Source organism: Python bivittatus, unplaced genomic scaffold (genome assembly GCF_059951505.1).
Source record: "Python bivittatus isolate LINGU-HERP-01145 unplaced genomic scaffold, Pbiv_v1 ctg000330_np1212, whole genome shotgun sequence".
NCBI classification, from domain to species: Eukaryota; Metazoa; Chordata; class Lepidosauria; order Squamata; family Pythonidae; genus Python; species Python bivittatus.
In genome coordinates this window covers 15,134,073-15,192,396 of record NW_028277058.1, presented here as the reverse complement: position 1 = coordinate 15,192,396, position 58,324 = coordinate 15,134,073, and the positions used below count along the sequence as shown (strand labels likewise).

General features: G+C 35.8%; 1 protein-coding gene across 3 annotated transcripts; it reads left to right on the top strand.

Moving 5' to 3' along the window:
• Window positions 1-2,378: 2,378 nt before the first annotated feature.
• On the top strand, window positions 2,379-34,164 carry GXYLT1 (glucoside xylosyltransferase 1). 3 transcript variants are annotated; one of them, XM_088141737.1, is made up of 8 exons: window positions 2,379-2,818; window positions 12,773-12,865; window positions 17,376-17,550; window positions 20,126-20,251; window positions 23,307-23,450; window positions 28,172-28,295; window positions 29,067-29,239; window positions 30,864-34,164. In XM_088141737.1, the coding sequence occupies exons 1-8, from the start codon at window positions 2,592-2,594 to the stop codon at window positions 31,023-31,025; spliced, it is 1,224 nt and encodes a 407-aa protein (XP_087997863.1). In that variant the 5' UTR covers window positions 2,379-2,591; the 3' UTR covers window positions 31,026-34,164. The 3 variants fall into 3 exon arrangements, with proteins under 3 accessions (XP_087997863.1, XP_087997862.1, XP_087997864.1); XM_088141738.1 differs by having other exon boundaries at window positions 2,385-2,818; window positions 23,199-23,450; window positions 30,864-34,161; XM_088141736.1 differs by lacking the exon at window positions 12,773-12,865 and having other exon boundaries at window positions 2,380-2,818; window positions 23,199-23,450; window positions 30,864-34,159.
• The last annotated feature ends 24,160 nt before the right edge of the window (window positions 34,165-58,324 follow it).

The window sequence follows — 58,324 nt, the reverse complement described above, 5'->3', positions numbered from 1 at the left end:
AGATCTATCAATTAGCACATTACCAGTTATCTGAAGTGGTTATGGTTTGCTAAAGCAAACCATAGTTTTAAAAATCCTGGCTTAGAATTGCATGAATGCAGAAATGACATATACATTCCTTTAAACAAGGAGAGCTTTTTAAAACATTGTAAGCAAGAGTAAGTAAGAAAGAATGTTTATTTCAGGATCTAAGGAATTTTATTATTAGAAACCAGTATATTTTAAATGATTAGTTGATGCAGTAAGTATTGAGAATTCTAAACGGTCACTAATGTCTGAAGCATGCTGCTGTATCAAGAAAAGTTGAATTTAACTGAGTCCATTTAGTGGGAATGTGTTACTTTTTCTTAAGAAACACCATTTCCTTTTAAATAATTGAACATTTCTTCCAAATAGATCAGAGGAAAGGACTTGCTTCATTAAATTGAATTATACACAAGCTACCAGAATAGCAGTTTGTAAGATTTTACAAAAATATTCTTGTGACATTTGTAGCTAACAAGGGAAGGGAGAAGAGGTTTTTTTTCCTCCAGTAGCTCATAAATTTAGTGGTGAATCACTTATTTTTTAAATGATCATAAATGAATGAGGAAACAAAAATATAATGTAAGAAGAAAAAAGAGTATCTTGGTGTAGAAAATACTGTCTTTCAAAACCTCATTCTGATGGTTAACATCAGACCATACTGTTCTTTACCAGTTGTGGAGAATATTGATTTTTATAACTTATATCTGATTTTATTCTAAAATAAACCCACAATGTTCTTATGAAAGTACAGTTATTATAATTCATTAATTAAACAAATAGCAAAAGGTTAAATTCTGTCCTTTGGCATATATTTCACGATGAAGACTTCATGCTATCTTTATACAGGATTCCTTTTTGTTTGCTGAAACTGCCAACCTCAACAGCAATGCTTTTGGCAACTGCCAGTTCACTCACTCCCAAAGCCACTCAGCATATAGTGGAGTTCATCAGAGATATGTACATTTGTGAAGGCTTTTAAAAGAGGACAAAGCTTTCAATGGAATAAAAACATGGGGAAAGCTGTTTTATGATTCTATAATTAGCTCTTTGGCTAATTGCTCAGCGTGCCAGTCATATGAAATGATGCAATTCTGGCTTTACTGGAAATAGGATAATTGGTTTCTTTTTAAAGAGTACACCTTCAGCCAGATTTAAATACGTTTCTGAAACAAAGCTATTTTGTGGCATGTCCCCAGTTATCATTTGATCCTTGTATTCTAACAACACACAGTTTCTCTTTATTAAAGAAACATCCATATTACACATAGATGCTTAACAACTTTGTGCAATAGGGCCAGGATCAACATCTTACAGACAGATGTTGCTTGTAAACAAGTAGTCATCCTCTCCTTTAAAGCTTACTGTAACACAATGCTAAAAAGAGATAGCATCTTTCCACTTGTCAGTTCTTGTAAAGTCAAGGAAGCCAGTTTATGTAGCCACCCCTCCTCCCAATGATTAAAGGTTCTCAAGCAAATTAGTAACTCAGAATAAATAATGCAAGATATGTGGCTTATTGTAGAATACAAAACAGCCATCCAGAGATGTTAGCGGAATGGGCTGAACTGTACTGTATTTTACTGTACTGTATTTTCTAAGTCAACATCATCATAATGGTTAACTGTTAAATTTTTATCTTCCAGGTACTCTTATACGTCGACAGAAGAGCATCTTGATAAAAATAACTTTCTGAGCAGTTCGTATTATACGAGGCACCTGTTCAGAACATAAAAATGCCACATTCTTATGAAAATAGACTATATAGAGGGGAAGCCCTAACTCAAGAATACAGCACGTTTGGTATATATGCAGGCGATCTAAGCTCAATCCTTGCCATCTACCGTGTCAGCTGGGAAGAAAAAATAATCCTCCTGAAAGTCTAGAGCTGCTGCCAATCAGGTTGAGAATACTAGATCAAAACCAACCCACTCTGAACATAGATATGTAGCATCGCAAGTTTTCTCCTAATTTTAATTCAGATCAATCGGCTTCCAAGTAACTGCACGGGGGGCTGACAGCCGAGCTTTCGCTTTATACGGTGTATCTTGCGGATAAAGGCAATCATCGCAGATTGAATAGAACGAGCGCCTCTGCCATTATCGCTTTAAACTTGGCTTCCCTAAGCCCGCATTGAACGCCTCTCACAGGGTACCTTTATCTCTTGCTCAACGCTCCCCGCCGCCGCGACGGGCCCTCGGCCGCCCTCGTGGCTCCACCCAACCCGCCCGCCCGCCAGCCAGCCACAACCCCCGACGATCCCCACCCACCGCCGCTGCCTCCAAACCGCCCCGGGCGCTCGGCTCCTCCTCGCTTAGGCCGAGCCACCGAGCTGGCGCCGCCTTCCTCCTACGCGGAGGGCTCTTCCACTCCACCTCCAACTCCAGCCTCAGGGACCGAAGTGGCGTCGTCGTCGTCCTTGCCGCGTCGGTCGCCTTTCCCGAGGCTCTCAAAGCGGCCGAGGACGCGTCCTCGCGCCCGGGCGGAGCTCCCGCTGCCGGCCGCCGCTAGGGCTGGCGCTCCCCGGCGAGGCCCCGGCTGCAACGGGCGGCCGGGGCCGCGGGAGAATGCGGCGGCTGGCGCGGGTGGCGTTGTTGTGCCTGGGCTGCGGTTTGTGCTCGCTGCTCTACGCGTTCAGCCAACTGGCTCTGTCGCTGGAGCAGGAGGCGCCCCGGCGCCGGGGGGACTCCGCCTTTCCAGTCCGGAGGCAGCTGAGTGGCGGCGACGCGGGCTGGGGAGCCGTGGCGGGAAGCGCAGGCCGCGACGAGCGACAGCGGCGGTCGCAGCCGGAGAGGTATATGGCTCGGCTCTTGTGCTCGTGGAGGGAAGAGAGGGTCTCTTCCCCTAACAGGCCTTTTCCTTCTTCGTAAAAGGGGGGAACGTTTTTCCTCTTTCGTAGGCGGGCGGCTGGATGGGTACGTAAGAAAGGGAGGGGAGCTGACAAGATGGTCCCTGCCTAAGAGGTGCTACTAACAGGTCCTAGGCAGAGAGGTCCTAAGGTGCTCATCGACCCCTTCACGAAGTTTCAGATTGTTCATCGACCCCCAAACGTCTATTATATGAAAATAGTTTAATAAATAGTACTACGAATAGTAATATTAACAATAATATCGAACCCTTGGATTCTCCCATCGACCCTTGGGGTCGATATTGACCACTTTGGGGAACCCTGTCCTAAGGTGAGCATTTGGCAGGGGTCGTGCTTAACTGGGTGGCATCATAACACTCTCACAACCTTTTTTTTTTTTTTTTTTTACCGTTTTTCCTTTCCCCCTTAATATTTCTGTGCTGCCAAACACAATAAAAAGAGGGTTTTTTCTGCATTCTCACTGCCATGAAACACCTTGGGATTCCCCTGAGTGGGGAAATAACAAAGTTCATTGTTCCATTTTGGCTACATCAGGATTTGCATAAGGATCAATGAAAAATTGAGATAGGGTGTAGGTGACAAGCCTTGGACAGCAAGTGTTCTATACATTTCTGTGCATACTTGGCAGATCAGCATGTACAGAACTGTAGCTTTACTCTTGGAAAACCTTCAGACACCTGTTCTTATATTCTCTCCCATATAATGAAATAACAGTTCTTCAGGTGATATTAAATGCCTTAAAACTTAAATATTGTTTTTTTGAAAATTATTTAGGGTGATTTGAAAAGCTAGGTAGGGATCAGATGGATGGGTGACCATCAGGAAATATAAATGGGAAGTTGAAAAAGCATGCTGGAAGAGGGCAATGGCAAATTAGCTTAGAAAACTACTTAGATTTGAAGGAGACTGTATTTTTAATGGGATTTTTTTTAATGCTATGAAATATCTATTTTATTTTGGTTTTGGACAAGCTTCACAAATGATAAGTTGTGAGCTGAGTTTGTGAATTGCAGTTCTTATCTTATTGCAGTATCTTATTGATATTCCATATTTAAAATAAATTTCTTATAATTATAATTTAGGAATTTTTGCAGGAAGGGACTTGGCACCAGTTTCAGTAATTTCCTGAATCCTTTCATTTAAACCAGGGCAGCAGAGTAGGATTGTGCAAATAATTCAACAAGGCCATTTGCTTTGGATCAACTCCTTGAAGTAGCCACAGCCACTTGAACATTTGGTTGGGCTGCTTTGAGGTACCCTCAAGGTCTTCTGGGCATGTGTATGTCGGGATGCACACAGTGATATGGACAGCCCTAATATACATCCTGTGGCCACAAGACCACATGCATACTCTTCCAATTTGCTGTTAAATTGTAGTTTTTAATATGACTGAGAGAACATTATTACAGTGATATAATCATACTCTGTTCAAATAAAATACATGTTACCTCATTCCTCCTTCAGTGTGACTACTGTCACATTATACAGACCACATACAGTCTTGTCTGAAAACAGTTATGCCCCCTGATTTAGTCAGTGAGAAAAACTGCAGCCTTCCAAATTAAAGTCATAATGTAGAGAAAATGGTTTCTTTAACATTACAAATTATCCCACTATCCCTTCTCCTGTGTACCTTTAAAATAATGCAAATATGCTGGTCTGTGACTGAAATAAAGCGTTGTTGTTGTAAAATGCAAAATGACTTTTGTTCATAATGTAAGATGACCAATATGTAACAGTTGGGGTCAGACAATATATTTTCAAATGTGTGCCTCTTTTTCCCCAACACCATCTCTACCTTTCACACATACTGAACAAAAATACAGCCAGGCTATTAATTGTGAATTAATGCTTGTTTTTTTGTTCTGTTAAAGTTACATGGCAGTCTAAGACAAGGTATATTCATAGCCTTTTTTGTATGCTATGACTTTGTCTCTAAAAAATTCCTCCATTAATTTGGTTTCCTGTGCTGAGCAGGTGCTGAATTCAAAGGCCTAAATACCCTTCCTCTTGGCTATAATTCATTATACCTGAATTCACTCACAACTTCTAGGCCCATCTTTTTGTCTGGTTTATTTATTTATAAATATATAGTCAAAGACCAAATTTAACTAGGATATATTTATGACATTCACATGACATAATAACGGTTTATTTAAATTTAACAAATTAGTACCTCTATGATCTAGAAGTATGATTTTAGATGGTACAATGCAAAACTAGAGCCTCCAACTTGTACCTGTGCAACCTGGAGTTCGGAATCATTCAAAACAGTTATAATGATACAATACTGTATTTGTAGCCTGCACCCCCATCACAGATGCCAACTGGAATAATTACTTAACTCCTTGAATTTCAAGAAGTACAAACAAGTTCTCATCACTTAATAGGACAGGGAACAAGCCGAATTGAAGAAACACAGAAAATCAGGTGGACAGAACCTAGCGTAGTGTGTAGGCTATTAAAACATACATGGAATAAAGGACAGCATAATATATGGAAAATAAAATACTGGTTCACATAAATGTAAGTAGAACTGTAATAATTTGGTAAACAAGTGGACATTCTTGGAAGTAATCTTATTCACTTTTATTATTGAATGCATTTAATGCTGCTTTTCAACCACTAACCTTTTTATACAATCAGCAAAGAAAGACAATAAAACTAGGGCTACCAGATCTGGACTGCAAATATCTGGATAACTAGCTAGAGTTAGATTTTTTAAAAATCTTTCTTGCAATTTAATCATGGTCTGAATTCTTACAGTCAAGGTCTGATAGCCCTTAAAAAGACTAGTGATTACCTGACATGAAAGTTAAACATAACCGCCCCCCCCCCCGCCACCAAGCCAGTATAATATATATTTTCCACATTTGGTCCAAATTTAATCTGGCAGTTGTATTTTCAGTTGAATAAAACGGTCCTGTGTAAAAATGGCAGACAGCAGTGGGTGTATTAAAAAAAAAATGTGGCCAGATAATCTCAATCCAAAATATGTATCAGGCACATTAGAGTTTACTTCACAAGTGCCTTATGTCACGGAAGCAAATTAAGCCTCAGCAGGATTTTAGGAATACCTGCAATGAAACAACTTGGCATCTTCATCTGAATGTTTCTGCAAAGGTGGTTTTCTGGTGGATATATATTCCACAGATAATATATGAATCAGGCCTAAACATAAATAAAATAAAAATAAGAGCAGAGAAAATTTCCATAAATGGTTGAGAGGGTGACCTACTGTTTGCTTGTTTCCTTTTTTCACTATTATCACATTTGAATCTAGTATTAAGATTTAGTTTTCCACTAAAAAGGTTGGAGAAATATTATTTTTATTATATTTGTGACATGGTTTTTTGACATCTGTAAAAAAAAACGGTTGCTGATACAAAAATAAAAATAGAGCAGGATTGGCATGAATGACATTTAGTTTAATTGAAAATTTCTGCCTTAATTTGTACATATTGTAATACCTTCCTTTCACATATAGGACTTAATTATGGGAGATAGTGCTACCAGAATGCAGTTGCTACCCTGATTTTTCCACCCTGATTGTGCCAAGACAGAAAAACAAAAATGCATCATTTTACAAAAAAATTGCTAAAGCACAGTAAATAAAGTAGTTCCAGTATACTAAAGGAAAAGAGTCATCCTAATTATGTTAACTAATCAAGACATAATAAATGTCAATTAAACATAGTGAGTCTTAGTTTTTGCTAGCCCCATCTCTAGTATGTTGGAAATGGGAATAGTGAAGATCCAGATACAATAACACATTCAAATACAGTACTCATCTTTCTTTTATTTCTTATTCCTTGCTTACAACATCCCAGGATCCCCAAATTAACAAAACAATTTGTCCTGCCTAGTAATAGAAGTGATTATTGGTATTGTCTGCCATTTAACCACATAATATTTGAAGGAGGATTTGTGTAGCATTTGTCCGGTGCTTCTAGCAGTTAAGAATGCATTGATAATTATAATACCCCTGTAATTCCAGGTGGAGTAGGAGAGAATGAAGGAGAAAGACTTGCTTAAGGCTGTTGCCAGGTTGTTTGAACCAAGAGCTTCCTTAATCACCTCTATTAGCCACTCTGCTACATCAGTATGTTTTTAAGTGTATTTGCCAAAAGTGCTCATAGTATTATGCCCAAGCCAGTTAATTTATGTAATATATTTTATGTATAGGATTGTACTATTAGTATTTACAGTTTTATCTGACATTGTCAATCAGTGCATTGTTAGATCTTCCACAGATTGTATTCTGCAGCATCATTGTCAATGGTAGAACTGAATATAGAAAAATATGATTATGAACTTGTCCTGATTAACAACATGCAGACCTATCAGTATTCATTCTCTCCCTCTCCGTCTCCCTCTCCTCCCTCTCCCTCTTTCTTTTTCTAATGATGAAACTAGTAACTCAGAGGAATTCTCTGAGCCATCCATGGCTATGACAGTCATTAAAAAAAAGCCACTGCAGGCATTCCAGAATCTTTTGAGAGTTTGATTAGTATGCTGCTACAGAAAGCTTTACAAAATATGCATATGTGTATAATTATATGGTATTAGTACAGTAATTTTATGAACTTCATATTAATATTTCCCCAACTAACAATTTTCTTTGTCACTACAAGTTTGTCAGAACAAGTTTTTTTCTTGCTTTTTGCCTGGATAAAAGAATAAAAACTTTGGAATCTTAGTATATATAATGCTATTCTGGTAATATTGTATATAACATACAGTTAATTCAAAAACATTAAATAAATTAGAATATTAATCAAAATTTATTCACTTTCACTTCTGAAGTGGAGAAAATCACCTAGATGCTATTGAAAAATTAATATATCTTGAGTCCCTTGGAGCTGATTAGTTTTCTCTGATGCCTCCCAGATGGATTAGAGTATAAATCCCAGAACATAAATGTCCATGGAGGGAGGGGAATCGGGGGGAATGACAAAAACAATATTGCAATACAAACCCTACCCCTTTTGTACATAGTCATGCTGTCTACAAAAGGGATAGAGCTTACAATGTGATGTAATTTTCATCATTTGGAGAATTTCATGACAGATGTCTTCTGTTAATAATATTAGTACTCTTCTGTTTCCTTTTCCCCACCTCTGTGGCTGAGGGTTATGAAGAGTGTGTGCGTGCTTTTGAGTCAATGTTGACTCCTGGTGACTGCCTGGACTAGTCCCTGCAGGTTTTTTGGCAAGATTTCAGAAGTGGTTTGCCATTGCCTGCTTGCTAGGGCTGAGAGGGTATGACTAGCCCAGGGTCACCCAGCTGGCTCTGTGTCTAAGGCAGGACTGTAAGTCATGGTCTCCCAGTTTCTTGCCCAGTGCCTTAACTAGTATACCAAACTGGCTCTTGTGGCTTATAAAGAGGGCTGGGTAATGACATTTTGCATGAGATTCACTCAGAAAAATAATATAGTACTTTGGTATTGATACTTCTGTTTCCTACTTGCTGCAATGGTACTGAAGGAAAACAGGATAGATTGGTGAACTTTTCCCTAAATAGTTGGAAAGCAGCACAATTTGGGCAAATGGTAAAATTTCTGTAAATGCAAGAGTTTAAACTTGTCCATCAACTACTCTGAATTCAGGATATGGAAGACATGGTTTTTCTAGTTTTTACAGATTAGTTCCATTTAATATTGACAAGGAATTCAGGTGACTAAATGCAGTTTATCAGCTAGTTGACAGACTAGCCCATTGCCTGCTAATGACACTTTGAACAAAATTTCAGTGGCAGACTATTAAACTTCACGGAAGTCTAAAATGTCCAACTAGGATTGAACAGTTTATACCCTGTGTCTGGCTCCTGCAGCATCATATTTGCAGCCCCAGAGAGGAAAGACATACAATTTTGAATCCTTTTTAAAGTTCTGTTTGAGTTAGGGAGGGTTTGAGTGCCCTTGTGGCTACCATAGCATTTTTGTTATGATGTGAACTGCAGGAAAAAAAAAAAAAAAGAACGCTTGTAATACAAATGGGAAATTCTAGATTTGTAAATAAATTTCTCTTTATTTATTTGAAAGGTTATTCACATGTTCAGTCAAACGATTAATTTAGAAGTTCTGTCTCATTTAGTTATAGTTTAGTTTTTGTCCCAACTGGGGTTTACAATAAATATTTCTAAACAGACTTCAAATCTCATACTACAGGTGAACCATTAAATATGTTACTGAGGCTGATGACAGTGAAGCATAACATTATACCGTGATTACAGTTTGTGAAAGAGCAAGAGAGATTTTTGTGGAAGATTTTTCCACAAAATTTTTTTCAGAGGGCTGAAAAAAAGCCCATATCTTGATTACTTGTGTTAAGAAACATACACAATTATTTTTGTACTGGCTGTGGCAGATGTGTAAATGAACTGTGCTGCACTTCGTGATGTTGGATACTTACTGAATATTTGTTATAAAAAGTTCACATTTGAATACTTGTATATGTATACCTATAAAGAATCCATCTGCGGCTTCAGACCTGAAAATATAGAAAGTTAGTAAGGGATTTATTGAATGACATTTTTTTTCCAGCCATTAATTAATTCATACTTTTCCTTCACTGCATTTTGGAAATTAAAATGCCCAGTACTTCAGAGTGACTTTGTATTTTAAGATTGTTGATTGCTTAAATGTAAGATAAGGTTTGATATTGAATTTGTTTACTGAAATATAGTCATGCTCTGCAGATCTCTTTAGCTACTTCTTATTGCTAGATGAAAGCCATGATGCAATGTGATAATTGCTGTTCCAGTTGGTTTAGCAGAAAGGAGTCAATCTGTTACAGGAACATTAACATGAAAGTAGGAAATTTGCCTGAGGTCATTCTGACTCAGCTACTGTACTGCTGTATACAGAACACTGAAAATCCTATTCCTGCCCCAGTACTGCCTTTCCAATTGACTGTTGTAACTCTTATAACTTGTTTGAGCTTTGTAATTAAAATGGGGTGAAATTTTAGTTCTGAATAGTAAAGCTGTCATTTTTAAACTTCATATCTTGATTTTATGAGTTGCTTTATAGATATGATAGCCCATAGATTTGGAAATGACAAAGGGCGGCATGTCTCCAGTTCAAGTGTTGCAGCAGATGCTTTTATTATTAAAGGGAGTATCAGTTTAATATACACTAATTGCTTTATGGCAGACATATCTTTATTTGATTAAAGGGTTGCTTTGGGCAAATGAAGCTTGGTTTCTACATATGAGTATAACTATATAGTGGGAGGAACAAAAACTTCCTTTTAAATTTATCAGCACTATTTCTTGTGGAGTGTGCAATTCTGGCATTAACTATTTAGTGGAAGCACAGCTGTTTTGCATCACAGAAATTGCCATGTAAAATGAACTATATGCAGCTGCTTTCTGCTTACATAGGGATGAATTTTAAAATTCTCCCTGTGAAATACTGTGAGAATTTAAATTATATTTTCAGTGCCTGGGTTCCTACTGCATTTTCTATGAACTGCAGTTTGACACTGTGTCTGGTCTATTGCAACTGCATTTCTAAATATTTAAAGTGCATTTCAGAAGTGAAGATAGTAACCAGCTGTAGAAAGCCTGTATTTCCTGATGGATTACATTAGTAAGGATCAACTTCACTGAGGTTAATGCATATTACCAGTTCCTACTGAACTTTTTTTTATGTCTGCATATTCCATGTGATTCACTGTTAGAATACTTTAAAAATATTTTATTAGTATCATATCATGTATTTTTGTATGAAAAACACTAAAAAATTATGTTGATCCTAAGAAAAATAAAACATACTGAGGCAATACTATTTTGTCATTGTGAATTATCCTATCAAATTTATGTAGCATAATTATCATGCGCCTAATTTGTTAACCAAGAATTTACTACATTTAGTATGGATTATATAAAAATATGGTTGTCCCAAAGTAATATTTCAGTCAATTGTGGATGTTATCCTCTATAATAACAGCCACTTTCCACTTTCTCGTGCATCAGTTTCCTGGTGGTCCTCTCCCTCACCCCTTTCCCATAGTCAGTATTTTAACTCTACTTGAGTATTTTATTTTATATTTTCTGAAATACATATTTGTATTTTTATAAAAACTTGGTGTTTTTACAAAAAAAATTTCCCTAAGTACGCCAGCATTTTATTTGTTCGTATAGCAGTTTGAATTTTGAAGAATTTGGGCTGTTTACAATTATAAAAGTATCAGTATAAGTAAGCAATCTCTCTATAATCCATCCAGTTTCATAAAAATGTAATAAAACTTAATCTATAAAAACTCAAGCTGTGATATATCCCATTGACCATTAATCACCAAATACTTATCGTTCTGCAACATGGGGGAAGATGCCAAAAAGCATAGATTCTGAGACCTATCCACTTGACCCCCCATAGATTGGGGACCCTCAGCATCTCCTCTCAGGAAGAATGCACTAAAGTACCTACTCAGTACTTCCATCTTATGTGTAAAAGTGCTTGTTGTTGTTTAGTCGTTAAGTCGTGTCCGACTCTTCGTGACCCCATGAACCATATTGCGCCAGGCCTTCCTGTGCTTCACTGCCTCCCTGAGTTTGCTCAGTTTCATGCTCATTGCTTCAGTGATGCTATCTAACCATCTCATCCTCTGCCGTCCTCTTCTCCTTTTGCCTTCAATCTTTCCCAGCATCAGGGTCTTCTCCAAAGAGATCTCTCTTCGCATTAGGTGACCAAAGTATCTGAGCTTGAGCTTCATTATCAGTCCTTCCAATGAGCAATCAGGGTTGATTTCCTTTAAGATTGACTGGTTTGACCTCCTAGCAGTCCAGGGGACTCTCAAGAGTCTTCTCCAGCACCACAGTTCAAAGGCATCAATTCTTCGTCGCTCAGCCTTCTTTATGGTCCAGCTCTCACAGCCATACATTACTACTGGAAAAACCATAGCTTTGACTATGCGGATCTTTGTCGGCAAGGTGACGTCTTATTTTTAAAATTGAAACATATATCAATTTAACATAGAGAAATACACCCAAGAAGAAACAGATGCTCTTTAGAAATATGTTTAGCTTTTTGCTTCGCAACTTGCAACTTCGTGTCCCTGTGAAATGCAAAATACAGTAATACATATATCTTAAAATACAAATAGTTCTTCATAGAAAAAGGTAGATGTTAGCAAAAATGACCCTAGCTTTATAGTTGTGCAAATAGAATATTGAAAGGAAGTAAATTATTCATAAGCAATAAATAGAAATGGCTCTAAAAATATGGAGAATGTGATTGAACTAATTGTATTGTAAAACACAGTAACACTAAAACTTAAATCCACATTCATTAGAATCTCCTTTAAAAGTTAAGATTTTTTTCATTCATTCATGTATGTCACTGACATTTTTATTATTAATTTTTAGATAGCATCTGCTCTATGCAAATATTTTTAATATAAAAAACAAGTTTAATAGTAAGAAATGATGAATGTAATTAAACTCATATGTCCAATAGTAATGAATTGTGCATACTTATTTAATAAATACTATTGAATTGAATTCTTATAGGATTTGACATTACATTGACACTAGGCCAGTGTTGTCCAAACTTGGCCACTTTAAGATGAGTGGACTTCAACTCCCAGAATTCCCCAGCCAGCCATGCTGGGAGTTGAAGTCCACTCATCTTAAAGTGGCCAAGTTTGGACAACACTGCCCTAGGCTTTTTGGTTAAACTTTTTACTCCTATTAGATTTGTCTTGATACAGTACAGCGAATGCTATACAGCTCAGGAAGTTCTGTCTTCAAAGAGTGAAGTAGATCATTTAGTAATGAGAGGTTTTTTTTAATGAGCAAGTAAAATATTCCACTGCAGTTTCTAATGATAATACATAATATTCATACAGGATTGTTTCTGTCTTACCCTGTTAGGTGTAAGAATATTTCTGTATCTTACTGGAATTCCTATTGGATGCTGCCCTCTGCTGTTTGTGGAAAGAACTGCTTTTGGGAAGCTGCCCATAGGTAGGCCTTGACAGAGTCTTAATTGCTCAATTAGCTAATTTTAGACATGCTAATAAGTACTTCAGTACTTTGATGTACTGGTAGAAAATGCTGAAGCAATTACCAACTGTTTTGGCTTTTTTTCTATCACATTACACTTGACAGACTTTCAGATTATTTTGATTTAATTTATTTTAAAAAGTTTCCCATTTTTAAATTATGCATTTTTTAAAAATAATATATACTTTAAAATATGGATATTAACTGGTTGTTGTAGCAATTACAACCAAATCAGTCTAGGAGAGTGTCCCAAATTTGTGGGGAAGGGGGTGTTTCTATATATGTACAAATTTACTAAGTAAGATTGTATCATACAGCAATAAAGTCTGCCATATATGTTGTAATTATGTGATTTTCTTTTTTTAATTGAAAATTTGCCACTAATGGCTTTGGTCAACTTTTGAGTTGATAAAATGTGCTTTTGAGGGAAAGATAGAATCCATTGTTTTTCTTCCTATGGTAGAGGTCAACAGAAAGAGGTATAATTGAACAGACAAATATTAGCCATGAAAGAGATGGACAGCCCTTTGCTCTCTTTTACCTATCAGTACTTTACACATGTGTCTAGATTTCTACTCTCTGTTCACCTAGAGCTTCTAGATCTAAATTGAAAAAAACTGTCTTTGCTCTCATTTTGTGGTTATCTGGATTTTTGCAGTCCGGATTTGAGAGTCCTGGATCATTGCATGTTCCTTCTCTGCCTACAGAAAAACTCCCAGCAGCTTAAATAGGCTCTTAATGCATTACAGCTGGGATAAGAAAATAAATAGTAGGGTATTTCTCTGTTTTATCCCCAAGTGAGAGAGGACATTTGTCTGGGCTGGTAATGAGGACAAGTAGAGATTTGGTTAATAAGGTGGTATCTGTGAATTTTCTTCCCTCAATTTTGAAAAAAAGAATTATGCAACATGCCATGTTTGGCTTTGAAGCTGTAATTCTCTACATGCTTACATAGAAACGTTTATTAAAAGAAAGTGAGGTGTGCCTGTAGGTAAGTGTTCAAAGAATGTAGCTGTAAATATCAAGAACTTGTTTGAAGCAAAGTTAATAGACAAAATTCAGAACTGTATTTTTCTACAGGATGTCACTACTTTTGGTTAGTAGAATAATAAATATTCATAATTTTGAGAAATATTATAGTAGTATTACTATGGCTCATTGTGATGTTTCCTTATTTTAGGGATATAATGACTGTTAGTTTCAGCATTTGTATTTACGGCCCACTTTGGACATCATATTGAACTATGATTTAGGACAATACTGTATGACTGCTGGTTAATCATACAACATTGGGTGCTTAGTAGTGGAACAGTGATTAATTATGTTGTACATCTTTTATTCTCTTCCTTGCTCTAGTACAGTCATGAAGAATAGATCCAGGAAGTTAATAATAATTAAAACAGCATTAAAAAAACAGCAAAACAGAGAAACAACAACTCACGTATGATTTACAGTCCGGCTAAAATTGTATTTACCAAGAGCAAATCAACACAACCATTGCACAGGCTCAACTACACCTGCAGATCCCCAGGCCTGGTGACAGAATCATGTATTTAAGGAGTTGCAAAAGGATGACAGGGTCAGGGCCAATCTAATCTCTATGGAAGTGATTTTCCAAAGGGTGGACACCACAACAGAAAAGGCTCTTTTCCTGAGCCCCACCAAATGGCACTCCCTAATAAATCGGACCCAGAGAATCCCTCTTCTGCTGGACCTAGTGGGATGAGACATAACTGAGGAACGGCAGCCCCTCAAAAAAACCTGGCCCTATGTCATGAAGGGCTTTATAAGTTACAACCAGCACTGGAAGCATACTGGTAGCCAGTGCAGTTCACAGAGCAAAGGTGTAATGTACACTGATCGAGGAGTGTACCTAACTGCCTGTGCCACTGCATTATGTACCAGCTATAGCTTCTAGATGCCGTTCGAGGGCAGCCCCATGTAAATTGCATTGCAGTAGTCAGTCTGGGAGGTGACCAAGGCATGAGTGGCCATGAGCAGGGCCCCGCAGTTTAGGAAAGGGCACAAAACAAAATTTAGGAAAATTGGTACAAAATAAAAAATTGTGCAAAGGCCCCCCTCCAACCAGGAGGACCCCCAAATTGCACACTGTTTCTGCTTGGGGTAGTGTGACCCCAACCAGAACTAAAGATGGAAATTCCTTGGGAGGAGATGGCTATAATACTCAAAGCCACTCAGTGTTGCTAGGGTTGATTTGAAGCCTGTTGTTCTTCATCCAAACCCCCAACCTCCATTTACCAAGACAGAATCTCCATGGTATCCCTTGTGTGGCCAGGGGTGGAAATGTAAAGCTGGGTATCATCAGCATACTGATGACACCTCACTCCATTCTGGCAGATGACTTCACCCAACAGCTTTATGTAGATGTTAAACAGGAGTGGAGAGATATTTAATGTATTGTAAGACAACTTATTTAATGGAATATTTAATGGAATGTTTAATGGAATATTTAATGGAATAGAATATTTAATGTATTGTAGAACAGCTTGGGAAAACTGAATTAATGAACCTCTTACAGATATTCATTTATCACTATTTTTTACATACTTGTACTGTATTGTAAGGAACTATTTGAGTTCGTGTGAGAAACGCTTTTTATAGTTGTTGCTATAATATGTATGGCAACCCATTGATAAAATTTCCTTCAAAATACAGGAATATTGAAAGCCTGAAATGTTCCTTTTTTAAAACAGAAGCCTTTGCTGTACTTCAGATGTTCTACCTATTTAAGAGATAAACAAAAACACTCAAATATTAGTTAAAACCATATATATAAGATCTGTTCTTGCTACTAGGATTTCCTGTTTGTCCTATCTGTCTATCCATCCATCTCCACCCATATTATGAACCACATCCCTGGGCAGCTCACAAAACAATAAAAACAGTAAAAAGAAGCAGCATTTTATTTTAGCTTTAAAATCAGATTCTAGTAGAGTTGGGCTAGGAGTAACAGCGAAGACAGAAGCAACATGGGTTACACACCTCTTTTATGAGAGTAAGTTAGATCTGATCCTGTTCTTTACTGCTCTTCTTGCATCCTTTTCCTCTAAGGACCCATAATTAAACTCTATTTAAGATTTATTACTGAAATAAAGGGATTTTATTTATTTATTTATTCATTCACTGATTTATTGTTAGCACTTTGGAGACTGCCTGACTCCTGATGACTTTGGGCATTAGATTTACAATTAAAAAGATGAGAGAGCGAGAAAGAGACAGACAGACAGATAGATAAAAAAAAACATAAACCCCATGAAGATGGGCATATGAACAAAGAACTCATCTAACTGGGGCTGTACCACCAGCCTATCCCAAAGCCAGGGAGAATAGCCAGGTCTTCAATAGCTTCCTTAACATCATCAGCTTGGGAATTATCCAGATAACCCAGGAGTTGAACTAATATTTTACTGTAAGACAGGGTGCATTATGATTGACTTGGATCCATTGCTACTGTAAGGCATTCAGATTTTTAAAAGAAAGTGTTAGAACTAATTTTTCTCCCCGTTCTTATATGGTATAAATAGAAAATGCTAGAAATTGATTCTTAAAATGAAAACATTCTAAATCATAAAATATATGGTAAAATGCTAATTAAAGTTTGAAGAATAAATCTCTAAGTTTAAAAAGAATGTAAAGTATCTGGTACTGAACTTACATGTTAAATCCAGGACTCTTTTGTAGTATTCACATAGTGAAATTCTGATACTGGAATTTGACTACCTTTCAACTGAATGATATATTTCATCTACTTGCTTTAATAACTTCTAATTATATATTTACTATTTACATATTTAGGTTAGCATTTTATTGTATGAAACTTACCATATTTATATTTTCATTGGAATTTATTTTGATATTGCAGAAGTTTCATGTGTTTACAGTGTCTACCTTGACAAATTTCCTCTATCCATTAGTCAGTATTGTAACTGAATTTACTTTTGGTTCCTGGTTTATTTCCCTTACAACAAAGCATTTATTTTAGGAACAAGGAATGAGATTGTTATGTATAGGCTGTAAAGTACATAGTAATAAAAGCTACTGAGGTATAATGTGATAGAGAAAAAAAATTGTTGTAAGATGCAAAGTTAAATGGGCTGCATTCTCAAGCAAATGTGTTTATTAAAAGGGAATGTACAGTACTTGAGAAAAATGAGATGCTTTTTAAAAATAAAAGTTCATGATTAGATAAGTTAGGAAAATATGTTTTTACAGTACATTTAGAATTAAAAGTACAAAAAAGTGGTTTAAAAACTTGGTCTGGTAACAGTTGGGAAATATATCCTTGTCATTCTCTTGGTAGTAGTAACTAGTTTTTCTCAAATTGTAATACAGTTAAGTAACATTAATGACTAACTTGAATAAAGAATCTTTCATTTCAAATGCAATATAGAATGTTTACATTTAGTATTGTCTCCGTGGAAACAATTACTACTTGTGTTTTTTGTATCAGATATGATTTTCCAAAACCTCAGCCTTCTGAGAGGATGCACTTGGGAGTGGTAGCCTGTGGTGAAAGATTGGAGGAAACCATTACTATGTTGAGATCAGCCATTATTTTCAGCATCAAACATCTTCAGTTTCATATTTTTGCTGAGGAATCATTACATAGTGACTTCAGAGAAATAGTAAGTATTCAGAAAAGAATGCATGCTTGGATTAAGGTAACTTTGTCTTTTTCCACTAACCTTAGGGCTGCTTAATTTCAATATGTAAATCTGCCAAGATCTGAATTCAGTGAAGATTTTTTTTTCAACTTTGTAATTGGGAAACAATATGTTTTCATGAGCAAAAAGCATGTAACTTGGGAATACTGGCAAATTATATGCTGTGATCCTCTGGTGGATGTGATGAACCCCTACTGCCTTCTCAGTCGTAAGTGGATCTATACTACAGTGTTCAGCAGTTGCACAGCAATCTCCAGCTCTTTGAACTCTGAAATTGAAAAGAAAATTAGCAATAATTTGTTTATTGAAGAGCTAATTAGATAGCTGTCTGTTCAACTGTTTCCTGACAAAGCATGTCTCCATTTTTTCAATCCATTTCTGAGCTAAAGAAAATTTCTCCGGAGTGTTGTTTGGCTTTGGAGTCAGCCAAAACTAATAGCCATGACCAGGGAAATCGAGGATTCTCTTTCCATTCCAGAACCCTCTAGCAGTCTTTCTCAACTGGGGTTCTGCAAGAGGTTCCGAGCAGTTTCTTGAGAGAGCATGATTGGGGAAAAAATGGTGGTTTGAACTTTGCATGCCATGCAGTGCTAGCACTTGCAGTAGTGGGAATTTTTATGCCCTGCAACTCAGCTATCAGTTTGCTGCTTTGCTGTTGTCGTAAGCATTGTAAAACATAGATTGTGTAGGTTAGAAGTGAAATATATTGTGATTTGAGCTGGGGGGGGGGATTTTTAAGCAGGGGTTTCCTGAGACTTGAAAATTGAAATAATGGTTTTTCCAGAGTAGAAAGATTGAGAAAGACTCCTCTATAGCATCAACCTTAGAGCTAATGAGGGGAGTAGGAATTTCCCACCAAAGCAATTCAGAATGCATGTGCACCTGCACACTTGTTTTTGTTTCTTTTCTTCTAAGTGTTGGACCTGTGCAGATCTCATCAATGCCATGAAGCAGTAGCACCTTCTTTAATACTCTACTGAGGCTGCTTTATAGTCCTGAGAAGTGAAGGATCTAGAAAAGTCTGAATTGATGGAAGAGTTTTCTATGGTCAACCTTTGAGCATAGGTGCCTGCATCTAGAAATTTTTCAGGCTATTCAGTATCTACAAAATGTTCATAGCATATTTTAACACTCATGCTATGATAGAAGTGTAGTCTTATAAGAAGCATGTAACTTCTTAAATTGTCAGTACAATGTTTTTAACTGCGAATACAGGCAATCTTAAGTTATGGTCTTGTCTTGTATAAGGTGTGTATGTAAACCAACTTGGTGCAGTGGTTAAGGTGCTGGCCTAGAAACCAGGAGGCTGTGACTTCTAGGCCTGCCTTAGGTATGAAAGCCAGCTGGGTGACTTTAGGCCAGTCACTCTCAGCCCAATCCATCTCACAGGGTTGTTGTCGTGGGGAAAATAGGAGGTGGGAGTATTAGGTATGTTTGTCACCTTGAGTTATATATGTATTATTATTATTATTATTATTATTATTATTATTATTATTATTATTATTGGCTTATGGTGATTTTGCCAATGCCAATGGTCTTCAAGTGGTACTCTAGATGTTTTGGTGGTGGTGGTATTATTATATTATTATTATTATTATTATTATTATTATTATTATTAATAATAATAATAATAATAATAATAATAATATAATACCACCACCACCAAAACATCTAGAGTACCACTTGAAGACCATTGGCATTGGCAAAATCACCATAAGCCAATTGCAAAAGGCAGCTTTACTTGGAACAGCTTACATCCTGTGACGATACCTTTAACACCATCAAACAACAACATCTGCCTATCCCAGGTCCTCAGGAAGAACTCGATAGGTGGATAAAAATGCCAAATCTAGTCTAAACATCTGGCTGACTGTGTGACCAACAATAATAATAATTTCTTCCTGTTAGGCTGGAAGTGGTTACCACATGAATTGCATTTATCTCAATTCTCTGGTACAGTCTGAATTTGACAACATTAGTATCCTGCTGTACCATAGGATAATGATTTTTTTTTTTTAGCCTTAAATATACACATGTTATCTGTCTTGTGTGAAATTGAAAAACAGGCAAAATCCTTTTCACAGAAAATGTTTTTATGATGAGTTGTGAGTTTGGGTATCTGGTATTCCCAATCATTTTCATAAAGAGGTTTTTTAAACTAACACTCTTTTCCAATACACAAGTTATTTGCATTTTTAAGATACATTTTAGGTTGTCTTGTATTATGTACACTTTGTATCTGTTCTATGTTTTTCATGAATTGCAAGTGATGACTGATCCAAGGTACTGTCATCCTCTTACCAATATATAATGAGTACTATTTGTTTTAGAAAGGTAGCATATCAATCCAGTATAAAATACAGAATAAATTGATAGTATTACCTATTCTTTTTACAAATATTCATTTAATCTTATAGGATTGAAAACATACTTACTGTTTAATAACCAAAATGAGAAGTAGGCTAGTTAGAAATTTGTTCATCTTGCTTTTATACTTTTGATACAAAAATATTAAAATATGTTATTTTTTTTTCAGCTTGATAATTTGGCACATAATGAAAAATTTAATTATACTCTATACCCCATCTCATTTCCAACTGAGAATGCAGCAGAATGGAAGAAACTGTTCAAGCCCTGTGCTTCTCAAAGACTTTTCCTACCAGTAAGTAGAAATGGTAGTTGTTATGCAAAATTAATAATTCTTTTGAAAACCTTACCTAGTCATAAGTAACAAATTAAATGTGACTATTTTATTAAATTTATATATGCTTCTAGAGATGAAAATTTGAGTTCTTTGGTAAGCTGTTGCTGTTTGGCTAAACGTAAAATGTAACCTCTTCAGTTATTCATTTAAGAACATACTATGGCAATGTAATAATGTGCAGGACTAGTTTTGCCCTTTCAAAAGTTAGCAATACTACCAAGTTGAAGCATAATCAGGTTGAATATGAAGAGATGGGTCATTACTTGTAGGTTAAGATCCTTGTTACAGTATTGTTATGTTCCAGCTACTTCAGACTAAAGTTGATTGTGGTTTGGCTTAGAAATATTACTGGAATTCTGATGGGTAGATTTAGCCCTGAACCTCCTTGCAATTTCCTCTCTCATGAATAAACTAATTAAAAAGTTATGGGTTCTAATAAGCCAAGAAGAAACAGCTTCACCCACCAACCCAACAGAAGTTTGAAGGCACATCTATGTATTCAGTACATTTGCCAATGTACAGAATCACCAACACACAGCTTATGTTGAACAGATATAACATCATAGAGTTGGGAAGAGTGATGTAGATTTTGAGTCTGACCCTTTGCCCAATACAGGAATCCAAATTAAAGTATTCCGAACAGATACTTTGCATTCTGTACCTAAACACATCCAATGAAGAGAAAGTTCACCATTTCTCTTGGGAATTAGCTTCACTGTCAGAGCGCTCTTAACATTAGGAAGTGTTTTTCTATCAAGTTGGAACTTGCCTTCCTTTAACTTAAATCTTTCTTTGTTTTTTTCCTGTATCATGCTCTTTCTCTCAAACAATAGTAAACAAGTCTTGCCCATTTTTGAGTGTGACATCCTTTCAAATGTTAGAAGAATGCTATCTAACCTCCAAGTTTTCTCTTTTTGAGGCTAAATATTCTGAGTTTTTTAAATCTTGGACTTTCTAATTGTCATACATCCAGCCCACGCTTAACTAGGTTGCTACTCAGAATACTATGGGATCTCTATCAAATATTTTTCTGATAATAACAGCACTGCCACAATCTACTCAGGAGGTACCAAGTTAAAAAGGGTGGGGGTGGGGGAGAGTCTGGTATGATTTCTTGACAAATCTGTGCTGACTTCTACTAATTACTGCATTGTTTCCAAGGTGCTTACTGATCAGCCTCTTTGCTTTGATAATACCTGGGTGTACTGTATATCTCATCCTTGGGATGTACAGGTGATGCAGTTGAGGTGCTGTTGCAGTGCTTAGAGGCTGTAAGGGCCTGGGTGGGGAAGCATAAACACAGAGTGGTTGTGTGTTTTGAAGTTATCTGACTGCAGGGATATTTCATCTTTGGTTCTGGATGGGGTTGTGATCCCTATACATGTTCAAAATGTGGAGGTCCTCCTGGCTCACAGCTCCTGCTGAAAGAGCAGGTGACAGCTGTGGTCAGGAGGACTTTTGCACAGTTCCATCTGCTGCAGCAATTACCTTTTCTTGAGTGAAAGGTTCTTCTCGTGGGCACTCATGCCTTAATCAGTCCTGTTTGGACTATTACAGTGCACTCTACTTGAAAACAGTAAGCAATCAAAACCTGGTTATTTTATCAAGCCTTGGAGGGGAAGATAAAATGAGAGAGATTCCTCCTCTACAAAAATATAGAATTATTTGGGTTTTTATGGTTTCTTGGCATAGGAATGTTTTAATATGTAAGGTTTATTTGTTTGGTTATTTCTTTGTTGTTTTAATCCTGTTTATTTATGATAGTATAGTAAGCTGCTCAAAATTGGCTATGATTGGAATGGGATTTAAACCCAATAAAATGGATAGATAGATGTATAAATACAGTTTACGAAATATTATAGAATGTTCTCAGATATCACTGTAACACAGAGTTCTATGATTCTTGCATCCTTTTCTTCCTATTTAAAGGTAGGAACAACCTTTGCCCACTGGTACTTCAGCAGTTCTCAGGCTTTCTCAAAAATAATATGTAAAAGTTCAGCTAGACACTTAGCAAGTTCCTTTAGTACCATCTCATAAATTCTTCTGGTCTTAGAAAATTAAGCTCATTTAAAGTAAATATATATTCCCTGATCTATATTTCTGTCAGTCTGCCCTTTCATCCTGCTCTTCACAGTTCATTAATGGAATATATACCCTCTTGGGGAAGACTGAGACAAAATCAAAGCTGAATAGCTTTGCCTGTTCCTTGCTACCAGTTAGTATTTTGCCAACTTCACTTAGCAGCTGATTTGTTTTTTTTTTTCCCTTTTATCTTATCTGAAGAATTTATTGTTCTTCTTCATCAGCTTAATCTGCCTTAGCTCTCCAGGCTCTATATGTATCGTTTTGGGCTTTGACCTGTTTCCCCTCTTCCTTGAAGACATTTCTCTTTTGACATGTCTTATCAACCCAGAATTCATGCCTGGACCTTTAATTTTTATTGCTTTTTTATTGAAACATTCAGGTAGACAAAGTTTAGTTTTTTTCTAGCCTTATGGAAAACAAAGATTAAGTGACTTATTTATAAGTGTGCCCCTTTCTCTTTTTCCAGGAATTCTAATAGCTTTCAGAATTAAAACAGAAAACAGAAAACCAGTAACACTTCAGAAATTAAAAAAAAAAACTAAAATAAAGTCACATCAGAAAATATATGCTAATGTAACAGCGTATTTAAAAAGTCTAAATTTAGCTCATGGGGAATCATCCCGTGGGTTATGTTGTGCTTTTATTCTTGTATGCTTTACAGTCAGTTCATCAAAATAAAAAATAGATAATGTAAAGAATAGATGCTTAAATGGCTAAGTTTGGAGAGCAATAATCATAAATAAATATCTTCACAATAGTACATTGAACAAAATGTCAGAGTTCGATGTTAATTTTGTTTCCAAAACTTTTTTTATAGTTAATCCTCAGTAATGTGGACTCTCTACTGTATGTTGACACAGACATCTTGTTCTTAAGACCTGTTGATGATATCTGGTCTTTCCTGAAAAAATTTAACTCTACTCAGATTGCTGCTATGGCACCAGAACATGAAGAACCTCGTATTGGGTGGTATAATCGCTTTGCTAGGCACCCATATTATGGAAAAACTGGAATAAATTCTGGAGTAATGTTAATGAACATGACCCGCATTAGAAGAAAATATTTTAAGGTGTGTATTTTGGTTCATTTTACATTTTCAGTACTTAATACTGTAAATTGAAATGGTATGTTTTCTAGTATTACCATAGAATGGACCTTCACTAACTTCATATAAGGCCCATATATTGTCTTCTTGTTTTTCAATGAATGCTTTTTTTCAATAAAATACTTTTTGTCATTTATTTTTCATTTTTCTAGTGCTTCTTTCTACAATGTGTATTCATTTCTCACTGTTCTTTTACTATGAAACTTCCTGTTAAATAAACTGGCATAATAGATATTTGTACGATGAGTATGGATGCCTGTTTAACCAGAAGGTGGTGCTATTAGACTGTTGACTTAAAGCTTTTGAATGTCTATAAACACGTTGTATTTGTTAAGAGTGTATGTTTATGTACAATTTTAAGTCATTTGTTTAATTCTCATAATCTGTCCAAAATAATGTCCTCATTAAGAACACTGTTCATAGGTGAGACTCATGAAATGATTCATTCCAAATGTAAAAAACTTAGTTTACCTCTTTAATCTTAATGCAGATTCCAGATCTGGGCGTGGAAATGCAGCCTCTACTACCCTTTCCAATTTTTATTTTTTATTTTAAAATGTTTGCATTGAAACGTATGACTCATAGATGCCTGCAAGCCTTTCCTAACATGCCTTGGGGTTCCATGTGTCACTTGGGCTCTGAGAGGTTTTATTAAAGAAAGGAAAAACAATAGGGAAAAGCCAGGTTTTAACCTTCCAACTGCCCTAGCCAAACTGCAGTAAGAAAATCCCCCCCCCCCCAAAAAAGGGTCATTCCTGTATGGTTGTTAGATTGTTTTGGAGGAAGAAGGCATTTGGAGGGAGGATTCTCAGGTTGTTCTTAGGGAAATATAGATTTATGTGAGGGAACAGAGTCTTTGAATATTTTTGCCTTGTGCTGTTTAGCCTTTAAAGGTCTTAATAGGACAATGAATTGTACCTCAAAATATGTCTGTAACAGGATTGTGCAGTATTTCAGATTCAAAGGCAAAAATATGCTTTGTGGTATGCAGTAGCTGCACAGTCTTGGCAAAAGACATGGGTAATTGGAGTTGTAGACATCCCATATAATCTTTCATTGTCAGATATAAAATTCTGTGCAGCCCTACTTGGCAATCAGTACAGCTGAAATTAGCAAGACCAGCATTGCGTGCTCTGATCTCTTTGTGTATATGTGTGTGATGTGCACACCTTTGAGTCAGTCTTGGACAAGTCTTCCTTAGCAACATTTTTGGAAATAGTCTGCCATTGTCTTCTTTCTACAGCTGAGAGAGTGACTGGCTCAGAGTCATCCAGCTGGCTTCATGGTAGGTTTTGAAAAGTCCTCAGAGGCAGCCCCATTGAGAGTGATTTAGCTGAGTGAGGACAAAGCATGGGTCATCCTGGATAGATTTACATACTGGTGGAGATGCTCCTTTTGTATCTGTAGAACAGAGCAGAATTATACTGCCTGTTTGTTACTGTCTGAGCTCTCTTGAGAACGCTGGAGAAGTTGCAAAACTTCTATTTGTTGCCACTGTACTATACTAGAATCTTTGAACAAGCCTCATCTGTGTTATTCTTTTTTTAATGTAATTTTTATTAAGAATTTTGGTTATAATAGTAAAATATAATAAAAACTAAAAATAGAATCGAAAGGAGTAAAAAGTGCAAAGAAAAAGAGTGAAGAAAGAGAAGAAATATATAAAGAAATATATAAAATTTTTCTTTTGTTCAGAGTTGAAGATAACTCATCTGATGAAAACTTTTCAAATTTGTCATTCCAAAGGTTTCTAATAGCTTTAAGATAGTTAATAGGCAATTTCCGAAAGTGGTTAGAAAGGGAGGTTTGTGAACTTAGTGTCTTTTAAATGGCTTCACCATGGTTGCGAGCAATGTGGCTGATCCTGTCATCTCCCAGCATTCAAACCTGCGGGAAACTGCTGTCTGTGGTCTCCTCGCAAGGAGCAGCCGTCCAGAGCAATGTGGGCAATCTCCCATCCTCTCCTTATCCGGAGAGGTTCCAAGGAAACGGTCTACTCACCTGTTCTTTGGTCTTTGCCACAGTCATCGGCTCCACTTTCACAGAACCATCTTCAGATTTCCATACCTCCTCCAAAGTCTAGTTTGTGTTATTTTTTATCTGTGTATAATGTTATTTTTCTCTTCACATTTATTTAATTATTAAAATTATAATTTTTGTTTTTTAAACTTGATTTTTTTTTCTGTGTATAACCTTTGATTGAAATAAATAAATTGATTGATAGTGCTTAAAGTTTGAGAATAAGCTGCTTGCTAGCATAGCAGATATTTATATATCATAAAGGGTATAATAGTTAAGATGTTGAACTAGGACTGGACCCATATTCAAATCCACCCTCAGTTATGAAAACTTAGTGGGTGACTTAGGGACAGTCAGTCTTTCTCAGTCCAACATACCTATCCTATGTTGAGTAGATAAAACAGAGATCCCAGAGTAAGCTGCCTTTGGATCTTGGAGGAAAGACAGGATGTAAATCATATGAAGATGGAGAGATAATGGTAAAATCAGATGAGGGAACAAGAAGCTGCAAATTGCTTCTTCATAGGGGGCATAACCCCTCTGGAGTCACTTGTATACTCAAATCCAGATCAGTTTATTTCTAAATAGATGGACTTCATCTTGTCTATCTTCATTAGTCCTCATTCAGATTATTATTGCTTCCAAACATATCTCAGAGTGAGATATATAATTGAAGACATCCTACCTCAAACTGTCTAATGACCTTCACATATTATCAAGCATGTAGGATAAAATAGATTCCCAAATATGCTGCATGGTAATTTTGTCAAATTGGTACCTTTCAATAAGAGCTTTTGAGTTCTGTGAGCATGGTCTGAACCCCCTAAAATTATACTTGCCATGCCTTTCGCTTTTGGGGCTCAGGATGCCATGATGATATCGGAAGTTGCTGAGAAATCCAGCAAAACTAGTAGGGATACTCTTCCAATTTATAGTTGCCAGCAGAGATGATTAATCTCACAAACTGTTTCAAAATTGATCATGAACCTGAAACTGATTCATATGGATCCAGATTATCTGTTTCATCCAGTACATAATATTAAAGCTGTGCCAGACATGTTAGGTCTACAAATTATATATTTAATACCTTAGACATAAAATGATGATAATATTCAATTTGTTGGAATCTAAGGATTTCTTAAACAGGGAACAACCTATTGTGGTCTTATATGGAAATAGCCCTCTTGATTAACTAGCTTCCCAAATCAATCTGCTATTCCTGATAAACTGTATTAATTAAAAGGGCAGTACTCCAGTTAAAAGTAGCTACTTCAGACTTTCCAGACATATGTATCCTTTCCCAAAATTCCAAATGATAAGCAAGAAGTGACCATTCTCATTCATTAAATGTATATATATAAAAAATGGAGTCCTAAGTTGGTTAAGATTTTTGCAAAGTTTAGCTGGGCGACCAGCTCTTGGAAGAGCCCTGGTTCTGCCAAACATCTTCCATTTGAGAATTATGGAGGCCACTGTGCTCTTGGGAACCTTCAGTGCAGTAGAAATTTTTTTGTAGCCTTCCCCAGATCTGTGCCTTGCAATAATCCTGTCTCTGAGCTCTGCAGGCAGTTCCTTTCACCTCATGGCTTTTGCTCTGGTACAGTATGCATTGTCAGCTGTGAGGCCTTCTGTAGAGAGGTATGTGCTGTTCCAAATCATGTCCAATCAATTTAATTTACTGCATGTGGACTCCAGTCAAGGGGTAGAAACAGCTCAGCAACGATCAAGAGAAATGGAAGGTATCTGAGCTAAATTCCAAGTGTTGTTGCAAAGAATATGAATACTTATGCCAATGTGATATTTCAGTTTTTCCTTTTTAATAAATTTACAGACATTTCTAAAATTCTGTTTTCACTTTGTCATTATGGGGTACTGAGAGTAGATTAATGAGAAAAAAATGAATTTGAAAAATTGTGGTATCAGGCTGCAACATAAAATTGAAAAAAGTGAAGGGAGTCTGAATACTTTTTGAATGCACTGTACCTAGTTAAAGACCGATAAAAATTGGAAACACCAAGTGGGAACAATGTAGAGTTCATATAAATGGATATGCAAAATTTTCTAAAAGACGTTTCCTCTGCAAGTGGATATTTATTGAATTAAAAAGATTTCTGGTTTAATGCAAAGCTGAATTTATGTTTTAAGAATTATCAAACATCTTTCTGAAAAGCTACCAGGATCATGACATTCTTTTTCTGCATCTTTTTCTAAGGATGGTTTTAGACTTGTGTGTCATTTTTAAGTTCAGATATTTGGAACTAGCTGAACATTACTTCGTTTAGCCTGGAAATATTTCATGCATTGTTAGAGAAGACTGAAATAGCTAAATCTCTGTTTTTGCATATCCTTTCTTACACATTTTTGGAAAGTTACTTTATATTGTTCCTTATGTATGCTCGTCTCAGTCATAAAAGTTTGTTTTTAAATCTGGTGGAATCTAAACTGAACAAAACTAAAACTGTTCTTTTGTTTTTATTTTTTTATTTTAAATATTTGTTGAAAAGAGCATTGCCTATCTGAACCAAAAAGACTTATTACCATGACATAATACTACATAAAAATGAGACATTGTATGATAAAGACTAAAGAAGCATATATTTTATCATAAAAAGTAGGATCTAGATCCTCTTAGTTCTAATTCTGGTATTTTGATTTTGATTTTGAAGAATGATATGACTTCAGTACGATTACGTTGGGAAGAAATTCTCATGCCGCTGCTGAAAAAATACAAGTTGAATATAACATGGGGTGATCAGGATCTTTTGAACATTATGTTTTTTCATAATCCTGGTAAGCTGCTTTAAAAAAATCCAATTTGATTGTGAATCTTAATATGCTACTGCTATTTCTCTTATACAAATGTACTCTGTTTCACAGTGCTCAGGTGCTAATAATATATCAATTTGACTGAACTTCCATATCAGTTGAATTTTGATTGTCCACAAGGCCCATTTGTTAAAGTTTTATAGACCTGTAACAGTGATTGGGTAATTGCATTATTGGGGGTGGGGGGACTACATCAGTAAAAGTATAATTTCCAAATCATTTGGAGTAGTTCTGTTCCACCTCACTTTGATTACTGTGTCTGCTTCAGAAAAACAGAAAAGTAAAAGAAGAGCAACAAGAATGGTCAGGGGATTAGACACTAAATCCTATAAAAAGAAAGAAAGGAAACAGGGTGGTTTTGCTTTGAGAGATGACTGAGACAAGGAAATATAATTCTCTTTAAGTACCACAGAAGAAAGCCATTATGTTTTCTTTAATGTTCTATAGTGCCAGACACAGAATAATGGTATTAAGTTGGAGGAAGACACTTCAGTTGAATGTTAGGAAAAACTTCCTAATGGTAACGGCACTTCAACAATTGAACCAGTTTTCAAATGAGGTTGCAGGTTTCCCTTTGCTGTGTGTATTCAAGCAAAGTCTGGACGGGAATCTGTCAGACATGTTTTAATTTTGATTTCTGCATTGCGTAAGAGGTTCGTCTTGATTGCCTAAATCTTTCTATGAACAATTTGCCTAGAATCATTATGTTTAAGGATTTTTTGTTGTTCTCTATAGAAAGCCTTTTCGTGTTTCCTTGCCAATGGAATTATCGGCCTGACCATTGTATTTATGGGAGCAATTGCCAAGAGGCAGAAAAGGAAGGAATATTCATCCTTCATGGAAATAGAGGAGTTTACCATGATGATAAGCAGCCAACATTTCGTGCTGTTTATGATGCAATTAAAAATGTAAGTAAACATTTTAATCTGAACTTTTAAAATTAAAAATAATTCTCAGAACTCTAGCTCTACTTTTAGGTCTTATTTTTGTTGATTCATATGAATGAGCCTTCCAATAAATATATTACCAGTAGTTATAAAATAAATAAATGCAAAGTGCACATTCCAGAATGTATGCTGAAATATTCAAGAATAAAATAAGCTTTGAAAGGAAGTAAGACTTTGGGTATACTGAAAGGTAGAAATTATGTAATTATTGATTTCATCGAGACATTTCAAACCTCGATAACATTAAGCTTTTTAATTTTAAACTTCACCAAGACCAGGTGAGACACATTATCTTGGCTCAAGGGCACAATATTATGCTTAAGAAATTCCATGCGATATGTAGCTTCTATAAATGGTTGTAATTAGTAGATCTGCACTGATGAACCAAAGTAAAAATTTCTACTCAGAAATGTGACAATTCTTTGTTTCCTTTTTATTACTAAAATTATATGTGATTCTTTGATATTGAAAAGCTTTATTCCTATGTCATAGCTGTATAATTTAGTTATTTTATTTTGTGCTATTTGTAATATATAGATGCCTGCTCAAGTCTTTCATGCTTGGCATAACTATTCAGTTTGCCTGTTCTGCAAATAAGATTTCTAATAAACTATTTATCAGTCTTTCAGTATACTCACTGAAGAGCTATAAATGCAGCAATGTTGCTTATTTTAATGTTCATCCTATCTTGTATATAACCTTCAAAAATCAATAGTATATTTTAATGCTGCTTTGTGGCATGTTGTCATATAGGTATAAAAATGAAAAAAAGTACTATTGGGGGCCTTAGAACACATTACACCAAAAGAAAATGTGGTCTCATAAAAATACAATTTCTTAGTTCCTTTGAGTATTGCCAGAAAAATATTAAGAAAAGAAAACCTCTTGGCTTTATTTATGATCAGCTTTTGTTTATGCATAAAGCACAGAAAAGATGTAGATCAATTCCAGCAAAATTAGTGGAATGATTTTATTTGTAACATTGTGTTTGCATATTACTTCATTTATAACATATTAAACTAACCTGTAACTCGGGATTAATAGTCCTTTACTTCAGGTTTGCATTAAATACTGTGTGTGCTTGTTTATAACTCAGTTTAATGAAAGTGCTCCTTCTTTAATGGTTCTATAGATTACTATTTTTATACTATTTCAACTCAATATATTATATATTAATATATTACTTGAATATCATATATAAGCCCAAAGCTACATTATCAGAACAATGTGCTCACAACAATTAATGCTTTAATTTAAGTGCTGATATGATTTTTATGTATCTTTGTGTGAATATTTGTGTTTTCTACCATTTTTTAGGCAAATGAATTTGATTTCATTTAAATTGACAGTAACGGGACATTGTGAATTGTTAGATGAGATTGCTGCCTTGCCTGATGAGGATTAAATATATTAAGAGTAGGGGCAAGTTTTTACTGGACCTAGATTATTTTATTTAGAAAGATATATTTATAAAATGTAATATTTTATGCACAGCAGTTTAAGAACTACATCACAAAACCTGACATTGTTGAAATGGCATTAGTAAATCTAACTTGCTAATACATTGTTTCTAATACTTTTCCAGTATTCGTTTGGTGAAGACCTTGTACCTGCCTTGCTTCTACCTCTTGAACTGGAACTACAAAAGACACAACACACATACTGTGGAAGAATATACAAAGTGTTCATAAAACAACTCACAAAAAGTATAAGGGACCTTAGTAACAGAAGATCTAAGGAAAGGTGATCATTGCAGGCTCTGCTCTCCAGCCTTTTGTACTGAACAGAACCACCAATATTTGATGTCTAAAGGCTATTCCTACAAAAATGGCTTGTTGCTCTAAGAAGTTGTTATTTGAAGTCTGCATTATCTTCCATTGTGGACAAAATGAAGATAGTAATCAACTTAGGCATCTACAAGTTGGGGGTTGGAGACAATGATGGAACGTAGCTTGTGAAACCACATGTGTCTTACATACTTGCATCTGACAGTGGGATGCAAGTAAAAAAGGCTGGGGTCTGCATAGTGATGTCACAGTGCATGTTTTGTAATTTTTTGTTTTGGTCAGTATGTTTTTTTTACCAGATTTTTATGGGCTCATCTTGAATTATTCTTTGCAGAACTTTTTTTTATCTTAGTTGGATCTTTGAAGTTGAATTAGTACACATTACTTCAATGAGTTAGGAGAGATACAGTTTGTATTCAGGTTTATTCTTCATAATTCAGTTGCTTATAAACCTCAGAAGAGTCAGATAATATGAAGGTGTTTATATTTAGGAGTGGCAAAATATATTGTCATCCCTAATCTCAATTGACTAAACTGTGAATGAAGGAATAATTAAGTCAGCACTGTCTTCACTTTAAAAGTGTAAGAATACATTGTTTACAAAGCTCACAAGTTACTTTGTTTCAAAGAAATGTGATGTGACGATTGACAATCTATATGTGCCTTTGTTTTCATCTCTTATACTTTAAAAGATTTGACAATCATGTTTTACATATATTTAGCTGTAAACTGCACATGATAAATAGGATGTTCACTCTACACAATATTACTTAATGGAAATAAATTTAAGCTTTTCAGTCCTTTAATTATATATTGCTATAAATAATTCATCAATCTGATATTCTGCAACTGTTTTGAATTGTAATTTTTCTCAGTTCCAGACAGCATGGCCGTACTGGAGAACATCAGGTGCTAATACATAACAACAGAAATCTAAGGAACTTTCCAGGCAGAATAAAAAGCTTGGGATGGACATTTTCAATAAATCTTCCTATATTTTCCCCTATATTTAGATAACAGTCTATTAAATTAATGTGAATTGTTATGTCATGAATGTGTTTTCAAATTTCCTACAGTTTTGAACACACTTTGCTATGTATTATAGAGAACTATAAGCCTAAAGTATCTTAGGTGCAGAAAATGGCCTTGTCAGTATCCTTGTCAGAATACAGTGGCAAAATGTGGCTGGAATTTTATTTTAACTGAGGTTGAATTTGATTCAGATAACTCTCAGTACAGTTCAGTTGTTCGATTTCGCTATTTAGAGAGGAAAAATCACTACAAAATATGTGCTTATGAAATACTATATTAAAATCTAAATCTTAATAATAAACTGAATTCTTACAGTTCAGTCAGATCCATTTATATCCTATCCCCATTCAGACATTATAATATTCAGAGTGCTTAACATTGAGCAATCCCCCACTATAACTGACATGGGTCTAATGATGTCAGTATCTGAACATGCTAACTTCCACTTCCTGGAATTATAAGTGTTGATGTCTGCATGGAAGCCACATAGTGGGCAATCTGGATACCTTACCACCTGAATGGGTTATAGTGTAATACTATATCAAGTACTGTAACTGAACTTAATTTGAGATTTGCTTACATACCAAATATTTATTGCATATTAGGCAACAAAATTTTTAAATGGCCAGAATTTATACATAAAAATCTCTGATTTCATTGGAACTATACTAGCTATAGTTTTAAGAGCATAAGAAAAAAATGTTCTAAAAGCAGCAATTACTACCAAAAGTTTTGTTGTATAATTTTTTTTTATTATAATAGTTGAAATACGTGTGTACAAGAAGTTGGAAACACCTGAAGTTTTTGCAACTTTTGTTCAAGTGGATGGAACTTTGTTAGAAAGTTTGATGTCTCGGCACTGGCATCTTAGCAACTGCAGTCATTTTGAACTGGAAATTTGGGATCCAAATCTATAATGCATCCTTTATTTTCCTTACTTCAGTTACTAGCTCGTAGCTCCAAAGGAGAACAAAAACATCTAGAAAGGGCATAGTACGTTGCAATTACAGGTAGTCCTCGTTTAGCAGCTGCCTTGTTTAGCAACCGTTTGCAGTTATGAACATCATGAAAAAGCAATTTACAACCAATCCTTGCATTTATCACCTTTGCAGGTCTGGAAAGCTGAAGTAAGTTCATAAGCATAGTTGTGGTTTCACTTACCGACTGCTTTGCTTAATGACCAAGTTGCTGAACCTACCTGTACTTCTGTTGTTAAGTTTAAGAAGTGTATTTTGCAAAAAAAATATTGAATTGTGTTCCTTTTGAATACATTTGTTTTTTTCTTTTCAAAATTCCAGCCAATCATTCCTTCCCAGGAGGGCATTGTACTGACCTCTTCTTCCCCTCTCCCAAGTTTCCTAATTTTGTCTTTCAACTGAAACTGAACTTTCAGTGGTCACTGGGTATATGTAATCTTCACTGGAGTTTAGAACACACGTATCCTTCTCACAGTAGCAGCTTTTAAAAATTTAGCACGTTTGATATGTGTTTTGTGAGGTGCAAACATGGTGGCTGCCAAACACCAAACTTGTCTTTCAGTGGAACTTCCTTAAAGGGTTTAAGATACACTCAGTCCAGTAGCTGAGATACTGTATTTTTTATCACTACCTTCCCAAATCAGAAATAAATAACCTCTGCCCCTGCATCTTTCCTTCGATGTTAGGACTGTTCTCAGATTCCATCTCTGATCTCAAAACTTGATCGTCGAGGGATCCATTATAATTGATGTAACATTTGAACAAGTATAAAATCCAGTTGCTGAGTTAAGCCATATTGTAGTTGAAAACTTTCCAAAACAATACTTAGTGCAATTGAATAATATTAGAATAAATTAAAATAACAAAATGCAAGGTTATTTAATTATTTACTGATATTGAACTTTTTAAATTATATTTTTGTATAACTGACATAACAAGAAACTAATGAAGGAAAAGATAATCACATCTTTGAAGATTTCTTCCTAATATAACACAGAACACTTATCACTGGTAAAGCATCATAGTTTTTAAATTTACTGATATTGGTGAACCATAATTTTAACATTTATCTGTAACTGATGTAACCTTTCTAAGATGAAATTCTATTTTCTACCCATAATCTAAATATAGATCAACTCTGTTAAATCGGGGCCTCCAAGTATTTGTTGGATTACAGTTTCCATCTTTCCCAACTTAAACATGAGCTACCAATGTGATGTAGCTGCTAAAAAGCCAAATGCTAGCTTAGGGTACAAACACAGAAGCGTAGAATCCAGGTCATGGGTAGTAATTGCTCTAAGTTACTCTGCCCTGATGAGACCTCACTTGCAATACTGTGTCCAATTCTGGGCACAACAGTTCAAAAAGGATGTTAACAGATTGGATTAAGTTTAGAGAAGGACTAACAAGATGGTGAGAGATCTGGAAACAGAGCCCTTGTAAAAATGGTTAAAGGATCTGGTATGTTTAGCCTACAAAAGACATGACTAAGGGGAGATACGATAATGGTTTTCAAATATCTGAAGGACTGTCACATTGAAGAGGGAGTGGACCAGATCCAGTGAGTTAAAACTACATAGAAGTAGGTTCAGACTTCGTGTCAGGAGAAACTTCCTGACTAGAACTGTGAGTCAGTAGAATAGGCTGCCACATGAAGTTGTAAGTTCTCTGCTGAAGATCAAACAGAAGCTAGATGGTCACCTGTCAGAGATAGTGTAGTATCCACTGAGCAGGAGGTTCAGGTAAATGTCCTCTAAGGGCCCTTCTATGAATCTGATTCCCCAACATATATGCAGTGATTTTAATAAGTGCTTCTTTGCTATCAACTCTAAGTTCGCTAAGCATGGGCATTAACATTAACTTTACTGTTTTAGTATTTGTTGTTTTAATATTTAACAATCCAAATTTTTCACTTTCCATTTTACTCATTTACTTCATAATCAGTTCTATACTTTGGCTATCAAGAAATTGTATTTGCATATCTAAAGGTGTTCATGTTCTAGCTCTTGCTGTAATTCCAACTGTCAGCTTTTTGAATCCTCCTATTTCTTATATTCTTTGCCTAAGTGTGTTGGAGGAGCAATGTGCATCTTTGCTCACTGCACTTCATATTATGAACTCTATTTCTCCAAATTCAGTCTTATAGTGGCTTCTTGTTCATTGCAAGTATTCAATATTCCATATTCTGGCATAATCTCCACAATCTTGCTGTAGTTAGTCAAGCGAAACTAATCCTATATTCTGTTCTTTCCTTTATCCTTTCTTTATCTATCTGATCTCTGGTCCCTTTGCTTTTTCTAAAACCTGCCTGTTCCTTTAACATTTCTCAATGTATGTCTCTGTTCTTCATAAGAACCCGAGCAGAACCGTGTGTGAAATTACTACAGTGGTTCAGTCTTCCTTCTTTGGTAGAGGTATATACTGTAAACTAATTTTTTTTTTTACCATCTCTAGGCTACCCTGATTTGTTTCTTAGAGGTGTTTTTACTGTGTCATCTCCTGCAGCTTTAAACATTTCACTGGGCATTTTATCTGTGCCTGGTGCTTTGCTATTTGACTGCTGGCCAATTGTCTGTCAGGCTTCATCTTCTAATGGATTCACTTTTTGAACATAATCTCTCTCTACAGATGTTTCTGTCATTCCATAATTGTGTTTGTAAAGGGTATCAGTATAGTATTTCCATCCTCTTTTAACCTCATTTGCCATCTTCTGTCATCCTGAGTCTTTTTACTTTAACTGTACATTTTTTCTGTGCTTTTTCTTAACGTTTTTAAAAAATTCGCATTTTTCCTTTCGTATTATTTCCTGTATTTGTTGCCATTCTTTATTGGTTTCCTTTCTCGCTCTTTCTTTCTTGACAGTGGAGGTCTGTATTCAGTCACACTTCTTTCTTGTTCCCCGAATCTTTCATTTTCCATCTTTTCTTGGCTATCATGATAGTTTGTTTTGAAAGACACTTGGATATTTTCCTCTTTGAAATTTGGGGATTTTTTAAAAAATATTTTATTAGATTTAGAGGTCACCTAACTCCAAATGACTCTGGACAGCTTACATATTAAAAGTCATGAATAATTAAAAGGAAAAGTTCATAAACATCTGGTGCAACACAACACGACACAACATTCCCCAAACCAGCAGAACTCAGCAACCATCCTACCGTCAGGCTTACCCTCAAGCAAAGCCAAGTTTCCAAAGAATTATAGAATACCCTCAGGGTGGAGAGCCATACAATATTGGGGGATGCTGTTCCAGCAGGCAAGCACCACAACTGAGAAGTCACACTTCCTAGGCCCCGATAGATGACATTGTTCAATTTTTTTCTGCTCCAGTTTTCATTATGTCTCTATCTCTTGCCACGGGTCGTATAACTTGCATAAAAAGCAACATACATTTCTTACAATAATGTTCTGACTGTATGTCTGCCAGAACAAGTCCTGCTGGCACACCTACTCCCTTTGAATGTTTGAAGTTTAATCCATTTATTTGACACCAATAATTCATGGTGTGCTACAACTGGAAGTATTCTGGTTAACTGGATTGCACTTCTCCATCTTCTCTTTCTTATTATGCAATCCATTTCTGTTGATATGCATCCTGTGAGGTCCATATGTTGAGGTTTGCATTTGTGTTGTCTGAAGAGGTTTTGGCAATAAACAGCATTCTCACCACAAAACAATTAACCTACTGTATGTTCTACATTGCAGCAAGAAATTTGTCATTCTGAGTTTCTGTCTCCAGTGTTTGCATTCCAGTTGCATGTTAATAGCATTACATCCTTTGTGGATCTTGTACTCTTTAGTACTGCTTATAATTTGCTACAGAACTCCTAAGAGTCTTCCACCACTACATCTGCAGTAGGTGCATATATTTCTATAATGTTGAAGCTTTTAGGGCATCCACTAATTCTAGTAGATGTGATTCTGTGATTTATTGGGTTGTTGCCAAGCACATTCCCAGCAATATCTCTTTTTTAATATTATTGCCACTCTGTTTCTTCATATGGTCTTATCCCCTGAATCAAATAATCATCTGATTTAAAGTGGCCCACTCTAGTGCATCTGTTCACTTATTCCGAAAACATCCAATTTAATATGCTTCATTCCCACTTTAACAATTTCAGGTTTTCCTTGGTTCATGATTCTCAAATTCCACATGCCAGGTGTATGAATATATCACTGTAAAACAAGGAGCTCCTCTTTCAGTAGTGGCACTGTCAGTTACCAGATTTACTTGCATCTTTGGTTTGGTGTGTCAGTGTTTTCAAACCTGAAAGGCTAATGTTCTTCCCCAATAAGTACAGGAATATTCTTTAGTCTGGTGTCCTGTAAAAAGCCCCTGAGCTACCAGGTTGGCCCAGCAAACCAGAACAGCTCAAGGTGATGCAATCTTGTCTTCACCACAGGAGCAAAGCCAGGAGGGCATCATGCCTCCCCCTCCCCCCCCTTTTTTTACTAATAGAGAATCCTAAGAAATCCTGTAAACCTAGTACTTGGTAGTCAATCTGGAGAGCCGTAAGCTTTCTGAGATATGTTACCAGATTATGACCTCCTCTCCAAGTCACAAATTAGCACCAGAAAAAAAAAATGTTTTATTGTAATTAGAGTATATTAAAAACACCAAACAGCTTTAAAAATAAGAATCGGTGCTAGGCTTAAAAAAAAAAAAAAATTAAGCTTCAAAAGATGAAAGAACAATGGGCAGGCCCTTCTAAGATGACCATTAGGGCTCAGAGAAAGGAAAGCAGGCAACACTTGACTTGCACTCCTACAAAATAAAACTAAACTCTAACATTACTTTACAGTATCTAGTTATTCACTGTACCTAGAACTCTTAGAGTTAGATTTCTTCCTGTATCCTAGAAGATTTTATTCTGGTACTTTGAAGGAGACATGGATTCTTTTTTTCTCCCCTCTCACTGCTGTCACTTGGAAATGTAAAAGAGCACACAACTCCCACAAGCAAAAGCTTATTTCACTAACCTCAAAGGAGGAGAGTTGTTTTGGTCAAGGATTTGCAAATTTACTCCATAAACCAAACTTATTAGAGTTGGAAGGAAATGCATGCAGATCAATTGTGGGTACATTCTGACCTAGCGGGAATCTCTAAAGTTTCCATTTCAGTACAATGGTGTCATTAGAGACTCGTCATCTAGCAGCCAATCTTGTTTTAATGTTTCAGCTACTTATATGCTTGGACAATACAGAAATAGTTCCCTGTTGCCTTCTTCCAGGTCTGATTTTGGAGTTTCTTCTATATCAGCTTCCTCTTGCTTGTATAGCCCCATCTCTCCTCACACTGTTGACTCCCCTAACCTGCCCCCTTTCTCTTTTGACCTTACCAGCAAGAATGACTACAAGGAGCTTGTGATTCTGCCAGCCTCATCATGTCTGTTTGGTAATTTCCTGGAAGAAGAAAGAGACTACTAGAACAACAAAATCAAGAAAAATACACAAGTAAAGTGAGATTGAAAGTAGTTTCAGCTATCTTTAACGTTCCTTATTTAAGCTATGGCTTTCTAGCTAAAACTCCCAAAAGGTTGAGGAGTATTGACCTATAAATATCCTTGCTACATGAGAATTAATTTACAGTATCCTGACATTACTGTAACAGGAAATCAGGCAATCACTTTGTGACAATTATTAATAGGATGTCATTTATGCTGGCAGAAGTATATTGTTCCCAATTCTTAAGATTCTTCTCCTGCCCTGCATTTTTGTGTAATTATCTCTATCTTCAATCTGTCCCATCTTTAGGGACATGTAGTGACTGTGTGCATGCATGCACTTTTTATAAAATATATTTTAAAAGCAGAATGTTTTTTTTAATTATTATGAGCATTCCAGATGAACTAACAGAGAATTAATATGCTCAGGAGGAAATTATGTATTAAATTTATTAGTCATTTACATCAATTATCAGAATTCTAAAATGTGTACAGTACGTACAGTACATTGATTTTCAGTACATTGATGACTGAAAATCAATGTTCAAGGTATGAAATAAAGGTTGAAGGCATTATTTTTAAGGGTTACATTATACATTTCATTTTTGCTCTGTACATGCAAAAGCTGAGTTTGAAGAAGCAAGTTAGGAAGAGTATTGATGCCTTTGAACTTTGGTGTTGAAGACTCCTGAGAATACCATGAACAGCCAAGAAACAAATGGTTCATCAAACAATCAACCCAGAGTTTGTACCTGAGGCACAAATGGCCAGCTCAAATTATCCTACTTTGGACACATTATGCAAAGATCTAGTTCTCTAGAGAAGGCCCTAGTGCTGGGAAAGGTGGAAGGAAAGAGAAGATGACAAACAGCAAGATGGGTGGATTCAGTTACAGTGCCGATGGGTGCATCATTGGAAGACCTGAAAGACCAGGTTAGGGACAGATCATCATGGAGAAAATCTATGTGGTCACTAAGAGTCAACACTGACTTGATGGCACGTAATCAGTCAATGACACGCAAAAGATATTAGAAGCACCTCTAAAGCAGATAAATCACAAACTTACAGATATGAAAATGGACATATATTGAAACATAACTAGACATGAAAGGTGAATGATTCCAACATAGCCATGGAAAGAAAAGTTTGAGGCACAAAATATTATAAGGAGGTACAGTATTAAAACATGGAAAACATAAGAATCTCAAGGAAGGGAGGGAGGGAGGGAAGGAAGGGCTTTCAGATGAAAAGCTTATTCTGCATTCAACCTGCTTCATCCATAGGCAATGGAAAACTTTCCACTGTTTACTACTTTTTCTATCAACTTGCATGCCATTTTAGAGGGTTGGGGAAAACATTATTGCAGCATGAAGTGAAGCTTGGCAAAAAGCAATTCTCTCCCCCCCCCCCCAACAGGAAGCCTCTAGAACATCTTTGTTCCTTTGAAATGGAATAAGCAAGTCTGGACCTTGTTTATTTACATTTCTAATTACTAGATCAAAGTAAGACACTTAAATCTAACTCAGAAGAAACATACATTTTCGGGTTTAATAAAAAGCATTAGGTTAATGTCAACAGTGGTTTAAACTAGGTTTATTTTGGAAAAATGGCATGATGTATTCTTAATTTCTGATTTTGGTCATGGAATTAAGTTTAAGCAATTTCAGAGAGAGACATTTTTCAGCACAGCTATTTATATGTTTTGTATGAGATAATATACTCATTTGGCTTATAATTATGCTCATGTGGGGCAAAGAACCTGGCAGATTTCAATAGAAAGGTTCACTGTCATTAATGCCCACAGTTGGCCTACCCTAGGAATGGAGCTTTGCAAAAGTGAGAAGCAAATTGTTAACTGTGATTCTGATAAGGACTGCTCCATGCTACAGTTTCAAACTGTGCTTCCTAATATTCAAATTTAAGCTTTGAATAAAACATGGCACAGGACCAGGTTATTTGAGAAACTGCCTATCTCTGATTATATCCACTCATCCCACTAGATCTAAGAAAGTGGTTATGTTCCAGGTCTCTTCTGTAAAGTATTATTATCCGATGAGACCCAGGAGACACATCTTCACTGTTGTAGCACTTGCCCTCTGGAACAGCACATCCTGAGATTCAGATGGCCTTACCTTGTTAGCCTTTGAGAAGGCCTTTAAAACCCGGTTTTCCCCCAAGCATTGGGGATAGAATGTAAAGTGAACCAAATCTGTGCAGTTTGGGTGAAAAATGTTATTTATTTATTTATTTAATTTATTTATTGGATTTCTCTCCCGCCCATCTCCCCTACAATAGGGGACTCTTATAGTGAGCTCTGTCACATTGTACATTGATTGGATGGTTTTGTTCCTGTTATAGTTCTTTTTTTAATCTAACTTGGTTTTTAATGTATTGTTAGCTGCTCAGAGTTATGATAATGAGATGGGTGGCTATACGAATTGATAAATACATTAAAATAAACTAGGGCAAACAGTATTCTGGGTATACTGTTTAGAGGGGTGGTGGAGAACCATTCACCAGTTTGTCTTCAGATAAATGAATGTTTTATGACTCAGGTTGCTCATTCGTCATAGATACTAGTGAAATTGAGGGCATGTTGCAACTGAAGTATATAGTGACATTACAAATTAAAGTTAAATTTTCTACCAACAATAAAATATATTTTTTCAAGTAGAAAATGAAACCATTGCCTGACTAATGAAAATTAGACAATAGATTGTACACATTTGATAAACTGTGGACATTGGAGAGACACATTCAGACAGTTTGTGATCTCTACATAAGGAGTTCACTAAAATTACTAAGTACTAAATCTGAGTCAGTCCTGGGACAAATGTATAAACTGAATAACTCACTTTATATAATACTAATTCTTTAACATCTTTCTCCCTCTTTCTGCACTACATATCAGATCATCAGTGGCATCTTTCACAAGGAACACTTTGTTCCTGCTGCTTTCCCCTCCCCCTTGCACAGTATCACTTAGAAAAGTTTTTGTGTCATTACTTAGCAAACCTAACACTGTTCATTCCTAAAGATGTACTCTGGCCACCAAATATCTAAAATGCTAAAAGTATTCGTTCGGGCAGCTTTGATTTATTCAAAGGCAATCTATTTCTTTTGGAAGAACTGAAAATAGATCTGAAGTATCGAAGCTTGTAGGCAATTTTTTCTTGTTGGATGCCATATAGCTTTTTAGAATCAATGTCTATAACATCCACTGTCTACCTTGAACTTGTTCTTCAGCTTCAGGAGGTAGATTAGGCTGACTGAATTGTACCCCAATACAGTAAATTTGAGAACCCATGGTGTCATATTAAATAACCATGTATCCACTCATATGACATTGGACTTGTCCTAGACATATTTTCCTTGAGCTAAATTCTTAGCTTTTTCCATGCACAATGTGTGAGCATAGGACTCAAAAGGTATGGCTTCATTTAAATGTATCTTAATAGTTGTCCAACCTTTTTGAATGAGAACTAAAATATGCTGCTAAGATTTGCTAGGACACAAAACTATTCAAGGAAAAGATAACCACTGCTCTCCCTTCTCATGCAATCCTACCTCACAGTTTTTCCTTATAATTGTCCATGTTTTTCAAAGGGTTGAGTTTGTTTGGTTTTTTGCATTATCAAAATTATAAAACCAGTGCAAAGGTGCAATAATTGAGAATAGCGTTTTCCATTTTCACTGCCCTCATGTTCAGTTCCTAGGGGGAGAGGTCAATTTGGCTCTCATTTTTCCTTCTAGTTTATTAACATAATTTTCTCATTCATATAATTGCAAATTTGACCATAAAAGATTCCCTTTTTTCTTTTAATCTCTTACAAATCTTAATGTTCAGCCAGTCATTTGTGTATACATCTTAGCAGAGAATTCACATTAAGTCAATTTATATTATTTGTGTTAATTTTTTTTTAAAGGAATGTAGCTGTAGAAATTCTCCTAAATTGCAGAAACAGTGTGGTTGAATTCACAAGTCTTTAGAGCATTTTTTTAAAAGCTTTCAACAAAACAGAAGATATTGAGTCCATTTTTATTCATATATTGGGAATCTAGGAAATTAAAAATTAATTAAGCTGGGTGTTTTATCTTTATATTACCATCATACTATGCCTCACTGAGCAGCTGTATCTGGAGATTCATGCTGTTTGAATGATGTAATCTCCGGAAACTTTGGAACTATTATGTAAAAGACAGTAGGGCTGGTTCTTTGACTTCATATTTTTGCATATTTAAAATAAGACCCCTCTGCATGTTTTCATGTTTTCAGCTTAGCAGTAGGTTGAATGTGAACTGATTAGACCATATATAGAAGAGGTGGCTCATATTTATAAAGAAATCATTGGGATTTAAGGAGTGTCATAGCACAACCGTAAGCATATTTACCTTGAAAGAAATCTTCTTGAGTGGAATAGACTTATTCTAAAAACTGAGGGAGAATTGCAGTCTTCTTTTCTTAGTCAATGTATTTCTTAACTGCCGTATGCAATTACTTATTTCAGCTGCAAGATATGAAAACATAGAATTAGTGCCCTATTCTATTTCCTTTAATGCATTTCTCAGTTTCCTTTCAAGACCATGATATTCCTTAGCAAAATTAAATATTGCAGCTATCAATTATATAAAGCCTGGCAATTCCTTTGGTAATTTCTTTGAAACTAATGTTAGCACTGGTTTAGAAGAGTTGTTAAATATTATTTATTTCTATTAGCATAGCGTTTCATCTCTGGAAAACTTCAAACCTTAGCACAAGGGCAGATATGTTGAAATGGCATTCAAATCATGTTGGTTGCATGAGGATGACATACAGTATATACATTACAATGCGGTAGGGTGAGGATGAACTACTATGGGCAGTGATAACAGCTGGCAGATGGTTTTGTAGGTCCACTTAAACTCATAGAATCTACTGTTAGCATCCGGTTGGACTGTAAAAGCTTCCTCCAGCCTAAAAGGAAAGCAGGATGGAGAGGGTAGCAAAGAGATCCAAATCTTCTGTGACCAAATTGCATAATTAACAGCAGTTGTCACAACCAGGGGGATCTAGGTGGCTCAGCTTGCTACATAAACTCCTCAACAGAAATGCCCAGTTTCTCTACTTGCATCCAGACATTTTTTGCTGCACACCTAGCTCAAATTACAATCTTGCAACAAAGAGGTAAGTTGTTTCTAGATGACTGCTGATGGGTAGGCTGATGGATCAAGAATGGTTTCAGCTGCTATACCAGGGCAGAGGTCCGTGATTCAGTATGCTGGATCTGATGTATTAGTGAACTGATTTGTCTAGCTGACTCCTTGGTGAATTAGCCAGAGGCTATAGTCTTGAAGCTTTTGACAGCTCTTCAAGATAGGCCAGGTCCAGAAACAGATTCCACAAGTTTGGCTGGAACTATTCTTTACTGATATAGGCCAGTGTTTTTCACCTTGACAATTTTAAGCCAGCATGCTGGGGAATTCTGGGAGATGAAGTCCACACATCTTAGTTACCAAGGGTGAAACATACTGATATAAGTCATAGTAACAGAATCTTGAAATCTTTTCCTTTCGTTTCCTTTGCTTCCCTCTTATACCCCAGTGAATCAGCCTGGACCCAGTCTGAGCTTCTTTCTTATGCTTTTTCTGTTTCCTGGGTTTAAAGCATGCTGGGTTTTTTCTTCTTTTTGGTAACGGCTTTTGCATATTTCCTACAAGGTCATCTCTGTGGCTGTCTTTAATGCAGTTCTGCTTGCATACGGAAAATTGTCTGGAAGGCCAGAGAACTTAGCAAAAGGGTGCTGCCACATGTTCTTTTGTAAACCAGGAACAGCCAGTTCCTGAGTAAACTTGCATCTTAAGTCTTTATCAGACAAGCCTGTACATCTGCATGAGGTAGTCCTTTTGTCAGCCCTTCAAGACAGACCAGACTAGGAAACCAAAGTCATGCATGCTGATGTTACTTTTATTATAAAGCTATAGTAACAGAATCTTGCAAGTCTGAATGTGCTTCCCCTCTCCCTCCCTTTATCCTCATGAGAAATAGGGAGGATCTTGCCTAAGACGCTTACTCGGATTACAGTTCTGGGCTGGACCCAGGTTTCTTTTATTTGACTTGTCTTTGTTGCAGCTGTTCCTGCTCCTCAAGGTTATTCCTTCTTCCCATTAAACCTTTGTTTAACCAAACAAGAAAAGTCATGCTGCAGAAAAGGCCTGTGTTTTTATTATGTCTACATATTCTATTGTTCAGCGAAACAAGGGAAATTAGCTAAGATGGGAAATGGAGGACCCTAGATGCCATTGGGGCAGTATGTCTGGGGAGTAATCAATATATCTGGCCTGAATCCTCCCTAGCACAACTACCATTTCATTTTCCATTCCAATGACTGCAAATAGAGAGATAACCTTAATTTACAGCTACAATCAGGTTTTACCAGTATGCTAGCCTGGTATAGGGTTCAGTGATAAATCTGAAAGTTGGGAAAGTTAAATCCATGTTTCTCAACTGGTCATTTTAATTTGTGCACTGCAATTCTTGAGAAGGATGTTCTTGCCAAAGAAATGTATTCAATACCCTTTTTCTTTTTGAAATAATGTAATGGTGATGTTTTTGTTTCAGATAATACTTGTTTTGACAAATGATATACCATTTAAACAGTGACAAAAGGATGTATCCAAGTTTGTGTGGCAAGGGAAAAAACCATGAGTTAAATATAAGGTGTTACAAGATGCAGACGAAACAGGAAGATTGGGTTTACCTGATTTGAAATGGTATATTGCAGCTTCCTGTTTGGTTTGGATGAAAGAGTGGGTGCTGCTGAGAAATGAAAGCTTTTGGAGTTAGAAGGACATGACCTGAGATTTGGATGGCATGGATATTTGTGGCACAATAAAGTCAAGGTTAATGTGGATTTTAAAAATCATTATATAAGACATGCCATATTGAGAATATGGAATAGATACAAATCCAGGTTTGTCCAAAAACACCTTTGGGGCTGTCAGCACAAGAATAATTTTATAGTTGAGCAATAATGGGCAAACACAAATGGCTAACATATTGTGAGATACTAGAATTTTGTCAAGAGGAATACAAAATAAAATCAAGAGAACAGATATAGTTGCCAATGGTTTTCTTATTTGCAGTTATCAGAAAGATTTAAAGTAGACAAAAGAGTTTATGGTACTAAACACTGTAAGACTGATTTTGAAATAGAATTGTGTACAAATGATGAACATGTGATTGCTAAAATGTATAAACTTTTATTGAAATTCGAAACAGAAGAGCAAGTGAAAGGATGTATGATAAAGTGGGCTAAAGAATGTTATAATCTTACAGAGAACTTTTATGAAATGATGTACCATTGGTATATGACATCAGAGAAATTGTCTAGAATGGTTAGGAAGCTTCATTATACTCTCTTTAAGTCTTATACCAGAACAAAGAATTAGAATTCTGACCTAAAAACCCAATCCTTATATTTGTTTTGATTATGACTATGCCTCAATGGTGCCAAGTATGAGAAACTCCAGTTTATAGAGTAACCAGAAAAGATTACTAATTCATGTAATAATTAACAGATTAACACTAGAGTGTCTATAAAACATAAGTTACACTCAACATATAGTACCCTTTTAGGTTCTGCCCCTACATGTAATTCCATAAATGTTTTTAGAGTTTCTAATTATGCAGGCAAAAGGTTCTTCCTTCCTGTTTTGTTTTTAGGATTCAATATAAAATATATTTAACAAAGGACGAGGTATATCAGTAATAATCACCCATGATTTATGGGATCAATAAATCATTTCAATACAAAATACAAAACTTTGGGGAAGCCAAAATTTGTCAAAATTTTCAAGAAACCATATAAAAGTCTTTCTCAGGGACCAAAGCAATAATTTTGCTTTATTAATTAATTATTGAATTCATATGCCAGATTTCTGTTATTCTGTCACTCCAGGCAGTTCAGTCCTACCTATTTTGAGTTAAAGCAAAAACAATTAAGCATCTGATATTTCTAGAAGCTAAACTGCAATCTGTAAATTATCCTAAATTGGATGCAGAATAGTTGCAAAAAGGCCTGGTAGTCTTACCATCCACTTCTGTCAAATAAAAACATCTACAATTAGTACTTTTGCCTTAGTTCAGAATAACCATGATTAAAACTGAAAGTCGGTGTTTTACTGAAAAAACCTCACCATCTCTAGTACAGGTAGAGACAAAACCCCAGTTTATGTTTATATCAATTCACTAGAAAATAATCAGTCTTCCTTGATTTCATAGAGTTAACTGTAATGAAAATTTCTTGTAGTGAAAGAGGTAAAATGATATTACTAATCTGTTCATGGATAAATATACTAAAACAAAAGAAGAATATTTTCTCCTATAAATTTTAAAATAAAATTTCAAAACATGTTGCATAGTAGATCTGAAAACTATATTTATGTTCCCTTTTGTATCCTGAATCAGTGGTACAGAAAATGTTGCTCTATTTGTTTAAGTCTGCAGGCCAATTAACTTATTAGATCTCTTTTTCCAGTGTTGTTGCCCTGTTCAGTGTAATAAAAGCCCTAATTTGGAAATGTAAAATTTGTTAGGTTCATATGTAGCAGAGACCAAATATCTATGTAATCATAAAATTGATTTATTAAAAGGTAATTATTTTGATCAATATAGATTGATTTTGTTGCTTCTTTTTATATGAAATGAATATAATTTGACTTCAAATAAATGCTGTAGTAGACATAACTGAGTGCCTATTAATATGAAAACAATCTGCCATTTGCTGTTCCATCTGCTTAATAACATTTTTATTATTCAGCAAAGATACATTCAAGGACTACTTAAAGAATATATTTAATTGTTTATTGTTAACAAATTAATAATAGGAGCATGCTGTGAAATTGCAATAGCATATGTATTACATGATTTAACTTTAGATATCAAAGAATGAGATATCAGGCAGCAAAGTAGCCAAAGACAATTTCTATGTGCTGGAGAAGCAAAAATATACTACCATTGGAATGGATGAAACAAATACTAAAAATCTACTAAATTAAATTCAGGCATGTGTTCTTGAAAAACATCGTGAATCTGACAGTATAATTTGGGACATTGAGTGTCACAGTCTAGAAAAGTAGCCAAAATTTGATTCAGATCAATTCCAATCATTATATGTTAAAAAAAATTATGTATTTGGTCTGGAAAATTTGTGGTTAGATCATCCTTTTTAAGAGAGCTAACACTTATCTATGCTTAGCTGGAGGTCTTAGCTCTTTAACATTCCATGCAGCAAAGGAGATGGCTATTAAGTATTATTAATATTACAAATGGTGAGAAAGAAATAAGACGTCTATCTATTAACTTTTTCCTATCTTTCTTCCTTGATTTATACTTACCTTTCATTTAGGAGCTGAAAATGGCATACAAAGTGCCACCTTCTCCTAGTTTATTCCACAACAACCCTATGTTGGGGTATGTTGGGCTAAGGGTGACTATCCCCAAAATCACCCAATAAGCATCCATGGCTGAGGGTGGACTAGAACCTGGTCTTACCCACTCCTGGTTCAACACTTTAAACATGACACCACTCTGGCTATATCTCTATGAGAAAACTAAATAATAAAAAAGAAGAATAGAGCGATAAATAAAAAACTATCTATGCAATCCAATCAGCAATAGTCAAACTTCATGCAACATATCACTGCTACCCCCTACTCCACCTGATTAACTAATCAGATGATTATTATTGTTAATATTAGATGAACCAATGGAGAGGGAAAATAAGTTTAATGGAGGAAATAAAGGCCAATTTAGAGGAAAAGGAAGAACAAGAGAAGGAAGAGTGGAGAAAGGGAAAAAAGGGAAACAGCACAGCTGTGAAAGAAACATCACTTTATCATCTTTCCCAACAGCCAAGGATATACAAACATAACAAGCAAATGTCTATTTTGGAAGCAGAGATAATGATCTTTAACAGCCTGATTATACACATGCTGAAATAGGAAAGCATAAGAAAATGAATATACATATAATATTATTCTGCAGCAAGAGCTTAAAGAAATGAGATATTTTTCAGTGTCTGCCTGATTATAAAATTATTTCTGAGTACCAGAATAAAACAAAGATGGCATGACCCGATGAACCGCTGAAGATTCTTTCAATCAGTAATTCTTGCATTCTTGAATATTTTCTGTGTGGTTGAATTTTCTTAGTGAAGTTGGGGGGAAAACATTTATTATGAGATTTTTTTTAATTTCCCCATTTAATTATAAGAACACTTTAGGCTTTCTGTAAAATTTCTTTCCTCATAGCAAGTCTAACTTACATCACAATAAATGTCCAGAGTTATCAACTGTATGAAAAGAGGCCGTTGGAATGCAATGGCCAGCCTTCTTGATATATAGAAGATAATCTTCTGGCAGAGGCAATACTTCTCAGATCAAAGTTTAAGTAAAATAAACTGGCAGGCCTTCCTTGGCTTTTTTCCAGAATTCCAGTGTCATATATATTGGCCCAGAGAGGAATGAGATTCCAGAAATTTTCTTTTGTCCTGAAGAATCTTTATAACCTCTAGAAATCAATTATACAATCTTCTGGCTGAGATATTTTGTTCACAGCAGCATCTAATCTAGAATTTACATTATTAACTGTGTCTTTAGTAGCTTTTGCATCATCTCTCAAAGAGAATAGTAACCACATCATTCTTAATAGCTGCTTGAAACTGTTACCTTAAAGGGGGAATATGGTGGCAGAATTTTCTTGAACATTATTCAAGTAGATAATAAGACATTTCTGATAATCAAGGTATACTATAATTGCCTGTTTCTGGTACCAAAAGTATCAGTTAGCATAACAATTACCTGGATGAAAAATGTTGGGAGTGCCAGAGAATGTTGGTACCTGTGGGATTCTGCCTATTTTCTATTAAAGCAATTACATCAACTAAAAACCTAATATTATCAGAACGTTGACACCCCTTTATAAAGTCTGAGCTGAGTGCACAGTGTATAGAATAATTTTAATTTATGAGCCAAGGTGGGTGTTAAAGAAATAGGTTTATAGTTGTAACAGTAGGATACCTACCTGGCTTAGGAAAAATCATAATAGTTTTCTCATTGAAATAAAGGGGCAAGAGTCTATATGAAATATCTCTGACACATATTTCCATTGATAGGAACCCATTATACTTTCTGTACAATCAACTAGAAAAGCATCAATGCCAGGATTTTTCTCCAATTCTATCAATTCAATTACGACCACAATTTATTGAATAGAAGGAGGCATAGTAAAGTTAGTAACCTAGTTTCTGTGGCAGTTCCTGTAAATAGTTCATGGTTGATTTGGAGGTTTTTTCAGGCCCTTGCCTTGCTGAAACATCCAACCTCTTTTCAGATTCAATTTCTTCATGACCATGGGAGATTAGCTTCTAAGATGTGCTGATATTTAGTTGAAACCATTTTTCAACTCATACAATATCTCCTATGCCACTTCCTGCCACACAAAACCAAAGCATAATAGAGCCAATGCTTAACATTTGGCAATATTTATTTTCTTCAAATGCTTCACCCTTTTTTCTCCAAATGTATCTTGTGTAGTTGTGGCCAAACAGATCAATTTTTATTTCATCAGCCCAAAGCATTTAGTTCCAAAGCTTACCAAGCTTTTTTTTCCCCTTTACTTTTGTGATGCAGTCAGAGAGAATTTTTTTTGCTCACAACTCTCCCTTCCAGATCATCGTCATAAAAGCAGTGCTGCACTGTGGACCTTTGGACAACTACTCCAATGTGGGTTCTGTTTTGCAGATCTAAGCAGTTTGGCAACAGTTCTAGCAGAGATTTTTCTTGGTGTTCAAGCTAATATCCCACAACCAATGAAGAAACTGAATCTATAAAGAGGTTGAATATTCCAGCAAAACAATGGTCCAAAATATTCCTTCAAATCAATCATGAAGTGGGAAAGAATCATGGGAAAGAAAGATAAAGATTTTGGAATGGCCTTCAAAATCCCTGGATTGACTGAAAATCTATGAGGGAATCTCAAACTTGCAGTACAATATTAGATCTATTTATTTCCGAGCTGTAAGATTTCTTAGAAGTATGAGGGGGGAAAAGCAAGAACCGAGAGATTCTTGGCTAGTTACCAGAAAAGTTTGAAAGCTGTTATTTTTGCTTTAAAGGAGGTGTTGCAAACTACTGACTGAAAAGGCACCCAAAGTTCTGCACCTGCTATAGTTTTTCCTGTTTTGATTCTGTAAACAATTTCATCTAAATAGTTAAGCCTGCATACAAATTTGCTGAAAGATGTGTTGTTTAATTTTGCACCAAGCAGAGATTGTGTTAGCTTCTTCTTACGCAGGGATTCAGTGAAACATATAATCTGACCAGGGATGCCTAAACTTTTCTTCACAAGTGTAAAACAATTTCTCTGTATTTTATTAGTGGCAACTGAATGGACTTCATTGAAAAACATTCTATCTGAATCCAGATAGGTTATGTTTCCAGAGATCTTTCAGTTTGTTTATTCATTTCTTAGAATGTTTGGCAAGAAGCTATTATAGCATCTCAGTAATTTATATTTGAAGGTGCTCTTGTATTATCTTTTGTTATGTGGAAGATGTTCAGAAACAGAGTGCAACCTTAGTCATTATCTGTTAAGAAAGATTCATCTGAATGATGAAAGATTTCTGAAAAGTCTCTCTTGATTGTTTTGTTTTTGATTTTAGTATGACTTTGTCTAAATGTGTATTTCCAAAAGTAGGACTTCTATTCATCAACACAGTGTGTAACTTGCAAAGGGAATGTTAATTGATCAATGAAACATTAAACGGTGACTTGAATGAACAATGAACAATCACTGATTAATGATTCCAGATTCTACTCCATCTCTAAATTTCAAGTCACATTCCTCCAGCATAGTTCATCAGTGATAGTTTTATTTACAACAAGTTATGCAGCAACTTAAGGACTAACCATTTATTACATACGTCATGATGTATCACAACTTACTAAAACACATGTAATAATAAATGTGTTTGTCTTTAAGATACCTCAAGAGACACTTGGTTGGTTTTGCTGAAAAAACAAACAAACCTCACATCGCTATTCTTCATAGAACAGTCGTACTGATGCTAAAGGTACTATTTAGAGTGGAATAGGAAATTTTGTTTTTGTAGACGCAGCATCAAATCTTTGTTGTAGTCATGCTTTACATGAACAGCCTGCTTTTGAAGGTTGGAGTATATACTACAGTAATTATTTTCCATTTTCTGATACAATGCAGGGGAGGTCTATCTAACTCATTATCACAATTTTTAATACAGGTAGTCCTCACTAAATGATCATAATTGGGACTGGAAGTTAGGTTGCTAAGAATGTGGACATTAAGCAAATCATCACATGACCGGACCCAATTTTACAAACTTTTTTCTGATGGTTGTTAATGATCCACCATGGTCATTAAGTGAATCATGTGGTTGTTAAGCAAATCACATGGCCGTTAAGTGAATCACATGGTTCCACATTGATTTTGCTCGCTGGAAGCCGGCTGGGAAGGTTGCAAATGGCAATCATGTGACCCAGGATGCTGCAACCATCATAAGTGTGAGCTGGTTGCTAAGCACCTGGATTGCGATCATGTGACTGCGGGGGTGCCACCATAGTCATAACTTTGGGCACTGGTCATAAATCACTTTTTTTTAGTGTTGTCACAACTTTGAATGGTTGCTAAACAACTGTTCGTTAAGCGAGGACTACCTGTAATCATATTTTTGCTGCATATGATTTTGTTTTACATTTTAACATAATTTTACCTGATATTTTAACAAGGGGGAGATTCTTATCATATGCTCTTTTGAGATAGATATTTCCCTTGTTTATTAATCATTTTAATTCTTCTGTTTTATTGTCACACAACAGCGTTATGATGGTAGCATCAATCACATCCATGAAATGGAAGGGACAAATATTATATATTAACTTGATCTAGCTAGCAATTTTTTAGATTAAGACTTTCAATCATAAATTATTTTTTCCATACTGGCAGATAACATTGAACTTCTCAGCACATCAGAAATAACTGATGCTGAGTGTCAACTAATTGTAGACAGGCTTGTCCTGAGTGGCAAATTAACACAAGACCATACAAAATATCCAGTGATATAATTTAAGGAAATAATCATTTAGAACTATAAGAAATATAAATAAACTTCTATTGGCAGGAAGTGCCACTCGCGATTCTTGTTGTTCTCTAATAATTACAAGAGGAAATAATAGTTTCCTTGCACCGAAATTGCAAAAATTCTTAGGCAACACCTATCAGAATGTTTCTGTATATCAAATAATTGACAAATTATTTCATCTGTACAAATGATGTATAGGGCATATATAATCCGAAACAATGAGCGTACATGCTGAGAAAATTATTAGCAGGTCAAATAATTTGTCATTTAGTTTTAGTTTTCACTTAATTCATTTGCTTTGCAAAAGGCATAGAAATTATTGAAAATATGTAAATTATAACTGGACACAGAAACAGCTGCTTGGAGAACCCTTTTCATAATCATAAGGAAACAGGATGTGCAATTAAGATGCCAAATATTCACTTTTCTATACTGATATTTATCTCAGCAGGATCATAATCTCTCATAAATCATGCACCTGAACTATGCTAGTCTATATCACTTTGAATTATGATTGCTAAAGATTCTGTAATTATAAGGGCACATAAATTGTTTTTAAGACTGAATCATGTATGAATGAGTTGTTTAAATTAGATGTTACACTGAAACTGCAGAAGAGGTCAGTCTCTCTCCATCTACCATCTGAAAGTATCGCTTGCTTCAAGATTGAGAATGGATTCCCCTGTCCATAACAGAAAGTGTGAGGCAGCCCCTAAGAATTTTCACCTATGTTTCCTCTCTTTTTGGTACCATGGGCAACCTAATAATAGGGGCAATATTGGGGGTGACAGACCTGTTTGAGATAATCAAATTATCAGGACACTTCCAATTGATATCTGAATGTTAAGTGGTCATCAAGAAGTATAACAGCCATGTTTTATCACTACAGAAGCGAGTGCAAGCTTTGAGGAAACAGACAATGGGGAGAAATCAGATTCTGTGGACCTTGCATAGCATTTGCCTAATGGTGAGCAGGTCTTTAGGTGAACACTTGCTGATATATGTTTGATTATAGGATTTACTTTATATTCTGCATTGTTTGTGAAAGCAATCATTAATCTCCAAATGTTGGACAGGGAGCATGGTATAGCCTAACAAGATACATTATTCTTGTTGGTTCCTGATGAGAGTTTGTGAATACCTTCCTCCTTAGCATGCATTAAGCCAAATTTCTTCATCAATGAATAATGCATTTGGCTGGGAAAAATATTGCAGAATGCATATCAGCTCTCAACATCTTAACATAGAGAATAACTTTACAAATTACATCAGAGCTTGGAGCATGAGAGCTTTTTCATGAGGATATATATCATTAGCTAGGAATATCACAAGATAGAATATTTTTGAGGAGAAGGAAATATTTTCTTATTAATGCACAAACTGGTTCATTAAAATGCAAATGAAACCCAGACACAATCATAAATGTCCATACAAAGTATTTCTTCACTTTATCTACCATCTATGAATGAATTAACATTTTTCTTTCATTTTTGGCTTTGTGATGCTGATACTGGTGATGCCAAGTACTGTAAGTCAATGACATTCCTGATAATGTGAAAGGTAGTGCTTCTGTATCTGTGCCATTTGGAATCATAATGTCATTTCAGTAGAATTCATCTGAAAGGCATCGGTGGGCTATAGTGAAGTAATTTAGAGTTGTCTCTTCTGTGATTTGAGCTCAGTCTTTGAGATTATAACCAAAATTTATCATTCCTGTAGCTCAGTCCTACATGCTGTAGGTTAACCCAAAATAAAGTTGGGGTCTAGTTATCTCTGAGAGCACTGGTTGCAATAAATCTGTGCTGTTCTTAAAATCTTCAGGACTGGCCTCTTTTCTGAATTCTAATCCAAGGGTCTATTTACTGGACTTTCTGCTAGTTCCCCTTAAACTGAAAAATGCAGCCACATCTTCAGGGGTATAATTTTGCCCTGTAGTTTCTTGCTAGCTAGAAGAGGTCCCATACAACTGAAAAAATGAGAAAACAAAGAGGTGACTTACTGTATAATGAGCAGACTGGGTTTTGACATCTTCTTTAAAAATAAATAAATAACATTGACTATTGTACTATCAGACTTTTTTTTCTTTTTTCTTTTTTGAAGTTTTAGTTCTATTCATACCTATTTGGGATTGCAGCCCATTAAATTCAGTGGGGCTGCTGTTTCTTCTAAATCACCTTGCATTGACTTATACAGGTAGAATAAAAAAGCAACAAATACAAACAAACAACATATATTTTGTCACTCCACAATCTTGCTCCTGAGCTCCTACAGATATCTGTGGAAGGAGGACAGAAAGAGGAACACTGGCTTTTTAAAATCTATAGAAGCACTTAATCCTCTTTCCCTGCACTATTGTATCTACCTACTGGTGCATGTGCCCAGCAATGGGAGAGGAGAGCTCCTATTAGTAGGCTTCCAAGATACATCTAGGGGGGGCAACATGAGACAGAAAGTTGGCTAGATCCAGCAGGGCTACTATTATCATGTTCTCATATTCTCATTGATAAAATGGCCTTTTCTCATAGGAGCTCAAGTTTTGTCTCAAGTTCTGCTGATTAAGGTTAAGAGTGAAGTAACTCTAATTCTATTTTGCCTGCTTGTAATAATTTTGCTTACCTGACAATTCTGAGGTAGATTAGGATTGGAGATAATTTCATGGCTGAATAAGGGTTGAATCTGGGTCCTCCCAATATTACAGCAACATTTTAAGCCAATATTTAATATGGACATAGTTCTTTATATTTGGATTCCAGCAGACATAAGTTGATTGGCTAGAAAATTTAGACCCTTAACTTGGTCCTGATAAGTGAATATATGTATATGTAGTCAGAGACTACAGCAACTACTTCTATCAGTTTTATTGTACATGAGTGGTATATGCTTGTACATGAGTGGTATATGCTTGTTTAATCTAAACTGTAGAAATTCTGTGCTAGAATCCAGCAGCTAGATCAGTGATCTTGGGTGTGGTCTCAAAAGACCTCTAAAAATTGTAATTGTTAATACCATAGAAGAAAACATTTTTCCAGTCTCTGGAACAAGAATTCAACCAAACTCAGTTCAGGCAATATGCTGATGTTTAGGACCCATCATGCACACAAACAATGGTGAGCAGCCATTCTCCTCTATACATCATGCCGTGATATCAGTTGTTCATGGCTGTTTGCAGTGAGAAAGGCTTCCACATGAATATGAAAAGGGTCCTGTTTGGATTACTTTAGTCCCCCAAAAGATCCTAGCTGAAGTTTGGAATTGTTCAGGATTTTGCTGTGTAATTGGAAGCTCAGATGGCAGCTGCAGCCAGAAGTGCCTTTGCCTGGCTTAAGCTGTGGTACCATCCAGTTCAAAATTCATAACACCACAAAACAGAAAATATTAGGTTTCTCTGGCAATTTAATTTTTACAGTCAGCTAAAACAAATAAACAGATCTTCAAAACCCTTTCCCTTCTGTACCATAAAACTGTTAGAATGCAGTAAAAGCAGTAAATCATAATTCTCCTTAGAGTTAATCGAAGGGCTTCAAATACGTAATTTAGCTGGTGATCTCTAATGGCTGGCAGAAAAGTGATCTTCAAATCCTCTTTTCCTTTGGTAATACTGCACTGGGTAGACATGATTCCTTGAAGACTTCTCCTCCTCCAAGACCCACAACAGCCCAAACTGTCTAAATCTAACTTAGATGACCAGCCATCTCTTCTCCATCTCTCCAACTCCCACAACTTCTGCCTTCCAGCACCTTTCAACTTTCTACACACCACCACCACCACCACCACCACGAAAAACTATATGTGTGAAAATCTTATCTGTTTCAATCCCCACAATTTCTCAGGCTGAGCTTATTGCCTACAAACAGAGCTTGGCTGTCTGGGAGATCACCTAACAAGATAGCAGACTATGTTCATCTACTCTTTTGTGTTACATACCCCCTCCCCCATTTAGTGAAGTGTCTTCCTTGATTCCTGTTTTGCAGATAGCCATAACTAAACAGAAAATCAGCAACCTGATGCTGCTTCCTGATTGATATTGAACTACATATCTGTATGGCTGTAGTGTAGGATACTAATGGATGAGCGTCCTGCTAGTGTCTTTCATCTTTTACAACAAATGAATAGTTGTGTTCCACTTTAGAGCATAGGCCTCTTTTTCTATGATATTATAGATACTTTTTCTCTAGGTAAGAGCTTTTTTGAAAGGGGGTGGGGCCACACATTTCTCCAAAATAGCTGTGCACAAGGATTTGTCTTCTGATGAATTATATCCATTGTCAGCTGTCAAACAAACAGTTCCATTTTATCGTAGTGGGTCTAACATCAACCAGTAAGACATGTTAGAGTCTTGGGAGGCTTTTCAGGGAGTTGGCCTAAAAACCGAGTGACAGAAGTAGGTGACGTGGCTGTAATTTCAAATGGAGAAATTGTGGGAATCAGACAATGGGAAATAATATGAACACTTCTGGCCTAGCCAAAATGAGTATTAGTCACTGTAGGAGACACTGTTCAGAATGAATAAAATTTGCCTATATGTCACTTAAGCTAAGCATAGTCTGGCTGTCTACTTAAAGGTACAGTACATTACTAAAACATAGAACCTACTTCTCTCCTTTGACCCACAACAAAAACTCTTACTTCAAAGTCTCAAATAGCAGCTTTCTTCAATCTCTTCTTTCTGGCCACTTCTGAGTCAGACCTCCTGCCCTCTGGCCTAAGTAAATCTAGTCTTCTTATCCACATGTTGGCCCTTCAAACTTGAACTTCTCTCAGCTGACCCACAGGGTGATTTAATAAGCTGGTGTAACACACCAGATTTTCTCTTTATTGGCTGAGTTGCCAACCACCTGAATCCACTTTCTTCAATTTACCTGCAGAGAGTGATATCCCAACTGGGCAAAGTGCCTTATGCTTTTTCCCTCTACTTCTTGCTTGCTCTTGATAATCTTCCATTTTCCCTTAACTTAAATCATTGTTTCTTATCCCATTTATCTCCTTAAGTTGCCTCTTTTCAGATTATTTGTGTCCTTTTCTTTTCTAGATAAGAATCTAAACTAAGCTTCTTCTGCTCCTCTCCTTTCTCCCCCCTACATATCTTTGTCTGTATAGGCCACAGCTCCACAGCTTTTATATTTCCATGGCTCTTCTAAGTTTTGTTTCTTGCCTCTCTACTCATTGAGACAAATCTCCTCCCTTTGTATTCTGATGGATCCTATTTTCTCTGTTTCTGACTTCTTCCCATTACATCCCTATGCACAGAGACCTTTATCACTGAAATCAGCTTTTTTATTTCTCCTGGCAACTTCTGCCAGGATGTACCAGACCTCAACTCATTTACTTATTTCTCTACTTTGCAACAAGAACTGGGTTGCAAAAGCATAAAAAATATCCAAGATTTTCCAAATAAATATTTCATCTTTCACTAAATGTCACTAAAGGAAAACATGTGAGATAACAATACCATCCTTTTGAAAATGTCTAATCAACATAATGTGACATCTGATATCCAGAAATCTCTCATTGTGGTTCTGTTTCTTGAATTACATGAAACCTGATGCCAAATATATTAGAAACTTTTTTTTAATGTTCGCTGGAGCATCCTAGCTTTGACACTTCATTTTATGGACCATTTGCCCTGTATTCATATTAAAGTGAAATTTAT

Coding starts and splice junctions, on each gene's coding strand:
- GXYLT1 (XM_088141738.1), top strand. CDS start 2,592: ATGCGGCGGCTGGCGCGGGTGGCGTTGTTGTGCCTGGGCTGCGGTTTG. Junction 2,819..12,772: donor CGGCGGTCGCAGCCGGAGAG/GTATATGGCTCG, acceptor TTACCCTGTTAG/GTGTAAGAATATTTCTGTAT. Junction 12,866..17,375: donor TTTTGGGAAGCTGCCCATAG/GTAGGCCTTGAC, acceptor TTTTTGTATCAG/ATATGATTTTCCAAAACCTC.